Source organism: Amblyomma maculatum, chromosome 1 (assembly GCF_055883805.1).
Source record: "Amblyomma maculatum isolate TAMU_Amacu chromosome 1, ASM5588380v1, whole genome shotgun sequence".
NCBI classification, from domain to species: domain Eukaryota; kingdom Metazoa; phylum Arthropoda; class Arachnida; order Ixodida; family Ixodidae; genus Amblyomma; species Amblyomma maculatum.
This window is the reverse complement of record NC_139344.1, coordinates 46448025-46520113: the sequence shown is the minus strand read 5'-3', so window position 1 is coordinate 46520113 and position 72089 is coordinate 46448025. Positions and strand designations below refer to the sequence as shown.

The following is a 72089-nucleotide window of genomic DNA, read 5'->3' as shown; positions in this document are numbered from 1 at the left end:
CTCGTCTACCAAGCAGGACGGCGACTGTGACGGCGACCAGCGGTCATGTAGCACCCAGACAGAGAAGGACGCTGAAATCAACCTCGGCACTAAGTGTGTTCGCAGCTTTCGGACCGATGAGCCGCTGTTCGAATACGAGTATGTTGTTCATTCCTCCTTTTCCTCTGCAAACCTTTGTACTTTCAGACAAAGTTCTATAAATTGGAACATAGCGGGTACGAAGATCCAGCACTTCGTATGTGCACTGCCCCTTGAAAAATCTCTACACTGAGATAATTAGGCATCACAACGTTAAAAAGTCTGTCCGCGCTTCACAAGCGCAGATTTGCAGCTACCCTACCATGAATTAGAATCTATCGGGCATGAAAATTAATTTGGTACACGCATCATTTACGGGGGAAATAAAGATGACTCAGTTTTGTTTTATAAAAAAAGACTGTGTGGACACCCACACCACACATTTTATTGGATGCAGACTAAAGCGTACTCGTATGACGATTTCATGCAAGTGTGTGGAGAGACTTAGCGCGCTGCTGAGCACGATGTACAGATACTGGCGAAGACAGTATGATGCCCTGCAGCGAAAAGACATGGGTGAGAAGATGCGAGATCCATTCAAAGCGTGCAACTCGCAGCATCTATGGGCAGTCCCAGCCCGTTCTACGTCGGTTCTGCACCGCAGTTCGGATTCAGAAATGTACATAACAGTGATAGCGTCTTCTTTTTATTTCTTCCCAAGGTGTTGCCAAGTATACCGGTTGTCATTTGGTGGCACCTTCTGCGTATAAAATTGTAAAAGGAAGAAATAAGGAAGAAAGAAGTTGACATTTTAGCTATGCAGCAAAGTCACGACGCAGGAATTCACGACGTTGCTTCCGACACCCCTAATAGCTCTGTAACGATAGTGCAATTCATTAATAGAATTCCAAGCCCAAACTTTTCCCCGCTTTAAAAGAGCGAGGACAAACACGGCTCATGGGTGATCTGTCCGACTACACTAATGCAGTGAAATTCTTTAAATGAAGACACGTATTTTTCTAAAATCTTCTTTTCCGGCGCACTTTAAGTTACGAGCAGTCTCTGTCAAAAGTGTAGAGCCCAGGAGGGCGGCTTCTGAGCCACTTCGGGCTGCTTTTATTGCATTTTCTGTGTTCCGAACCTCTTGGTGGTGAGAATACTTTTTGTCCTACCCTCTCCAATGGGAAGGACATCCAGTAATGCTAAATCAGCGCCACTACACGGCTCAGAAGCAGACGGCCGGCCTCCACATTTTTGGCAAAGGCTCTACATTGGCTCAATGCACATGGCCTTCTTCGCTGAAATTAACTTGAAAGCATGGTATTGGACGATAATGCCATGTGAAAATTAGATAAAATGCAGTTTTAAGATTGATTGAAAGCAAGCGTAACACAGACCGAGAACTATGCTCATAATGTGCTCTATGCATACGACTAATTCGAAGATTCTATAACGCATCCTATCACCTCCTTTCAACTTGAAAGTATTAACGGACCATAAAGGTGTTCTTTATCCATTATGCTCCTTGGTTTTCACTACCCGAAGTATTTCACTACTCGAAGCGAGACCAATTCAAAGCGTACAACTTGCACCATCTATGGGCGATCCCAGGATGTGTTACGTCGGTTCTGTATCGCAGTTCGTGCTCAGACCTGTACATAACGGTGACAGCGTCTGCGTTTTATTTCTTCCCATGGTGTTGCCAATTAATCCGGCTGTCGTCTTCTGGTACCTTCTACTGCGCATAAAATTGGAAATGGAAGAAATCGGCCCACGTTGACATTTTCATTATGCAGCTAAGTCACGATGCAAGAATTCAGGACTTTTCTTTCGACGCTCGCTCTGTTACGAAAGGGCACTTCAATAATGCAATTACAAGCGCAAATTTTTCCCCCGCTTGAAATGAGTCCAGACGAAAACTGTGCATGGGCGATCTGACCGACTACACTAATCTAGTGAAACGCCTAAAGGTTACACGGACGTAACGTGTTTTTTCAAAATTGTTTTTTCCGGCATAAGTTACGTGTACTCTTTGTTAAAAGTCAAAAGTTACAGCAGAGCCCAGAGGGTCTGCTTCTGAGCCACTTCGGGCTGCTCGTAATGCATTTCCAATGTTCCAAATCTGTTGATGGTAACAATATCTTTTGTCCTATACCCCTGCAATAGGAAGAACCTCCAGTAATGCTAAATCAGCGCCACTCCAAGGCTTAGAAACAAACGCCCGGGCTCTAGACTTTTGGCAAAGGCTCTACACGGGCTAAACCCACATGGCCTAGCTACTTCACTGAAATAATTTAAAAGCATGGCATTGGACAATAACGCCATCTGAAAATTAAATACAATGCAGACAGACATAAGAATAATATCTACCAATTGACTTAGCTATGCTTGGTTGAAACAAAGGGTAACAAAACTATGCTTACAAATTGCTTTTTGCACACGGCTGATTCGAAGATCTCTATAACGCTGCCTATTGCCTCATTTTACCTCGAAAGTATTAACGGACCGTCAAGGTGTTATTTGTCCATCATGGGGCTTGGTTTTTCACTACCCAAAGTATTTCCCTGCTAAGTTGCATCGATGATACCAGCTAAGCAGGTTACTCACTATAACTGCACCTTACTTTCATACTGAGCAATAGTTGGGCTCGCACTTGTCCATCTGGCGGCTCCTAGACGTCCACTGAAGAGGTCCTTCCTGGCATCCCTAGGACTGCTTTCTACCATTGTGCTCTCCGTGGCCGTAGTAGCAACTCCCTGGGCAACATGTAAGCAGTCTCATGGTGACTGCTTCTGAGAAGAAAAAACTTGTTCTGTCCTTCGGGAAAATAGGTTTGAATTGATTGGCCTCATCGGCGAACCCGCATTTCCTCGGAGGTTTGACCCAAATTTCCAAATTCCCAAGTTTGGGGGTGACAGGCTCACCACTTCTACACTGCATTGCTACTGCATCACGAGCTGACACCGCAAATAATGCTATCGCAAAACATTGGGTATTCATGACACTAACAAGCTGAGTAGCCCTATTGATGTTGTGTCAGAATGTGTACGTACTCCTCTTTTTACGTGTTGAGTATGGGCATTCTTATTAGGTTAAGTTACCACGAAACAGGACTTTGGTCATGAAACCTGTTTATGCTGTTTTCAGATAAACCAGCCAGGCTGATGTGCTCCTGTTGTGGATATAGCCGACAAACTTGAAATGAGGACCTCTTAGCGCATATCGAACGAGGAGGCTTTCGCGAAAATTATTGCATATGACCTGCTTTATTAATAATACTCTAAAATCGTATGTACCAGCTTTTCCAAAAGCAATGGATCAGCCCCGCCGGCTGGGGGAGGAGGCGTGGGGCCGTGCTGTGGCGCGGTGGTCGCCTTCGGTGGCTGCTGCGCACTGGCGACGAGTGTAAGTACCTGACGTAATTCCGCTCCCACGATATCTTTCTTGGGACGATAAAATGTAAGCGAGTAACATGTGACCCCTGATTTCGCACCTTCAGACAGCAGTGCTACTAAGAAAAGGCGCTGCTAGCAGCAAAACGCCCTCAACGATCTTTTTGAACTGGTGCCGTGAACCATGCGCTCTTTGTTAGAACACCTTGCGCATTTAATATCAGTACGCAGCTCCTGTAGCTGCAGAACACCTGCTGTTCTCCTTTTAGGAGTGCTGGCAGAGTAAGACAGAGTACGGTTCTCAAAAACATCGATGTGGTTCTTCTCACGATTCTATTATCTTCGGCTGTCACGCTCCATTGATCTTGAGGAGAGAGAATATCTAGGCATTTTTTTTTCCTTAGTTCCAAGTCCCGCAATTGCTACATAACTAACGAATCGAATCCGCCATTGACGCATTTGCAGCCGCTTGCAAACGCACAGGAGTACTGTCTTGACGATTGTAATGTCAAACCGAATGCAGGAAGGTTGAGTAGAGAGTATGCCTGCCTCAAACATATTAGGCATGTAGCCAATCCGTGATGTAAACGTAAATGTACCCAAACATAAGATCCCTAAGAATGCATGAAAAAAATTGTTCTTCTAGTTGGCTTGAAGCTCCCGCTGAACTCGAGCATGCTACGGCAGAAGACTTCAGCAAGGATGGGAATTCAGGTATCGAAAATGATTTGGTGCGGCACTTTAAGGTTGCATCCAGCGTTATTTTAGATGAGTTACACATGTTACCATTCTGCTAGCGAGCACTGCGCCATCAGTCAAGTGTCTCAGTAATAAGGAGTAATACTAAACTAGTTCGCAGTCCTTGTCCGGTTTCCTGTGATCTCCGGAACATATTTCTAACAGGCTCGTAAAGAAATGGCCGCACGTGTTGTGAAATTCAGTGATGTAAGATTGAGGCGCGAGAATGACATTGTTTTTCGCATTATGAAAATGAGTGGTGAAAATGAAAGCAAGATTGCTAACCCAAAGTACATTGCGCTCTTTTCTGCGTATGAACAGGGGAACGAAAAATGACTGGATATCATGCCTCAATTCTTGTCACCTCCAGCGTAACGTGTGTTAAGAAAAGGAACGTCGACGAAATGTTGTTCTTAATAATACGAAGACGTTTCGGCGTTCATACGGAAGCCTTAATCACACAGCGGAAAGCCCAATGCACGAAGTTTAAGTGCGTCGTAGTAATCTACTCCCAATAACCTAGTAGATGAATCTACCACTCGACCAAACGCATTTTCGCCAAACATTAGATTTCTCTTCTCCAGCATAACGAAGCGACACAACAAAGCCGGTCATGTGCAAAGAAGTATTGGAACCGCCGGAAACGGTGCCGCGAATTTTGGAGATCCCTTATTCGCAGTTACTTTCCCGATATTCCAATTCTAATTAAGAGCGCAGCTTCACAGCGCCAGCGTAAAAGGAGCGTTGAGCGAGTTATACGCTATGCGGACGCCCTTCCTCAGAAGCGCAACGCTTCGTAGGCGCCAAATCAGACGCTGCATACGATTACGCGCTTACTTTTAATCACCCAACGAATGAGAGCGAGGGGGCAACCTTACGTCAGCTAGCTTACGCTCGCTGCCAAAATTCTGCGTCCAGCGACAGAGACTGTGACGCCGCGACTCTGTCCCGCTCCCGTGCCAAACCCCAACGGCCGTCGGGGCTGCTCGGTTACGCTTGTACCGCGTCTTCAGCGAGTGTGGCAAAGCTAAACAAATTGGGGTCATCGGCAGCGCCCTACATGTCTGAGAGAGAATCAAACTCAGTGGAGAGCATTAATTGTTGTCGCCATAGAGCCCATATCACAAGTACTCAGTACAAGCGGTGTACCGTGCGTTCAGCGAGTATGGCCACGTAAAACAATTCGGGGTCATTTGCAGCACCTGCTTAGTGCTATAGGGGTCTGTCCCATGCTGACGATTAAATGAATCTTGAAGTAGTCCACGCTTAGACATCGAGAGCTTATATTGGGACATAACATATGCATCAAACTCGAGCTGTTTGAGGGCGTGAATGGGCTGAGGTCTTCTTCGAGCAGTACTGTGCATGTCTGACGACAGCGTGGCTTAATGTTTTTTATTCAACCGTACGTAGAAATGACAAGAGACGGCATCGAATTGAGAGCTCACTCACATGGCCGGTATCGCATAAAAATAGCCATGTAATTTACCACTGTCTACGACTGGTCCGGTCCCGAATAATGAAAGAGAATGAGATGATAGCTATAGAGTGCCGTCAGTAATGAATTCAGTTTAGCTGTGCTTAAAGATTTTTCTTTGTTGTCTCGGGCTTGAGCGTGCTTTCTAAGTATTCGCGTGATTCTGTCATTGCTGCTAATACAGCGCCTAAAAATCAAGGGGGTCTGCAAAAGCCGATATGAAGAAAGGTGATTAACCGCGTAAACGCAGTTCAATGTAAAAAAGAAACCAGCGCCACATAAGTTGACCGTAATCGCTACGCAGGTCACAAGACGGTGACTGATCTTCGATCGCGGGGTGCCGCGCACGGACGCATCTACCGTAGAGCAGATCGTGAGGCCCGAAGGAAGACTAGAGATCCGCGCCGGTCCCCAAAGAAGATGAACTATCACAGTGCGCTCCCTTCACCGGAAGCCAGCTCACACGCGAAGAATGGGAGCCAGTCGCCGGCACTTTCCACCGTCCGGCGGCGAAGTATGTACTATAGTGTATTAAATTGAAACGTGTGCCGACTGCCAGCGGCGAGCTGGTCGTTCCAGCGTAGGGTGCCTCGGGAGCGCAATGAGTGCCGAGCAGACAGCTGGGTGAACTGTCTCCGCCACCGCTAGTTCTGCGGATCCCGAAGACGCACAACATATATTTGTATAGCTTTAGCTCCTACACGCTTGACTAAATGCGTTAAATCGATTCTGTGCATGAATAAAAGACCTAGTTCCGTATAAACGAGGCCGTCGTCGGGGAAAATGTGTATTTGCGGCAGTTAAGACACATGCATCCAATGCAAGATATATGCAGATTGCCAATTTCCAGAGCGTATTGGGTAATATAATTCTCGAACCTTAACGACGGGTCCAATGACTAATGTCTAACATATCTTTATGACCACAAATATTATTGGACGCGCTAGTTTGTGCAGGCTACACTGAAGTCCATCATCGACGCGCGATTGGGATCTTGGTCTGGGCTAGTTGGTCAAAGCTTTCAAAAAAATGAACACAGCACAAAGAAACCAGACACCTGAAGAAGACAAAACACAAGACGTGACGGGCGCATGACTATAAACTTTATTTCACGTACAGCCGAAGCAGATTTTATAGCTACTACAATGAACCACGTGGGCACAATCACCTACTGCATAGTCAGAGTGAACACTTTCAGAACACGTTTTGTTTCTCAACTTAGACCTTAACATGATGACGGGTACACTCAAATCATAAATATACAATCAAAACATAAATCTGAAAAAACGTTTGCAAGAGAAGCTGCAATCAGACGTACTCCCCGAAGTGCATAAGATGACATCGGAAAGGCGTGTGTTTAACAGTGCGCATTCGAAGCTGGTTAAGCGGGCAGTTGTAACCGACATGCTTCAGGCTGCCCTGACGAATTGTTGTGAGCACTTGGCTGATTCTAGCCTTAATCACCAGATTGAAAGTCTTTATTCGGCTGCCTATTCGCCTTCTCCTATACCAGGCTTGTGTGAAGTGCTTTAACAGAAGGTGAAGCAAAGTGCAGTAAGTCATCAACCTAAGGAAAAGAAACCTGTGGCAGTTGTTCCATACATACATGAACTGTCACATAATATCAAGAGAGTAGTGGGAAGGTACGATGTGTATGTTGTGTTTTTCGCCCTTTATAAGTTAGAAAGAATAGTCCCGGTGGTAAACCGGCAGAGAAGGGCGAGTTGCGACGTGAAGCATCTGACGCCGTACACCGAATGCCGGCTAGGAGTGGTGTACCAGATCCGACTAAGGACATTGGCCAGACCGGGCGATGTTTTAACCCAAGAGCTGGAGAGCACTGAACGTAATAAGACTGTGAGCCACATGGCACAGCACTGTAATCAATCCGACCATAAATGTCAGCCTTTATTATCCGACGCAAAATTTTTCGCAACAGCAAAAAGCAAAATAGAAAGAGAAGTAATTGAAGGTTTTAACATTGAAGATACTGCAGACGCGTGCATCAGCACCCTTCAATTTCTCTTCAAGAGAACGAAGTGGCCTTTTTGGAGAGCGCTAGGATCTTGCATTTTAACTTCAGCTAGGCATTTTGGTGTACGCGTATGGCCATTTTTTTTTTTTTTTTTTTGCGTGCGCTTGTCGCTTAATTGTTCCCGTTTGTGTAGTTTTTTTTTTTTGTGGTGTTTTGGAAGCATGGTTTGGTCAAGCGTGTTTTCTGTCACCCGTCTGTCTTTTTTTCATCTGCTAATGATTTTCACTGTTTAGCCGTGTTAAATGTTTGGCGTTGGTTACTGTCTTGTTTGTTTTTAGCGGTTTCATTCACTCGGTACGTTGTCGCCTTTCGCATTTATTTTATGCGCCTCGGGGAGTACGTATGCAACTTCTCTTTCAAACGTTTTTTTTTTGTTTTTCAGATTTATGTTTTGATTCTATCTTGCATGATTTGAGCGTATCCGTTATGTTAATGTCTAGGTTGATTAACAAAGCGTGTTCCGAAAGTGTTCACTCTAACTATGCAAGTAGGTGATTGTGTCCACGTCGTCCATTGTAGTAGCCATAATACGTGCTTCGGCTGTATGTCAAATAAAGTTGGTAGTCAGCGCCCGTGCCGTCTTGTGTATTGTCTCCTTCCTGTGTCCGGTTACTTGGGGCTGTGTTATGTTTTGAAATCCACGCTCGCTCGCACTGAAAACACAACGGAGCGTGTTTCAGGCTAGGCTAGCACGAATATTTTTGCCAACTTATTTTTTTTTCGGTAAACGAAAGAAATCAACTGCCCGCAAGTGTAGTCAATGTCCCATCCATCATTTTTTCATCAGCCCTGATTGAGTTATCTCTGAGTTTCGTAACTATTTTCACTTTTTTTTGTGTGTGAATTTCATTCTATATTGGAAGCATTATTTTTTATTATGGATATTGTGGTGATTGGTGTTTTTTTTTCCTTCGTTGACTTCATACTTATGAGCCACAATGTTTGTAATCCCCCAAAAATAATGCCCCACGCGAGCGATGTAGGTATATGCGTAAATAAATAAATAAATAAATAAATAGATAAATAAATAAATAAATAAATAAATAAATAAATAAATAAATAAATAAATAAATAAATAAATAAATAAATAAATAAATAAATAAATAAATAAATAAATAAATAAATAAAACCACGAACGAAATCGTAATAACGCTCCTGGATGGCTGGCTGCAAATGTTCAGTGTTTGCGTACGGGGCTACCGGTGCAGGCACGACGTTCTTTATGGTCGACATGGAACACTGCCCTGGTGTGGTGTCCCTCATCGTGAGCCACTTGTACGACCACGTAGATCAGCTGCGCTTTGAGGGCCAGTCGTGCGACGTTGCCGTGGCCTACCTCGAGGTGTACAATGAGGTGGTGCGTGACCTGCTCTCTGCCGGTGGAGCACCGCTCGTTGTGCGCGAGGACCCCGCCAAGGGCATCGCCATCTCCAACCTCTCCATCCACAAGGTGAAAGAGGCTGATGCTCTTCTAGATTTGCTGCTGAAAAGAAACAAGAATCGAACTCAGCACGCCACTGACGTCAACGCTTAATCGTCACGGTCACATGCCATCTTCCAGGTGTATGTGCTGCAGACCGAGACTGTGACAAGCACCAGCAAGGGTATCCGCGCTTCAAAGATGAGCTTCATCGATCTCGTCAGCTCAGAGCGCGCTGCAGCGCGGTCAACAGGAACATCGGGGCTAGGCTACGCGAGGGCACCAAGACAAAGCCTGTCCCTCCTGGCATTCCGCAAATGCGTAGATGCCCTTTCCAAGAATGGGACGCAGCGGGCTTTGTACCGAGGCTTGAAGCTGACGCACATACTGAAGGACTCTCTGGGTGGGACGTACCGTACGCTGATGATCGCCGCTGTGACGCCGTCCAAGCTCAGCTACACAGACACGTACAACACGCTCAAGCATGCTAAGCGCGCAATGAATATTGAAATGCTGACCAAGAACAACATCCTGAATGTGTCGTGCACATGTCGAAATACAGCGCACTCATTGAAGAGTACAAGCAGAAGCTCGACTACCTCCAGAATAAGGTCGACAGCGCAGAGCCGGAAAAGGCAGTGCTGGCGGCCAAGGTGCAGGATCTCGAAAGGAGCCTGGAGTTGGCGCTTGGCAAGAGTGACGCCTTGCCGCCACCTGCCTCTCCCGCAATCCGCAGCACTGAGAAAGCGAGGCCGGTCACAACCGTCATGTGGTGAGATGATTTAATTATCCGCGGCTGGCCTTGCGCGAGCGCTCGTCCGTAACAATATGAACACGCAGTTGTATGCAAAACGAAATAGATCAGTGAGAGCTCATTCGACGACGCTACATAGCGTCGTCGACGCTACATAGTGGACAATTCGTCGACGCTACATAGCGGACAATTTCAAAAACCAGCAGGATTAAAAAATTGTGCTTTATATGAATATAAATAAATAGTTCTAGCATATGGTTTGGTTTTAGAGGGTTAACGTCCCTAAGCGTATCAGGCTATGAGAGACGCCGTAGTGAAGGGCTCCGGAAATGTTGACTACCTGTGGTTCTTTAAATTGCACTGACAACGCACAGTACATGGGCTCGTGGTTAGCAGGGACAACGCCGACGTCGACGCGAAACACAGGAACCGGCGCCATGGCGCTGCGCTCTAAAAAAATTTGAAAGACCCCTCCAGCGTATCTATGAGCTAATTAGCTCCGAAGACGGATAAAGAAAGCCCCCGCGGTAGAAGTCTGAAATGAATAAATTTTCTTCGTTTTGTGCCGCGCAGATTTACTCGAAATGAGATACGCAGAGCACTAAATTCTAATTTGCACATGAACTTTCCAGCCACATACAATGCAATATAAGCTCTGCGAATGTTAGAAGTGTGCTCAGTGACGTAGTTATGATCATCTGGAGGACGGGCATTCAAAGTAGCTTCGACGCCTCTAGCCTTCCCTCATCAAGCAGGCAGTCAAGCTTATCATTCGGACTTGAAAGAAGCAGGTTAAATTCCTCGCTTGAACGGCTAACGTCATTGCCCGAGTGTATTTCGAGAATAGAAGAGCTCGAATGGGGAAGACCGGGAAAAGAGCGCGCAATGAGCAAAAAAAAAAGCGTTGAGGAAAAGGGGGGGGGGGGGGCTACAAAGCCCAGACTACGCTTTGTGGAGACATGGGTTTCCCTCTTTGATCAATAATCAACAACACACCATACCCGATGCATTGGAATTGACGCAGGACACGAACAGCAGAAGCAGGCGCCCCGAACAGCGACACTACGCTTTTCATTGCTCCGGCGACCACCTCGCTCTCATTGCCGCGCGCTGAAGGCGGCACACTTCTCAATTCTAGAACACTATATATGTACCACTTGCACCCATCACTAGGACCTTACTCTCATGACGGTGTTGCTACCGCTGCCTTGATTTAACCGGCCACAGAACGGTGAAAAAAAAAAAAAAAAAAAACACCATCCCTGAGCTCCTGAACAATACGCATAGGATTGCAAGCACAGTGATGAATTCATGTTTCAATAATGACTGCGTTTGGGTGAGTTCGTTAGCCGTGTTGATTGTGAAAACGCATATAAAACACGCCAACAGAAAAAAGCGCTCGTGTGTCTGTCTTTTGCTGTTGTCCGTGTTTTGTATGCGCTTTCAGGATCAACATTAAAAGCATCACAGCAGCGAAGGCATCCAGCTATGAATTAAAGGATCAGCCTTCTCCTTTTCTCGGCAACTTGCACAACGTACCACTCAATGCTTGGCTGTACCTACAGGCGGCAAAGAAATTGACGTTTTTCGAGTATAGCATTGGCCTACCAGATTCCAATCCATGGGACGCTCGCATGCCTATATTTACGTTGCCTGTGCATAAAAGTTAAAAATCTACATCTACGCCTTATAATGTCTTACACTGGCAGAGGAAAGGAATGAAATGTGGAGAGCAAAGGGGAAGGCGCGCAATCGCGGTTAAGTTCGGAACGGCGTCGTCATTTGTGTCATTCAAACATCCGTGCTGGGGACGCAGCAGGTAAATCGGGCGCGCCTTTGCGTAATTTGCACTGGCGACATCCTCGAAAACTCATTGCAAAGTGCCTTTCGAATACTTGAAGCTCAACCATTCGGGCGACCACTAAGCGAAGCACCTGAGGACTTCTCTTTGTGAAGTGAAAGTTATAACGGAGCACCTAGATGATCTTTAGTACTGTGCGTTCACCTGGTCGTGATTTAAAGTGTTGCCAGCCGTAAGCAGTGGCTGCTCATTTTTCAGATACTTAAGAATACTGAAAATCACTGTAAACAGAGGCTCTTTTTACGCCTTGTGTTCATTAGCATATAAGGACTGGTGAGGGAGTCTTGCTCTCTACGAATGTCAAGAGGTCCATACAATCAGCAGGACCTGAGCAAGCACACTGCCTTGTGCATGAGAGGGAGACAAGGGAAACGAAAATATGTACATTCCAGCATCCTCAAGAAAGGGTTTTGTTTATAGAGTAAAGCGTACCAACAGACTTAGGCTATAAAGGACGCCGTATTGAAGGAAGGGCAGAGTAAACGGGTGCCTTGCGCCTCGTCTTCACTGCAACTCGCCACCGCAACTGGGACCGAACCCAGATGTATAGAGCTTAGTTATCGAGTGCCCTAACCCGTGAGTCACAACGGTTAGGTGGCCAAATAGTCGTTTATAGCGATTAAGGATCCTGAGTCACGTGGAGCTCAGCAGCAAGAAGGCGTGTGACACACCTTCACTGACACGCACTGAGACCGCCATTGATATTATCACCGCAACGGCTACGTCACGAGACATTTTGAAAACTGGTCAGTACCCACGTCACGTTCGAATTACGGGAAACAGAGTCTTAAGTACATAATACCATCACTTTTAAATTACTATAATTCAATTCGTTTTGATCTTTTCACGGCATCCTGCAAAGACCTCCGGGAGATGTTTTCGATTTCTATGTAATATTGTCTAACCCTGCTGATGTTTTTGTTTGCTTTTGTAATAATGCGTTTCTATGTTGTTTTCATTTAAACATTAACTAATGATTACTATGTTTACATAATATTAAATATGTACCTGTATACTTGTTTTAATGAAGAGTATGTGTGCATATGTGATGCTGCCATGCTGCCGAAAGAAAAGAAGGATTGTGGACCCGTCAAGCTGTCCATGGACAGCTTTTTTTCTACAATCCCCCCATCTGTATTTGATGGCAAATAAAGATTTCATTCATTCATTCAAAAAAATATTTCGTAGCAGTCATACATTAAACCATCTCACTTCCGTTCAAGGCCTGTGCTTGTAAGGTTTGTAAGTTAAGGACTCCCTTTGCCTGATGGTACCCGATGCGTTGAACAGCCCTGTAGGGAAGTGAATTAGAGTCAAGTGTAACAGAGAACTCTTTGAATTCGTTCCAGCTGCGGACGCTTTGACAGTATACGGTATCGGACCACTCGGACTTGAACGGCACCAGGTGATCCGGAAGAAGCCCGGCCCTGTCATCATCAGGTAAGACTGGACTTTGATTGCACTTCTCTTGCCTTGACGAGTAAGCATCATAGGTGCATATATATCAGGAGTAAGTGTGCATATATCAGGAGTAAGGGAGAAAGCGATGGAGGTGGTGAGGGGTTGCAATGATCCCGCACCCTCCCCTCTGCAAGGAATTTCTCATAGGTAGAGCGTGTTCAACCACGCTTTGTGTGCGAGGAACGTCCTTGAAATACAGGGTTCATATGCGACCACCCTTGTCACTGGTCTCTTCTAAGCGCCTCCCATAAATACGCCTCTAGGAAAAAGTGCACATATTCTCTAAGGCATGTGCGCCATGCGGTTTGCGGTAAGCGACTTTCAGGGGTTATTCTGATCGTCGTCTTTCTTGTCGTGCTTTTATATTTACGAACTGAGAACTATGGCGTTGGGTAACGATCAAGTGCCTAATTCTCACTATCATATTGTCACGTAGTGGTGACAAGGCCGTACACGCCAAAAGAAAACACAGGCGTGATGGTACTGAAATAACTCTTTATTGGGGCTGACTTGCGCCCGAAAAAGAACTAAGCAGCTCGGCGGCGGCGATGGCAACAATCGTGCTCGTCGGTCGTCGAACAAAGAATGCCCGTCACACTCGGCAACGCTCAATTTAAAGGCTGCACAGAACAATCTAGATAACGTCGCAAACAGATACCAGCACGGGCTGGAACATTGTGGAAAGACACCCGAGTGGCCGGAACCTTTGAGACAGATCTCGGTGCATCTTGCGCTGCAACAAAACTGATAAAGGTGTGACTCGCGACATTGAGCATTAACAAACAAAGATTATGGAACTGATACGCGGTCCAGAATCAGAGTGATAAGCCTGTATGCCGGCGGCTGTTAAAAAACAACAAATACTGTTTTGAAGGTTTCGCGGCAAAAACATCGCCTCGATGTTCCAAAACAAAGAAACTTACACATAAACACTGCGAAGTTTAAACACCACAGATTCTTTAACGCGCGTAATATGGGTTCAGTCGTACAACATGTACAATTTCTGGGCGTGCGCGTCGCCGTTGTGATGCTGACGTTCCGTCGGGAATGACTTCATAGTCCAGTGGTCCGACGCGGCGAAGGATTTTGTATGACCCAAAGTATCGACGCAACAACTTTTCACTTAATCCGCGAAGGCGAATTGGTGTCCAAACCCGCACTTGGTCTCCTGGATTGTGCTCTGCGTGGCGTCGTCGTAAATTCTATCGTCGGCTGTCGGTGCGCTGTTGGTCTTTAATACGCAGCCGTGCGAGTCGTCGGGCTTCCTCTGCACGCTGCAGGTAGGCGGCGACGTCAAGGTTGTCTTCGCTGGTTACGTGCGGCAGCATTGCGTCGAGCGTCCTCGTGGGCTCCCTGCCGTACACAAGCTTAAACGGGGTCGCTCTGGTCGTCTCCTGGACTGCCGTGTTATACGCGAAGAACACGTACGGCAAGATGGCGTCCCAGGTCTTGTGTTCAGCGTCGACGTACATAGCGATCATGTCCGCGATCGTTTTGTTCAGGCGCTCCGTAAGGCCATTGGTCTGGGAATGGTACGCAGTTGTTCGTCGATGGCTTGTGTGACTGTATTCCAGGATGGCTTGCGTCAACTCTGCCGTAAACGCCGTTCCCCTGTCCATGGTGAGCACTTCTGGGGCGCCGTGTCGCAAGAGAATTTGTTCGACAAAAAATTTGGCGACTTTTGCCGCGGTACCATTTGGTAGAGCTCTTGCTTCGGCGTAACGGGTAAGGTAGTCAGTGGCCACGATGGTCCACTTGTTACCCATAGACGAAGATGGAAAGGGGCCGAGGAGATCCATCCCAATTTGTTTAAAGGGCAGGATTGGGGGCGGAATCGGGTTTAGTAGTCCTGCTGGTCTAATCGGCGGCGTCTTGCGTCGTTGGCACTCACGACATGTCTTCACGTAGTGGGCAACTTCGGCAGGTAGTCGCGGCCAGTAATACTTCTGCTGGATTCGACGCAACGTGCGCGCAAATCCGAGGTGGCCTGCTGTGGGCTCATTGTGCAACGCCTGCAGAATTTCTTGCCGATGGGTTTTAGGCACTACGCGAAGCTGCGCGGTCCTGTTCGGTGCAAAGTTCTTCTTCACGAGGAGGCCATTGCTTAACGTGTAGGATGATAAATGTCGCCTGAACACACCAGGAAGGGAAGCGGTCTTTCCTTCCAAGTAATCAGCTAGCGCTTTCAGTTCAGGGTCTGATCGCTGTTGTTCTGCGGAACTGCTGGCGCTTACCGGTCCCAAAAAGGCGTCGTCGTCATCGTCCTTTGGGGGAACATCGACGGGAGCGCGGGATAAGCAGTCTGCGTCGGAATGCTTCCGGCACGACTTATAGACTACAGTCATGTCAAATTCTTGAAGTCGTAGGCTCCACCTGGCAAGACAGCCGGAAGGATCTTTCAAATTAGCCAGCCAGCAGAGCGCGTGATGGTCACTTACCATCTTAAATGGTCGGCCGTATAGCTATGGACGAAACTTAGAAGTGGCCCAGATGATTGCAAGGCACTCCTTCTCGGTCGTCGAGTAATTGACTTCGGCTTTTGTGAGGGACCTGCTAGCGTAGGCGATTACTTTCTCCTGTCCGGCACTCTTCTGGACGAGAACGGCTCCTAGGCCCACACTGCTCGCGTCGGTGTGAATTTCGGTCTCGGCGTTTTCATCAAAGTGGCCAAGTACAGGAGGGCATTGCAGGCGGCGCTTAAGTTCGTCGAAGGCTTCTCCTTGCGGCGCTTCCCATTTAAAAGGTACGTCAGCCTTTGTAAGCTGCGTCAACGGTTCGGCGACCCGCAAAAAGTTTCAGAAAAATCGTCGATAATAAGCGCACTGCCCAAGGAAACGGCGCACAGCTTTCTTGTCGGCAGGCGGTGGGAATTGTGCGATTGCAGCTGTTTTCTCCGGGTCTGGGCAAATAGCGTCCTTCCTAACGATGTGACCTGGGAACCGGAGTTCTTCGAAGGCGAAGTGACACTTCTCTGCTTTTAGCGTTAGTCCCGATGACTTGATGGCTTCCAGCACTGTCTGCAGTCGTTTTAGGTGGTCTTCAAAGTTTGACGAGAAGACAACAACGTCGTCCAAATATACCAAACAAATTTGCCACTTCAAGCCTGCCAGGACTGTGTCCATTACTCGTTGAAACGTGGCTGGTGCAGAGCAGAGGCCAAATGGAATCATCCTTGAACTCGTAAAGGCCATCCGGTGTGATGAATGCGGTCTTCTCGCAATCTCTTTCGTCGACCTCAATTTGCCAATATCCGATCTTCAGGTCCATCGATGAGAAGTACCTTGCATTGCAGAGCCGGTCGAGAGTGTCGTCGATGCGGGGAAGCGGGTATACATCCTTCTTCGTTATGCTATTCAAGCGGCGGTAATCAACGCAGAAGCGAAGTGTGCTGTCTTTCTTCTTGACCAAAATGACTGGTGCCGCCCAGGGGCTGTTCGATGGCAGGATTACGTCATCACGCAGCATTTCCTCAACTTGATCGCGAATGGCCTGCCGTTCTCGCGGCGATACCCGATAAGGGCTTTGGCGCAGAGGTCGGTCGTGTTCGTCCGTTATAATGCGGTGCTTGGCCAATGGTGTTTGTCTTGCCTTCGATGATGACGAGAAGCACTCCCTGTAGTCTCGAAGAAGACTGCGAATCTGGTTTTGCCTGCTGTGGGTCAATACTGGGTTGATGTCAAATGTGGGCTGACGGAATTGGTCCGGTGCGTCTTCCAGTGGTTGGTCGTGGAGGGCGAAAACGTCTTTGAGGTCCGCTAATTCGTCGAGAAAAGCGATGGTCGTGCCCTTGTTGAGATGCCGGTATTCTTCAGTGAAGTTTGTTACCAGCACCTGAGCTTGTCCTCTCCGGAATTTCGCGATGCCTCTTGCGATGCCGATACCTCGTTCCATGGGCAATTGGATATTTCCTTCGATGATGCCTTCTGCGGTTTCGACGTCTGTGCTACCTATGCTGACGGCGACGCTTGATCTGAGCGGCAGGTCAATTCTCCGTCGAGGACATTTAGAGCGACGTGTTGCGTCGAAGTCGTCGTAGCAGGTATAGCTTTGTCTGCAGAGAGCTTGATGAGCTTGGGTCGGAGGTAGATGATAGCCCTATTTTCATTTAGGAAGTCCATGCCTAGAATCACGTCGCGGGAGCACTGCTGCAAGACCACAAAGCTGGTGATGTAAGTACACCCATTTACTGTTATTCTTGCAGTGTATCGTCCCGATAGAGTAATTAGGTTGCCACCTGCGGTGCGAATCAGCGGGCAATCCCAAGCGGTGGTAACATCTCTGAGCTGAGAGGCTAACGGTCCACTAATGACTGAATAGTCAGCTCCGGTGTCTACTAGGGCAGTGACTCTGCGACTGTCGATATCAACTTCAAGGTCACTTGTTCGCGTCCTCGCATTGCACGTGGGGCCTAGTGTCCAATCTCGGCTCCGTCGTTTCTACAGGTCATGGCCGGGGCATACTGTTGTTACTTCGCTGGGCGGCCGTGTTTTCTTGCATTCTGGTCGTGTTGTCGTCGATGACGTCGTGTGGAGCGGCAATGAAATAGCTGCGTCGTCGTTAGTGGTCGTCGGCGGCGGAGGATGTTCGCTGTTGCGCCGTTGAGCAACCTCACCTCCAAAGGTGGCTTTGTTTAGTTTCCACTGCGCGAGCTTGAGGACCTTCCGCGCACACTATCATCATAGTTACGTCCTGGCGACGCAAAGCGGGCCCTGTACGGCGATGGAGACCTGAATCGACGGCTTGGTGGCGCAATCTCTCCGCTAAGCAGATAGTTGTCAATTTCTTGCGGTCGTTCACCTGGGCGTGGTCGTGGTGTGTCGACTGCAAATCCGCGAGACCGATTCGTCGGTACGGGCAGTGCCGCAGAATGTGGCCGGCACCGCAGTGGAAGCATACTGGCCAGTTTTTCGCTGTCCTCCATGCGTCGCACTTCCTGGGGCTTGTTGGTCGTTGGTAGGCTTGGCGGGAGGGGGCCAAGCGGCGGTTTTCTGAAACAGGACGGTATAGCGGCGAGGGTTTGGAAAGTCATCACGTTGGGGCGAAGGGCGACGTAATGCAGCAGCGTAGTTCATCGCTGTTGCCTCTTGTGCTGGAAGTGTCGCAGCCATCGCTTTAGGAACGCCCAGCGCCGGCTGAACTTCTTCACGGACGACGTCCGCGAGCGTCGCCACCTGGGGTTGTTGCGATGATGGCATCAATCGGCGGAGCTCCTCTCGCACGATCTCCCGGATGAGGTCCTGAAGGTTCTCACCGCTTGCAGATGCGCTGGGGTAGTGGCTTAAGTAGTCTGGCTGAAGTGGTCGCTCGTTGTGGCGCATCCGGGTGTTCAACGTCTTCTTGATGGCAGACGCTTCCGTATCAAATTCCGCCACGGTTTTTGGCGGATTTCGGACAAGATTTGCAAAAAGCGATTCTTTAACGCCTCGCAATAAAAATTTGACTCTCTCACCTTCAGTCATGTTAGGGTCGGCGCGGCGAAAGAGGCGCTTCATCTCCTGAACGTACGCCAGGACAGGCTCGTTAGGAAGTTGAAGTCTTGACTGAAGGAGGGCCTGGGCTCTTTCTTTTCGGACGATGCTTGAAAAGGCAGTCAAAACGCTTCCTTGAAAATCTCCCAATCCTTCATAGCTGCCTCATGATTTTCGAACTAAACTCGGGCATGTCCTTGAAGAACAAAATAGACCTGCCTGAGTTTCGCAGCGTCGTTCCAGCCGTTGAATTCTGCCACACGATCGAAAAGGTCCATCCAGTCTCCCGCATCCTCATCCGGTCGTGCATGGAAGCAGGGGGGCTCACGGGGTTGGACGAAAACAACCGGTGCTGTAGGCTGGGCCATTGTCAGCGTCGATGCCTTCCGAGATCGAATGGGGTCAGGCAGCAGACCGTGTTCGGGGTGTAGGCCTTGGAGTCGGCGGCTGGCTCGGCGACCTGTAGGCTGGTCTTCCAGGGCAACAGGAATAAGGCTGAGATCTTCGCTTGAAGGATCAAAGGCAGCACCTCCACCAGATGTCACGTAGTGGTGACAAGGCCGTACACGCCAAAAGAAAACACAGGCGTGATGGTACTGAAATAACTCTTTATTGGGGCTGTCTTGCGCCCGAAAAAGAACTAAGCAACTCGGCGGCGGCGATAGCAAAGAGGAGTTTATTTGGTACCTTGAAAGTACATTTGAAACCACAGACGATCGTGGGTGCTATGTTTATAGAGTAGTCAATAATACACGCTATTCACTGTGCTCAAACAAAGGGTAATAATAACCACAGCCAAAGCTGTCCGTACGGCCTCTCTTCCCTTAAGGGAAATAAAACTCAGACGCACATCAAGGTGTGGAAACTATCCCCCAAAAGAAAAAGCAGTTTGACAGGGCGACCGATTATATCACATAAAGGCGCAATATAAGCTTGAATACTGCGCTTACTCAAGACCTCGGGTACAAGCTTAAGAAAGGGGGGAAGGGGATACGAGGCTCGCAGGCTAGTACAGCAAGGCCGGGATCTTGAGCCTGTTGTCACCTACAACAAAGAAGCACGTATGCCAACGCCGCAGAAATCGCGCCTCACCATCTCTTTCTAGCTGATCAGACAAGTACTTCCAGATGACGAGGCGCAGATTCCGCAGCGCTGGGTACATTGCGCGAGCAGGAGTCCGACGTGCCTCAGAGAGGCAGCGACGCCGCCACAGTACATACATGGTGGCGGCGACAACTAAATGTGGAAAAAGGCCACGCTGGCGTCTTGTGCCAGGGCCTACGCGAACTCTAAACATTCGCTGCACGAGGCGCCACATCGTGCGTGCAACAACGCATTCAAAGAAAACATGCTGCAACGTTTCTACGCCACCACAATTGGCGCATCTATCGTTGGGTACCACGCCCCACTTGGCTAGGCGCTGGCGCGTGGGAAGAACCCCCTAGCGCCTGTTCCACCAAAATCTACAACTTCATTGGGCATTCGGCCTGTCGCCAATGCCCGCCATTTGAAGATGGTTGTCATTCGGACTTCATCCGGTGTAAGGCGTGCACACGCGATTTGTTCGCTAATCTGAATGGGTGGCGTGTCTGTAAGTCTCGCATCAGGTAAGTCAGCGTCTAACGCCTCTTTCATTCCCGCGACAGCACGATAGAAAGAGGACGGCCTCTCCGCTTGGGGGCCTACATGCCTTCCAGGGCTGAAAGCCCGACGTGCCGTGCTTACCCAGTAGAAGAGTATTGAGCGTCCTGGGTAAACACCCGAGTGGCCGGAACCTTCGAGACAGATCTCGGTGCATCTTGCGCTGCAACAAAACTGATAAAGGTGTGACTCGCGACATCGAGCATTAACAAACAAAGATTACGGAACTGATACGCGGTCCAGAATCAGAGTGATAAGCCTGTATGCCGGCGGCTGTTAAAAAACAACAAATACTGTTTTGAAGGTTTCGCGGCAATATCGCCCCGCTTACTTCTAAGAGTTTGGGACGTGATAATTGATGCGATGAAACTTTGCTCTTTGACATTGCAGATATGCTAGAGCCAAATTGTAGAACCAGCCACAGCAGTGCAGTCACTTGCTCCCTGTTACTAAGCTGTACGTTGTTTGTGGAATGGTTTATTCATGTTGATTTCATGCTGTTTGCTTTGTGTTTCCACCTGTTAAGGTTAACAAGTTAAGAATTTGATTCGCTTCTGACGCCACTCTCCCTGTCGTCATTGTTGTCGTTAACCGTGTTCAACGACATGGTGATGGATGATGGGAAGGTCATGGTGATAGAGTGGTGGAAGAGGGCGTGTTTTGTCTTGAGGAACCGCTATACGCGCGACGCATTGTTGTCCAAAGGATGTCTGACGATGTCAGTCGACTGCACTCGTGACAGTGTGACGCAAATATTGTGTGCCTCCAGAAATGCAAAATTCCCCATGTGGAAATATATTTACGTTACCTAATAGCTTATAGGGCGAGCTGTATATTTCAAGGATTATATTCTCCAAACTCAGCGGTCAACCAGTGTAAATCTCACAGCCCATGTGACGCTAATAATGCTATTGCGAGGGTATTGCGCAATGTCCGCCTGCTAGGCTTCGAAACTGTGCTAAGGTTTAAAACCCCTTCTCGTTCTTTCTTTATTTTTGAAATAAGCCCTCCAAAAGTGCTCAGGTAAGGCCCATGTGCAGCAGCTTACCATGAAAGGTGCGCTGATAATGATGAATTGGACAGGCGATTCTTATGGGCAGTTATTAAATGCATGGTGCCTTAACCGATGATCAGTTCAGTCGCTCAGTCGTGTCCGACTCTTCGTGACCCTATGGACCATGTCACGCCACGCTTTCCGGTCTCTCACTATCTTCCTAACATCACATAACTTCATCTGCTGCGCCTCGAGGATGCCATCTAACCATCGCGTTCGCTGCCTACCCCTTCTCCGGCGACCCTCAACCTTTCCCAACATCAAATTTTTCTCCAGCGACTCATTTCTTCTCATCAGATGACAAACGTAGCAGAGCTTTAACTTTAGAGTTTGACCCTCCGATGACTACTCACGGTTTATGGTCGACAATATCGACTGATTTCATCTTCTGGCAGTCCAAGAAACTCTCAAGAGTCTCCGCCAGCACCACAATTCAAACGCGTCAATTCTTCGGCGGTCAGCCTTCTTCACAGTCCAACTCTCGCATCAATACATCACAACTGGAAAGACCATAGCATGAGTTATACGGACCTTGGTTGGCAGACTAATGTCTCTGCTCTTTACTAGGCGGTCAAGGCTAACCATAACCCTCTTTCCCAGAAGCAGGCGTCTCCTAATTTCATGGCTGCAGTCTCCTTCCGGGGTAATCTTGGAGCCCAAGAAGAGAAAATCTGTCACAGCTTCCACTTATTGTCCCTTGATGCTCCAGGACTTGATAGGGCAAGACGCCATGATCTTTGTCTTTTTAATGTTCAGTTGAAGCCCAAACTTCTCACTCTCTTCTTGTACGCGCATCAGAAGTCTCTTGAGTTCCACTTCACTTTCTGCCATTAAAGTGGTATCATCCGTATATCTAAGGTTGTTAATACGTTTTCCAGCAATCTTCGCTCCAGCTGAAGACTCGACCAGACCGGCCTTCCTCATGATGCACTCTGCATATAGGCTAAATAGGCAGGGTGACAGTATGCAGCCTTGACTCACTCCTTTCTCAATCGGAAACCAATCAGTAAGACCATGCCCAGTTCTGACTGTGGCCTCTTGTCCTTCATACAGGTTCCTGAGGAGACAGATGAGGTGAATTGAAACTCCCATATCCTGGAGAGCTTGCCACAATCTGCTGTGATCTACGCAGTCAAACGCTTTCGCATAATCAATAAAGCAGAAGTAGATGGGTTTCTAGAACTCTCTTGCTTTTTCCATGATCCAGCGAAGGTTGGCAATTTGGTCTCTACTTCCTCTGATCTTGCGAAACCCAGATTGCACGTCCGGAAGCTCCCGATCCACATACTGCTGAAGCCTACCTTGGAGGATTTTCAACATCACCTTGCTAGTATGTGAAATAAGCGCGACCGTGCGGTAGTTGGAACAATCTTTGGCACTGCCTTTCTTTGGAATGGGGATGTAAACTGACCTCCTCCAATCCTGTGGCCACTGCAGGGCTGCCCAAATCTTCTAACATAATGTATGCAGAATGTTAACAGCGTCATGGTTGAGGTTTTGAAGCAACCCAGCTGGAATGCCATCAATTCTGCTGGCTTTGTTCTTAGCAAGGCTGGCTAAGGCCCATTCAACTTCACTCTTCAGGATGCCCGGCTCGAGATCAGTAATCACAACCATCTTATGTTGGGTTTGCACATCCGGGTTCTTCTTGCACAGTTCTTCTGTGTATTCCTGCCACCTCTTCTTTATTTTTGAAGCTTCAGTCAGGTCCTTGCCTCGCTTGTCCTTTATCACGCCCAGCTTAGCACAGAAGCTTCCTTTGATATATTTTATTGTCTTATGCAGTGCTCTTGTGTTCCTTAATTGGCTGTTGAACTCAACTGATTGGCACTGTATGTTCAGGAAGGCATTCTTCTTTCCTTGCTATTTTCTGAAAATCCGCATTGAGCACCTTGTATCTTTCTCTTTCCCCTCTAACTTTTGTCATCCTCCTTTCCTCAACTATTTGCAAAGCCTCTTCAGATAACCAGTTTGCTTTCTTGCATTTCTTTTGCTTTGGAACTACCTTAGTAGCAACTTCTTGTATTTTATCAGGAACATCAGTCTACATCTTTTCAGGCTCTCTGTCTTCTAGACCTAATTCTTGAAATCGATTCCTCACTTCCACAGCATATTCTGAGGGAATTTGATCCAGATCATACCTGAAAGGCCTTCTAGTTTTCTGCGTTTCCCTGTATCGAAGCCTAATTTTGGCAACAAGAAGCTGATGATCGGTGCCCTAATCGGCCCCAGGTCTTGTTTTTACTGCTTGTATAGCGCTTCTCCATCTCTGCCGGCAAAGAATATAATCGATCTGATTCCTGTACATACCGTCCGGTGAAGTCCATGTGTACAGGCGCCTCTTGTGCTGTTGAAAATGGTATTCGCTATGGTCAGGTTGTTTTCTTGACAAAACTCTACTAGCCTCTGCCCAGCTTCATTTGGCTCGCCAAGACCGAACTTGCCTATAATTCCGGATATTTCTTCACTCCCGACCTTAGCATTCCAGTCTCCTATGAGAAAAACGACGTGTGACGATGGGGTGTGGTCTAAAAGGCATTGTAGGTCCGCATAAAATCTCTCAACGTCAGCTTCTTCAGCAGTAGTGGTTGGTGCATAGACTTGGATAACTGTTATGTTGAAAGGGTGATCTTGGATCCGAAGTGAAATCATTCGGTCGTTTTTAGGGTTGTACCTTAGCACTTCTTTGCCCATTCTTCTGTTTAATATGAGAGTGACCCCATTCCTTCTCTTGGATTCGTGCCCACAATAAAAGACATAATGGTCGCCAGAGTTAAATTCTCCCATTCCGATCTACTTGAGCTTGCTGATACCCAAGATATCAATGTTCAATCTGTCCATTTCTCGCTTGACTACATCCAGTTTACCTTGCGTCATAGATCTCACATTCCACGTTGCTATGTGATATATCTCCTTGCAGCATCGGACTTTCCGGTCGCTTCCCGACACATTCACAACTGAGCGCCCTTTTGGTTTTAGCCCAGCCGCTTCATTCGTCCTGGAGCTTCTAGGAATCGCCCTTTGTTCATCCCCAGTAACATGTGCGACGCCTTCTAACATGAGGGGCTGATCTTCCGGCGCCATATTATTAATCCTATTGTGACTGGCCATAGGGTTTTCTTGGCAGGAAATACTGGAGTTGGTTGCCATTACCTTCTCCAGTGAATCACATTTTGTCAGAACTCTCTGTCGTGACCTGTCTATCTTGGGGGCCCTACACAGCAGAGCTCACGACTTCATCGAGTTTCGCAAGCCCCTCCGCCACGACAAGGCAAACCTATGATGCAACAAACGCAAAAACGCGGAGCAATTTTTCATCGCATCAAGATACCCCCGAACTGAAGGAAGCGATTGCATTTAAGAGCAGATTTATTTTTACGTGTTAAGCATATGACATGACCACAGAGAGCTGCAAATATTCTCTTGTCGACCTTCAGGCAGTCGTACATTTGACTGGTGTCAAATTAAGCGTCCGTAAATCATGCAGTGCAGTATTATCTACGATATCAGGGCTGCGTGCGCTGGGGCGCTAATTCTGTCTAACTGAGGTCTTCTGATTTTCTGTTTCTTTCCTGCCAGTGCCGATAACGTTACGGCCCCAGCGATGGCTCATAACGTCCTGGCTGGCGGAAGACGCAAGACCTGAAACATCACCCACACACCTGTCTGCAACAACGCAAACGATATCAGGAAGGACGCGCATTTTGTATATGTGCGCACGCACTGCGTCCCATTGTAGGCAGACTTTCGTGTTGAGAGCGCAGGATTAAATAAATGTTTTGGATGCTTCTTTGTATGTATGCTTTGAGAGGAACGTGATCTGTTGCGAACCTCTCACACGTTTTTGATGTGCCTCCATCTTCGCCGCGCGGGTAGGTTTGATAGTGCCATATAATAGCGATGAGCTCCTGGCCCGTGTTCGCACTGGCACATTACACCCCCTATGTTATCACTGCCTCAGTTAGCGACCAAAAGCACAGCTGTCGCTTCGCTGTCGGCCAGAGCATGAAAAAGAAGAGATAGAGTGATGTCATACGAATCGACGGTGAAAAACAGCGAACTAAATGCGCTCTTTCATGGCGGTAGGAATCGTTCTTAATGGGACATAATATGCTTACATTCGCTATAATTGCGTTTCTATATACGCTTTGCAATCTGTTTAAAACTTGTTTCCCTCCCCATCATTGCGCGTCGGGAGAGCGCCGGATGAGCGATGGGGTAAATGGCTTTCGTATACGGGAAAATGGAAGTAGCGATAGGAATTCCTCCTCGGAGCTTACTAGGTATGGTGTGGAGGGACGAGAAGGTCCTTTGGATCCGGCCAGCGACGTGAGCGACCGTGACCACACGCATTCCGATTTCCTCCGCAGGCGTACGGGAAAGCTGTTTGGACACTGCCAACAGTGTTCTGGTTCAGGGCAGCAAAGTGCCTTGAAGGATGTGCGATGGTGTTGCCTGAAGAATGCTGCGCTTATTGGAAAGCTTGTGACACACTGCCGCTACTCCCAGTGCTGGGAGCTGTTAGCAAAGTCGCACTTATACCCCAGCCGGTAAGCCGGAGACCCTTGTATGTATGTATGTATGTATGTATGTATGTATGTATGTATGTATGTATGTATGTATGTATGTATGTATGTATGTATGTATGTATGTATGTATGTATGTATGTATGTATGTATGTATGTATGTATGTATGTATGTATGTATGTATGTATGTATGTATGTATGTATGTATGTATGTATGTATGTATGTATGTATGTATGTATGTATGTATGTATGTATGTATGTATGTATGTATGTATGTATGTATGTATGTATGTATGTATGTATGTATGTATGTATGTATGTATGTATGTATGTATGTATGTATGTATGTATGTATGTATGTATGTAGAACAGCCGCATATGGATACAGTGCCTCATTTTTATCATTTCTCCAGGTGAACAAAGCGTCACAGCAAAGCCAGTAGTGGTCACCCAAGAAAACTAGCAACTGCAGGAAAGGAGAGTCGAGTTTTTGAAATCCGTTCCTCGTCTTGCTTTGCTGACATTGCAAACGAAAGCAAATGTTTGTCGTATTGTTGAAGATACGGGAACTGCGTGCTGGTATAAACGTGCAACGTATTGTAATAAAGCGCGCCACCGAAAAAAAGAACGAGCGCTGTGCGAGTAATACTATATGCAGGGCGGCCTTACTATGTCACGAAGAATACCGAAGGCGCGAAATCGGACGCCGCACGTGATGCTCGCTTACGTATTACATCCCACGAAAGAGAGCGAGGGAGCGTACTTTTGGCAGCCAGCTTCCACTCGCAGCCGGAGAGCAGCGACTAGCCATGGTGATCTTAAAGCCACCGCTCTTCATCGTGCCTGCTCCGTCGATTGGAGGCTGCTCGCTTATTTTTAACAAAGATGGCACCTATCTACCTACCTACTCACCGGCCTATCTACCACCCGCCTGACTACCTAGCTAACTTTCCTACCTTACCTACATACCTATACCTGCCTACTTTACCGCACCTTATCTAACCTAACCTTGAATATACGAAAGAACACTGAACTAGATAGAGTAGAGGGAGGGAAGCCTCAGTTCGCAGGTCGAGCCAACTTTCCACAAGTGGACTTGTCTTCGTCTGGGCAGAGCGATCATCACTGGCAGAGGTTTAAATAGGCTTTTGCTGCCGAAGAAGATAAAACTGGGAAGGGGGAGGGAGGAGGGAGGGTGAGAAGAAGGTTGGTCATAGAATAAAAAACACTTTTCTTCAGTATACATTTCTGAGCCTGGAACCAGTGATCATGTGGCCTGAAAAAGAAATAAAAAGGGCAGCAGCAGGAAACGCTACATGCGGGGTGGATGATTAGTCAGCACCTAAAACAGGTTTGGTGCAGACACACCTTTCTCGAAAAGGGACAGGATTTCGGCCTTACCTTACCTACTTAGCCTTACCTACCTACTTACCTTCCTCTGGAGGGCAATTTTCGTGGATAGTGAACTCTCAAGTGGCTTGGTCGGTGAACCTGAAAATGAGTGGTTGAATTGATTTGCACATCTTGTTTGCATTTTCTCCTTACAATGCACGATAAAGATCTTATGCAACGTAAAAACTCTAAATTGGGTGAAAATGTTCACCTAAAATGTCTGCCTGTTTCTCTATACTTGCTTACATGCAAGGGGCTGTTGAAAATTGAATTAAGAAAGGGAAGAAGATGCCTTCGAATACAAGAATTCTCTCCCACATTTCCTTCATGCGAAATGTAGTAACACAGAAATTTGAGCTAGTTGGTTCATCTTCGTTATTTTACCAGCGCTGCGACAGGGGACGATGAACAGGAAGAGACGACAAGACAAGCGCTCGAACTAACAACTGAAGGTTTAAGGAAGCATACAAGAAAGTATATTCTCACATGACAACCAGAAGCGCATCCATACGCGATCCCTTCCCACCAAAAAAACAAAACATACAGCTATGGATCCAAATATGACAGTTCACAATCATTGATAATTACTGATGGTGTGCTAACGCACGTGTCACTATTTTTATGGATGTGATAAGCTTCACTGAGTTCCCTGGTCAATTTGTTTTGATTCCTGAAAATAATCTTAGCTTTATCAAAGCTCAAACAAGTTGGCAGTAGATATGGGGTTAAGTGTTGTTTTCGGCTCCCAATAGGCTGGGAAAATTTTTTGCTATGGTATACATAGGAGACGCAAAGAACAAAAAAAAAAAAATAAACTAGCAAAGGATGTCAAGTAAAACATGAGCAGCGTTTTGTGCCATGCGCAGAAGGAGTAGTCTATGATATTCCTAGTGAACATGGCGCCTAGTGAAGATGTTGGGGCAAGTATAATTTACTATTGTTTGTTTCGTTTTAGTTTGGTTTGTGGGGTTAAAGTCCCAAAGCCACTCAGGCTATAAGAGACACGGCGCCGTGTTTTTTGCCTACATCAAAAAGTGGCTGCCACGGCCGGGATTTGATCCCGCATCCTTGGGCACAGCGGTCGAGCGCCGTAACCACTACACCGCCATGGCGACGCTAACGTGCGTTCGGGTTGCGTACTGAGGTCACATGAATAACAATCGTAAAATGCAACCAGCGAGCGTCGTGGCTCCATCTACGCAGTTACTGATGATGGCAGACCTCGGCTGAAGCATTGCATGAAATATAGATCAAATCTCGAATGCACTTACACTACACCTACTACGTTGTTCAAAAACAAACTCTCGTCCCTTCGAAGCCCCAACGTGGTGATGCAGTGGCAAGACGACCGACTGCTGAGTCGGAATACCTGGGTTCGATCCCGACCGTGGCGGCTGCATTTTGATGGAGGCGAAATGAACCGACGCGTCCGTGTGCTATGCGATGTCAGCGCACGTTAAAGATCCCCAAGTGGTCGAAATTACTCCGTAGCCTTCCTCTACGGCTCCTCTTTCTTTCTATCCACTTTCGCTACAACCCTCCTCCCTTTCCTTACGGCTCGGTTCAGGTGTCCACAGAAACAAGACAGACAGATGCTGCGCCTTTCCCTTCCCGGGAACCAATTAATTATCCCTTTGAAGTGACAGCGTCCGAATATTGCCTGTCTGATTTGCAACAAACACATCGTAAGGAAAACTGATGATTTTAGAAACATTTGCAGCGTAATTTCGGGCCCACAAAAATGAATGTTTTCATGTTCTCGCACGTAAGCAGCCAATTATGTCTAACGAATATTTTTTTTATGCGACTGAACTGTTTATAGATGACACTTAATTTTCCAAGGAAGCCTGTTTGATATTGTCACAGACGCGGTGATTAATCTTCTGCCTGTGGGAAGTTTATGTTATTGTTGCGGTTGTCCTTGTGTATGTGCGAAACATTCCTACAGCTTTAATTTTGTTTTTGTTTTTCTTTGCATTCCCCCGAATACAAAGCATTATTATATTTTGGCACAACTCCTGAGGCCTCCAGACTAGCTCTATAGGTGTCCTGAAGCAATCATCAAGGCCGTAAACTGTTCGTTTAGCACATCTACGCTGAAATGTTATCCGAGAATCTTTTTTTTCTTTTTTTTTTTTTTCAAATCTATCTTAGGAATTAAATAAGGGCCAATAAGGTCAGGGAAGTTCCCCCCTCCTGGGTTTACTTAGGGTAATGAATGGTGAAGATGGTAAATAATTACAACCGCAAAATGATCCCTTCTACATGGACTATAGCGGACAGCCAAATCAATGTCAGTAAAAACTGATCTCGAACTAAAACACAAATCCAGACACTTCATTTTTGCAGTGCCTGTAGAGTAGTACGTGTGCTTTCCGGCATTGAGGAAGGAGATGTCGTAGCACAGAGTCAAATCTTCTATAATGTGACCTCGTTAATCGGTTTGTTCATTTAAAAAAACACTGAAGCGCGCAATAAACTCCCCAAATACCAGATGAGGATCGGACTGCTGTTTTATATGTGCTTCTATGTAATTACTTTTAAAGCTAAATGTGGTACTAGGTCTATGTAACATATTGCTACTCTTTTAAAAGCAAGAATGCCGACATCAAAAGCTTTATATAATTGGTTTAAGGTCGGCTTCACGAGTTGCAGCACCACTTTTAACTACGACAGCAATACCTCCAGAAAGCCTACCAGATTGCTCTTTATCGCATTGAATTGTTTTGCATATATTTTAGAACGTCTCCATGGTTAAGTCCTGCGTAAAGTTTCTGTCCACATGAACTTAACGGATAAAGTGAATTTAACAAAGTTCGAGGACACTTTGGCGACTAATGTGATGAAAGGCGAAAGTGCTGCATTCTGCTACGCGACTGTTGTGCATGTAGCGATGAATGCAGCTACGAGTAAAGCGAGCGACTACTCTTTAACATTCGGCAAGTGCATTTATTCAGTGAATTCTGCTTGGCAGCGACGAGATCACGCTCCTTGTATCTTAGCAGTTGTTCTACGTTTACTGCTGTGTGGTTGATTTGACAGGGTGCGCGGTATTAACCAGTAACTAATTATTTCGCAACGGTAACTAATTAGTAGTTGTTATTTAACTAGCCAATTATGAGTAATACTGAATTATTTATGATAAAGTACTTAGTAAATATTATAATTTTATTTTATAAATAATTACTAATTAATTAGCCACTGATCATTGATTGACATATGGCCATATAAGGCACGCATTCGCGCATACTGGGGTGGCACTCTGTGATTGCTCGAGACCTCCATGACGTCATCGCGTCTCCACCAATTAGAGCCGCCGCAAAAGCTTGACACCTTTGCTGACGACAACGATGAGGCAATAAAGGCTTTCGCTTTAAAATATCAGTTACATCGGTATAGTTTCCAATAAGTTCACGGCAGTTCCAATACATTGGAAATGCCATGCTTAGCCACGTGTGAGGACGTCACTAAAACTCATATTGGTGGTTTTTCCGTTGCCGTTATTAAATTTTGCGCTTTTTTTTTCGTTCAGAAGAGTTATGCCGCCGCTCCAGAGGTGGAGGTGGAAGGATTGCATCCATCCCATGCTCAAAGGCTATGGAAGTTCACAGACGAGCTGCGGCTGCTGAGGTATTGGGAATGTTCGATGGACCCTGTTTCACAAATTCGATGGCAAATTTTGTTTTCCCAGCCTGGAGAGGACGTGCTCCTGCCTAAGTCTTTGCCTGGGCAGAGGCCAGGTTCCAGTGTGGTGTGCCGTCTCCCACGCACCCCATTGGCGTAGTTTGTTTTAGCTGTGAATGTGAAGATGCTCTTATTCCAGTGTAGTCGTTTTCATATCCTTCCTTAAGACTGTTCTCTTTTGTTTGGGTTTTTTTTTTTTCAGGATTGGCACGACCTGGAGTAAACGGAATGATCGCCCTCACATTCGAACAATGCGGCACAGCAGCACGGTTGTCGGATATGTGATCATTTTTGGCCCTGAACCTGGACCTGATCATTCCAATGAAGACGCCTCAGAACTACTGAAGCAGTTAGTCACAGCACATACTAAGATAACGGCCGAGATTGTAGCCCTCAGAACACAGAAAAGGAATTTGGGAAATACAATATCTGACTTGAGTACGCGCTTTGCTGATTTCGAAAAACAAACTGAGCGAATTGATCACATGGAACGCGCTATTCAAGAATTAAAATCAAAACTGGTTCATATGGAAGATTACAGTAGGTGTTCCAACTTGGTCGTTTTCGGAGTATGTGAGGAGCCAAATGAGACAGACTCTGACCTAAAACAGAAGGTCCTGGCTGAAATCTCTGAAACGCTTGATGTCCATTGCTGTTGTGTGGGAAGAATTCATCGTTTAGGAAAAAGCACTGACAACAGGCCTGTAGTAATATTTTTTTCAAAACTATAACGAAAACCAGGCAGTACTTAAAAACGCATACAAGCTGAAAGGAAAGAATGTGCCTATTCAAAACGACTATTCCAAAGAAATCCTCAAGAAACGAAAACTTTTATGGGAGAGTGTCAATTAGCAGAAAGGGACAAGAAAATGAAAGTTAAATTAGTGAGTGATAAGTTGGTCGTATGATGGAAGTAGGCGGTAGGATAGTTAAAGAGGATACTCGTAAGCTGTCTAAGAAGACGAAAGATTTGATTAAGAAACGCAGTGTATGAAAGCTTCCAATCGAACAGACTAGATAGAATTGGCCGAGATATCAAGGCTAACCAATAAGCGCAAGATGGCCGATATAAGGAAGTATAACATGGAGAAAATTGAGCATGCTGTAAAAAACGGGGGAAGCTTTAAAGCGGTAAAGAAGAAATTGGGTATAGGCAAAAACCAGATATATTCGCTAAGGGACAAGGCGGGCAACGTCATCACGAATATGAATAAGATAGTCAAAGTAGCCGAGGCGTCCTATACAGATCTCTACAGTAGCCAAAGTAGTCAGGACCGTAATGAGTGGCGGTAGGGAAAAAGTCACACGTTCCACCAGTGACGAAGGACGAGGTCAAGAATGCATTAGAAACTATGAAAAGGCGGAAAGCAGCTGGAGAGGATCGATAACTATAGATTTGTTGAAGGACGGGGCGGATATTGTGCTAGAAAAACTCGCCACCCTACGATAACTATAGATTTGTTGAAGGACGGGGCGGATATAGTGCTAGAAAAACTGGCCACCCCACGCAGTGCCGGGTGTCATCGACGGTACCGGTACAATGGAAGAATGCAAACATTATCCTCATTCATAAGAAAGGGGACGCTAATGATCTTACAGATTATAGACCATTCAGCTTACTTTCAGTTAAGTATAAGATATTTACTACCTAAGGTAATCGGTAATAGAATCAGGACAACCTTAGACTGCAATCAAGCAAAGGATCCAGCAGGTTTTCGGAAACGGTACTCTACTATTGATCACATCCATACCATCAACTAGGTAAAAGAAAAATGCTCGAAATACAACCATCCCTTATACATAGCACTCATTGATTACGAAAATGACTCAGTAGAAACCTCGGCGGTGATGGAGGCATTGCGAAATCAGGGGCAGACGTGAAAGTGCTGGAAGATATATATAGTGACTGCACAGCAACCATAGTTTTGCAAAAAGAAAGTAACAAAAATCCCACAAAGAAAGGTGTTAGGCAAGGAGACACGATATCCCCAGTACTATTCACAGCTTGTTTAGATGAAGTGTTCAGAGACTTGGAATGGGAGCAGTTAGTGATAAGGGTAGGTGGAGAATACCTCAGTAATCTGCGATTTGCTGATGACATTGCCTTGCTAAGTAACTCGGGGGATGAACTGCAAATATTTATTGATGACCCATACAAGAAAAGTAGAAAGGTAGGCTTGAAAATCAATATGCAGAGGACTGAGATACTTTTCAACAGCCTAAGGAAGGAACAGCAGTTTACGTTAGGTAGCGAAGCACTGGAAGTAGTAGGCGAATATGTCTACTTAGGAGAGGTAGTAACCGCAAATCCGGACCATGAAAAGGAAATAAGTAGAATAAGATTGGGATGGAGCGCATTTGGCAAGCACTCGCAGATTATGACTAGCACCTTACCAGTATCGCTCAAGAGCAAAGTATAGAACAGTTGCATCTTACCTGTGCTCACCTATGGGGTTGAAACGTGGAGGCTAACCAAGAGGGTTCTACTTAAGATGAAGACAACGCAGAGGGCTATGGAAAGAAAAATGGTATAGGGTTAACCTTAAGAGATAGGAAGCGTGCAGATTGGGACAGAGAAATAACTCAAGTTACTGACATTCTAGTGGAAATAAAGAAGAAGAAATGGGCATGGACGGGACATGTAGTGCGAAGAGAGGATAACCAATGGTCGCTTAGGGTAACAAGTTGGATTCCAAGGGAAGGAAAGCGTAGCATGGGGCGGTAGAAAGTTAGATGGGCGGATGAGGTTAAGTTCGCTGGGGTCTAGTGAATGCGGCTAGCATAGAACCGGGTTAATTGGAGAAATATGGGAGAGCTAGGCCTTCGCCCTGCAGTGGGTATTTCAGGCTGATGATGATGATGAAGTTGGTCGTGGCGGGCCAAATGTTTTCATGGGATGACATTACAAACGGAATCACATTTTTCTTGGCAGAATCACATCTTTTCGTTGATATTTACTAAAAATAATTAAGAAATCGTCAACGTATCTGAACACTTTTAAAACAGGAAGGTGAGAGAGGTTGGCTTGAATGCGCTTGTCAACAGCGGATAAAAATATGTTGCATACCACAGGTGCAACCGATACAAATGCCTTTTTAATATAAAAATGGCCTTAAGAAATGATAGCTATGGATGCAAGGTAGAATTCCAACAGGGTAAGGAACGAATCGCTGTTGGTTCCCACGCCGTTTTGGTAGGCTGTTTCCCCGCTTTCAGAAATTGTATCACGGAGCACCATGAAGAATTCCCGGAATAACTAGTGGTCCATGTCAGCGATATCCACTCTATTCAGCTGCACTTCCAGCTCGTGTTCGAACATGGCCGCAAATACAGGAGAGCGAGCGGCAAGGATAGCTTTGTGGGCGTAGAGCTCTCGCCCATTGACACTCAGGACGACATGGCTGAACTTCTGGCTTTCAAACAAGTGACTAAAGTCATCAGACAGGCTGCACTGAGGGACCATGAACTCTTTTGTGTTCTTCTGCCCCGAAATGTTCACTAAGTCCGAAACAACGCTCACTTCGCAGTATAGTGTGAGCTTGTCGTCAAGGAGGAGTTCGTATTTTCTAGAAGACATCTCTCCGAATGAACTTCTTGAAGCCCCAGTCCTTGCCGTAGAAAAAGTGGTATGCCATTTTACTCGCCATAACTTTTGTCTCTTCCCGCTGGGCGTTGAAGAGGAAAAATCTGAACATGGCGTGTACCTTACTTTTATTGCTGGACCACAGCAGCAGGTACAGGGATAGGTAATCCTTACTCTTCTCGTCTAGGCCCTTGGGGTTCATCCTTAGGCACGATTTCAGGCTGTCGTTGGCCGCTGCAGAAAATGATGACCTTTTGATAATTTCTCCCACTTTCTCTCGGCGGAAACTGAAGTTGTTGATCGTCCACATGAAGGATATATTGATGACGTTCACATGTGTGTAGCACCAGTCCTCTGCTCCGGGCCTGTTGACCACACTCAGCGGCAGGCAGGGAATGGCCATGCTTCTATACGACTCCGGCAGGATCTCATCGCGCGCAACGGCGGTGGCACCAGCTGCGGCAGCCAGAAGCCCCGACCTAGCCGCACTGCCACAACGCTGAGCAGGCCGCCTTGAAAGGGCTCTTCCTCCCAGTGGGTGCCCTGACGTAGTGCACACATATACCCTTTCCGAAGGATTTAACTCCTTAGCGAAGACGGACGTAGTGACGGTGTAAGCTGGTCCCAAGGCGGCCCCATGAGTCGCGAACGGAGTGATATCGGTTATAGCAGCCGCCGAACGGTGTTCTTGCCTGGACACAGCCGCATCGCCAAAACGTCTGCCTGGCCTCCTTGAGAGTACCCTGAAGCTCCCTTCTCCCAATGGCGGCCTTCGCGCAGTGCCAGCAGATACTCTTTCCTCAGAATGAAGCTCCTTGGCTAAAAATGGCGTAGTGACGGCGTACGCTGGTCCCACGGTGTCGCCATGAGCCGCGAGCGGAGTGACATTGGGTACTGCAGCAGCCTGACGTTGGTCGTGCTTTGAAAAAGCTGCATAGATACCAAGTAGAGCAGTCTTCCTGCCGGCCCTTACGACTTTAGGCCTGTATGACATGCGCCAGCATCCGTGTCGGCGCATTAGTACAGCCAATAACCGGGTGACGAGGAAAATGGGAATCCGAAGTCCGAAGGGAATGACTAATATTTGATAACCGCCTTCTTTTTCACCTAGCGGCACAAGTGAGTGCCACGAGACTGCAAAAGGACATTCGTTTTCTTTCTTCTCTTGTATTCGTGGCGAGAGAGCAATAACGGCAGTATGAGAAATTCTCTGTGATGATCATATTCAGCGTATGCTTTGGATCTGATATTTACCGTCGCGTAAAAAAACTAGATCTATCTTTAAAATATAAAAGTAACATTTCATCTGGACATTTGATATTGCCGCAACAAGTACTCCTTCGCCCAAACATACCTCATAAACATTGCCTAACATGTTCATCATCATCATCAGTCCGACTATACCAACTGCAGAGCGAAGGCATCTCCCATATTCCTCCAATTAGCCCGGTCCTGTGTTAACTGCATGCACTGGACGCCTGCGAACTTTTTAACCTCATCTGCCCACCTAACTTTCTGCCGTCCCCTGCTACGCTTTCCTTCACTTGGAATTCGGTTTGTTACCCTAAGTGGCCATCGGTTATCCTCTCTTTGTACAACATTCCCTGCCCATGCCCATTTCTTTTTCTTGTTTTTCGCTAGAATGTCAGTGACTTGAGTTATTTCTCTGACCCACTTTGCACGCTTCCTATCTCTTAATGTCACCCCTACCATTTGTCTTTCCATAGCCCTCTGAGTAGTACTCAACTTAAGTAGAACCCTCTTGGTTCCTCCACGTTTCCGCCCATTAGTTGAGTACAGGCGAGATGCAACTGTTGTATACTTTCCTCTTGAGCGATACCGGTAAGCTGCTAGTCATAATCTGCGAGTGCTAGCCAAATGCGCTCCATCCCAATCTTATTATCCTTGTTATTTCCCTTTTGATGGTCCGGATCTGCGGTTGCTACCTGTCCTAAGTAGACATATTCGCTTACTACATCCAGTTCTTCGCTACCGTACGTACACTGCTGTTCCTTCCTTAGGCTGTTGAACAGTATCTCAGTCTTCTGCATTCTGATTTTCAAGCCTACCTGTCTACTTTTCCTGTCTAGGTCGTCAATCATTCTTTGCAGCTCATCTCCTGAGTTACTTAGCAAGACAATGTTACCCGCAAATTGCAGATTACTGAGGTATTCGCCACCTACCCCTATTCCTAACTCCTCCCATTCGAAGTCTCTGAATACTTCCTCTAAGCACGTTATGAATAGTACTGAGAAGATCGTGTGTTCTTGCCTAACACCTTTCTTTATCGGAATTTTGTTACTTCCTTTATGCAGAACTATGGTTGCTGTGCAGTCACTATATATATATATATATATATATATATATATATATATATATATATATATATATATATATATATATATATATATATATATATATCCCTGCACTTTCACGTACCGCTCGTCTACGCCCTGGTTTCGCAATGCCTGCATTACCGCCGAGGTTTCAACTGAGTCAAATGCTTTTTCGTAATCAATGACTGTCATGTATAAGGGCAGGTTATATTCCGTGCTTATATCTATCAGCTGGTTGAATGTATGGATATGATTGACTGTAAAGTGCCTTTTCCGAAAGCCTACTTGTTCTTTTGCTTAGTTGCAGTCTAAAGTTGTCTTGATTCTATTAGCGATTACCTTGGTAAATACCTTATATGTAACAGACAGTAGGCTGATTGGTCTGTAATTTTTCAATTCTTGAGTGTCCCCTTTCTTATGAATTAAGATAATGTTTGCGTTCTTCCGTGGTTCCGGTGCCGTCGATGACACCAGGCACTGCGTGTACAAGGTGGCCAGTTTTTCTAGCATATCCCCCCTCCCCCCCTCCCCCTCGTCCTTCAACAAATCAATAGTTACCTGATCCTCTCCAGCAGCTTTCCCCCTTTTCATAGTTTCTAATGCTTTCATACATCCTTCGTCACTGGCGGAACGTCTGACTGCATTTCCCCTACCTCCTATTTCATTATTGTCCTAACTTCTTTGGCTACTCTAAAGATCAGTAATGAACTCCTCGGCTACTTCGACTATCTTGTCCATATTCGTGATGACATTGCCCGCCCTGTCCCTTAGCGCATATATCTGATTTTTGCCTATGCCCAATTTCTTCTTCCCCCGTTCTTTACAGAATGCTCAATTTTCTCCATGTTATACTTCCTTGTATCGGCCACTTTGCGCTTATTGATTACCTTTGATATCTCTGCCAATTCTATTTGGTCTGTTAGATTGGAAGCTTTCATACTTTGGCGTTTCATAATCAAATCTTTCGTCTCCCTAGCTTACAGGTATCCTCTCTAACTATTCTACCACCTACCTCTACAGCGCTCTCAGTAATGATATCTCTGAAATTATTGTTCATTGCTTCTAGGCTAATGTCCTCCCATGATTAGTACTACACAGCCTCGGCCTTCAATTAATCACCACCGGCGGCGGAGCAGCTGACCACGGTGGCGGTCAGACCTGTGACGCAGCGGGGTGTGCAAAGAATTTCTGGCTCTGCTGGACAGGCCGCCATTGGAAACTGAACCTGGCAACGTTAAACTCTAGAACCCCAGTATAGTGAAGCTGGTTTAGCAGTGCTATTGAATTAACTAGACGTTATATGAATTCGGATGTAATATGGCTCAGTGAGGTTGGGAGGCGAATGAGGCATATACTCTACTGAAGGACGGGCATGTACTGTGTTATCGAGATTTAAGTGACAGCTAGGAGTAGGTTTTCTGAACAAAAAGTATACAACTAGTAATATAGATGAATTCTATAGCATTATGGAGAGGGTGGCAGGCCTCGTAATTGAGCTTAACAAGCGGTATAAATTGAAGGTCGTACAGGACTACGCATCTACATGTAGTCTTGAGGACCAGGCAGTTGAAAACTTGTATGAAGACGTATAATTGGCAATTCGGAAAAGAAAGACGCAGTATACTGTATCAATGGGCGAGTCCAATGCCAATGTAGGGAAAACGCGGGAGACCAGGCAGTAGGTGACTACGGCATTGGTTCTAGGAATCGCAGGGGAGAGTTACTAGTTGAGTTTGCAGAGCGCAATAACTTAAGAATCATGAACACCTTTTTCAGCATATGGGAGAACCGGAACTGGACATGGAAAAGTGCTAACGGGGAGACAAAATTAAATTGACTACATAATGTGTTCTAATCCCTCCATTATGCAGGGTGTAGAGGTAATCAGGAAGGTGCGATGCAGTGACCACAGGATGGTGATGTCTCAAAGTCTAAATCTGAAGAGGTAACGAAAGATATTAGTAAGAAAGAAGTTAATCAACCAATTAACGGTGAGGGGGAGAGGGAGGGAAGAAGAGTTCAGGATCTCGCTACAGCATAGATAGTTAGCTCTAACTGAGGATGACGACATTAGCCTAATGCATTATTTCGAATCTAATTTGCTCTTGTTTGATGCAATGTTCTTTTTTACAATGTACCCAAATCCATCATGTCGATGAAATTTTCGTTAGAGACAAAAAAACTGTCCAAGTGGGAGAATGCAAAAAGAAATTCCAAATTTGTGTGGCCTGAATTTCCTTGGAACATTTCTGAATTGATTAACATTCATTGTTATATTGTGTTTGTGTGTTTGTTGCACAGGAAACCGGCGATATTCTCTCCTTCTCGCTAGAAAGCGACGGGAGTTTCTTAGTTTGCACAGTCCGGACGTAGTCAAAATCAATTCGAGGTTTCATCTACAGTTAGTTCGCGCTTTGCTTCAGTGCGTTCAGTTCGGTAAATATCAATTGCTGCGGCACAGAGATAGAGGAGGTAAGAAATGGCTTGCGCAACTCATTAGAGGGATTGGTTAGTTGATGGGGGGAGGGGGGGGAGAAAAAGGGAAGTACAGGAGACTCATCACACGTGAGATCCTGAAAAAGGCAAAATGAGACGTCACAGGCGATTCAACGGAATCTATATCATATCTAAAAACTTACGTTCTTTTTTACGGATCTTGCTCGAAGCCGTGCTAACGTGGGGACTCCCACTCTTGTAGTCCTCCAACAATTACTCTCGCGGACATTGCTGGTTTCTTGAAGCTTGCTTCTTCTTTTCTTCTTTCCCGCATTCCTTGTTGTGAAGCAGCCGACTTGAACCAGTTCTATCGCTCGAGTGCAATTGTGCTCTCCGAAACCTTCATTGATACAATGTCTCGTTTGTCCAACGTAAATTTTTCCGCACGCTAGTGGGTTGCTATAAACAACCCCAAAGCACATTCCCCAAATGGGTCCGCATATTTCGTTTGAAACACTTTTTTAGCTTTTCCAGAATTTATCATTCGGCACAATGATGCGAGCTTCCTGCGGGCAAAAAAACTCGACGGGAACGTTGTACTTGGCCGCCACATGCTTTAGAATATGCGCAACTTTCTGGGACTACGGAATTGCCACTGGCTGAGTTCTCTTTTACGGCGCTTTGCTTTCAACCTTGTTGTTTTTTTTCTTCACGTTTCTTAGTAACTGCTCAGTGACAGAGCTTAAAACCGTAGGAAATCAACCTGTTCTATCGCCTCCGAATCGGGCCCTCAAAGTTTTTCTGTACTTTGTGACTGCACGATACTCAAAGAGGATTCTTTATCTATGTCTATATTCCATGTCTATATCCTATAACTGCAAAGAGTGTTCCCTAGGCCGGCCTTTAGCGCTCTTGGCGTGGCCCAGGACTGATCGCCCGGGTCGGTACTGGCGAGAACAAGTTCCCATTTTTCAATCGAGGGTGATTTGACCATATCTACTGGAGGCGGATCCTCCGCGCAGTCCGAGAATGTATGGTATAATGTGGCAGGCTCGTCGCACAATTTGCAGAACGGGGTTGCTAGGTCAGGAAAGATATTCGAGTAAGTCCAGGGGTATGGCTGCAAACGCGTTCAGGGGCACCGCCACGTGGTAGCCTGTTCTCAGCTGAGCAAAACGTGAGGAGGAGACAGGGTTGCTCTAAGCTCCTTTTATTAGTTGGTAATGGCCTGGTACGTATACAGCGCTTCACCTGTACGGCACCCGCTTTCTAGACCCCCAACCGACTCTGCTGACAAAACTTCGAGCATAATGGTGAAAGTCCCGTTATCCAGGACGCCGCAATGGAATGGGACTCATAACAGATCCACGCCCGCGCTTCTGTCTTTAGTCGAGCTGTATACTGATGTAGAGGTTTTGTTCCCCCCTTTTTCCTGAGAACTTCTACTAGGGTGTAATCTCTCTTGGCTCCATATGCTTGATCGCTGTAATGTTCCTGCGAGCTAGCAATGCGGCGAGTAAATCGTGCTTCCTCACCACACGAAACTGATGGTATGCATTATAGTTGGCTAGTGAAACTAGCCCCCTATCATCCTTTAGTGCTATTATGTCAGGTTTCGACTCAGCATTTCGAATGTGCAGGTGTCCCTTATTTCTTCCGAACCCCGGTTCTACTGCTACATGCTGATTCCCAATTTCCAGCAAATTAGCTGCGTAAAGCTCATTGAACCTGCCGTTTATATGCATAATTCACTGATAAATTTTGGTCTGTGGGGTGCTGATCCTGGCCTCCGTAGGTTTGGCTTGATTTGGTTTATTCGGTGTAACGTCCCAAAGAACTCATGCTATCAGGGACGCCGTATGGGAGGGATTAGAATAATTTCGACCACCTGTGGTTCTTTAACGCGCGCTGAATTTGCACACTGCTTCGCCACCTTAGGCTTCGCTTCTATCGAAACGGCGCCGCCGCAACCGGGATGGAACTTGGTTCTCCAGGCTCAGTAATCGAGCCCTCTTAGATCTGAGCCATTGCGGTGTTGGTAACAAAGATACATTTGGAATTATTGCTGTAACTATTTGAGACTTTGGGCCTTACTGAGAGAAGGCGGATGTTTATTTTATATAGTGAGAATATTTTGCGTCCTCTCCTCTCGATGAAGTGTTTCAATGCATTAGCACTGGGGGTCTAAGTCAGACCGCAAGCCGTTGTTTGTGCGTCCGTCTTAAAACAGCTAGACTTGCCAAAAGGAATAAAAAAAAATGGCCACAGACACTTAAGGCAACTTACGCACGCAAAACATTACATTCTCGCGGGTTAAAATATTTTTAAGTGAAGTTTGCGACATACATTAAAGTTCATTTTTGCTGGTATTGTATTCGCTGTACGAGTTTGCGGTTTCGGCGTAGACTACAGTGCACCAAGTGGTGTTTGGAAACCGTAATGGCCGATACACTGGCTTCAAAGCGTACAATCGGTGGGACAGTCTTTCCGAAAACCATACAACCCAGGTAGTTGGCTCCGAATCCATGTATGTAACAGGGCTCGTGGCGGCACTCCTAGAATACCTATGGTGAAGAAGCAGGAGGAAGAGTTTACTCGTCAGCTGCAAATTTGGGAACGCTGGAGGTGCCCACAAGCCATTTTAATAAGCTTAGAAGCAGGCCCCTTGTGCTGTATTTTTGTGTTTGTGCTTTTGACAAATACTGTACGTGTACCGTCAGTTCCAATCCCTCTCCCCACCTAGAAAATCATACGACACTCCCCGCGGAGCACTTATACTACAAGCTGTTCAGTCACAGTTTTGATAATAAGATCGCAAAATTGCAGCCACATGAAGTTAACTAGTAGCAAGTATATACCGGGTGTTTGAGCGAACACTTTCGAGAATTCATACAAAAAAGACGTTCAATAAGAACCAAATATATGCAGGAACGAGCTCTCAGCCTCGCCGTACACTATTTTCTGCAAAACTATTTTATTTATGCAACAAAATATACAAATATCTAACTCTTTATTAACATACTTCGATTGTTAGCGCCATTAAGACTTTGTTTGAAACCGTGCCCAAGACGATGCCACGTTATTTTTTGAAACGATAAATAAAAGAATGGAGAAAACATTTTTCTAAAGCACAGCAGCGCTATGAAATGCAGCGCCTTTTTTTCCGCACGAAAGCGAAACAGCGCATAGGGCGCGCACGATATATCTGCAGATCAGACGTCCGCTGTTGACGTGTTGCAAGCCAATAGCGCCAAATTTGAACTGCTCCATCTGCCGTGCCGTGTCATGTACTTCATTTCGTACCGTCACTCTCAAAAATAACGACCACGAATTTACGGTGGATTTCATTGGAGCATGGTGCGAAGCTTAATGCTCTACTTGAGGTGGCACGAGGCCACTTGGAGCTCGAATTGAGCGCTGTAGACCCTGCGTCGCGACGCCTATGGACGTCGCATTTCAGGGCTTCAGAAAGTCATTTTTTTATAGAAAGTTTGGAAGAAATATGCGCCCTGTTTCGGGAACATGCAAATGGCCCGCAAATACCGTTTCCAAAGCTCGCACGCGAGACGTGTATTCTGTGCAATGCACATGTACCCTTGCCGAAAGCATCGTCAATTTCTCTTTCCAGAAGGCATATGCGCTTCCATCGAGAGTGGAGTGAGACGCGGGCAAATCTGAATAAAGAGAACATGAACATCGGAGGACAGTCACTCCTAAGTGGCTAGAATACCAAAACTTGAGAACGTGGAACGTGACGTTTCAAATCTCTCTTCGCGCCACATGAGAGCTCGCTTTTTAAGTTCGTTTAATCGCTATCTCACCACTAAATTCATTATGGCAAGTCGGAGGAAACTGGCTCTAAACAAAACACACAAATTAGAGACAATCCACTTAACTCGCAATAACAGCTAGTAGTTTATTTGCAGGAACGCCGACTATCTGCAGCGAGGTGATAAACATGAAAGGTTCACATCATACACGTATCGTAAAAATACACGCGTCGTTTGTGCAGTGATCACCAGGAACAATACCTCCTTTGTTGATAACGCGACTGACGGGCTACTTATGCAAGATTCGTCTCACTTTCTGCTTTCAACTGCTTCAAGTATTTTTAGTGCAATTTTATTTTGAGCCCTTTCAATGCACAATATTAGGACTCGTTCCGTCTGTCATTTACACATTTTCCCGTCTGCCGCCCATGTGTGTTGTGTCCAATTTGTCCTTTATCGGCGACAGTTTCCTCAGTCAGGTTGAACCAACTTGTCGATAACACATTCTCTGTGCGATGTCAGTGCACGTTAAAGAACTCCAGGCGGTCGAAATTTCCGACGTCCTCCACTACTGCGTCTCTCATAGCCTGAATACGTTCTGGTTTTTTAATTAGGTGGTGCGTGTGTGGGTCCCGGACTGGCCATGCATATTCTACACCAGAGCGTATATTAGTGATATAGAATGCTTATTTGAGGTTAAGAAGTGCAGTTTTGAAGAATTTCGCTTAAATAAATTCAATAGAGTACTAGCTTTGTTAGCCAAGTAGTCTACATGTTTGTTCCATGAACAGTCGGACGAGAAGTATACGCCTAAATGCTTGAAATTACCAACACGGTAAAGGGAGCTGCTATTGTTGTTGTATTTTGACGGGAAGGACTCTTGTTTTCGCGTGAACTAAACATAACATTTTTTTGATATTGAGGCGCGTTTCCCACACATCAAAGCGTGATGCCACATAGTTCAAATCACTTTCCAGAATGCCTCCATTTCCTTCCTCCTATACCAAAACCTCTCCCTCTAATTTTCTACCTTAATTGTTCTCAATTGAGCACGCCGCAGGCATCGAAGACATGCGTCTGAAACATGCGTTTCTATTCCTTGTGCAGACGGGAGACGATCGTCTAGTTCAGTGTTATAAAAGTAGCGATATTCATCTTGCTTGCTCCGTGCCCACGGCGTGTTTTCCTTGTTTTCCTCCCCATACCACTTTTTAATCGATCTGATGGCTTCATGTGGTGATGTTGAGTCTCGTCCCCGCCCAAACACAGCAAAGATGATTAAGACAATTATGGAAGACATGAAGGAACTCAAGGAAACAGTAAACCATCATCGAAATGAAACGGTGGAAAAGCTTAATTGTATTGATAGCAAACTTGATCTCTCATCTACCGTTCTCAACTACACTACGACGTTTGACAAGCTGCAAGAAGACGTAGACCACATTCTCTTAAAAAAAGGTGATCTAGAGAATCGCATCAGACGGCACACTCTAATTGTTTACGGCCTCAAGAAGTACACTGGCGACACCCGACTCACTACAAAAGATAGTTTCTTACGACATTTTGAAGCACAAGTTGAAAGTTTCCAACGTTCCCATAGAGCGTAACTATCGCCTCGGAAAAGCCGCAAGAAACAAATGCCGCCCTGTTATATTTTAATTGCAAGATGGAAGAGACAAGGAGAAAATAATAATTGTGACAAACTGAACCACGCATATTACAGCATATGGGAGGTCTTTCCATCTCGAGTTCAGGCCATAAGAAAAACACTGTGACGCACACGAAAAAAAAACAGACAAGGGTCATAAGGTTTTCTCTACGTTTATTATCGTTAAAATAAATGACATATATTCCGAATGGAATGATGCTCGGAACGTGCTGGTACCTCTGCATCGGGAATAACCAACTATACCTGCAGGTTACGCTGAAGTTCACAAAAGGACGTTGCGGAGAGGGCAGTGGCAGCTGACCCTGGCATGAACAATTCTCTGTAATGGTCATTAATGCTAGCAGTTTGCGAACAAAACAGATGATCGTCGATGGTTATTTATTGCATATGATCCAGATGTCACCATTCTTTCCGAAACATGGCTGCATGACGGTATTCCTGATGAAGTAGTACCCAAATCACACGAAATAATTCGCCGCAATCGTAATTCAAGAGGCGGTGGTATCGCAATTGTACGAAGGAAAAACATCAGATACGCATTGATACCACATATATCACCAATGTTGAAATGCTGTGGATACTTGTTCATTTATGTACTCGCAGTATTTGAATTGGCGCCGTGTACAGGCCGCCAAATGCTATTGTTTCTGTATTGAAATCGTTGCATAATTTCATGCTTCCGCACTGCAAGCGTGGCTCCCATATTTTGTGTGGTGATTTCAATATACCCAAAATTAACTGGAGCGCGTTTAAAGCGCCTTCGTCTTGTCGTCATTCTCAACTGACGCTAGATGTCGCATTTTCTCTCAGTTTAGTACACGCTGTCGAAACATCCTCATGCACGACTTCCAACACGAGCTCAATCCTTCTTGATCTCGTTTTCATTTCCGACAAAATGTCTGAATTGGGCTACTCAATAACTACTATAGTTGGAATATCGGATAATAAAACTGTTCTTTTCGGCAGCCAATGATCGCCAGGGTGCCGCCCCGGGCCGCTTATTTTCGCGGCAAGAGGTTTATTCGGACGTCAAGAAGCTGTTTGCTAACTTTTTTTATCGATGTAGCATGTGAATAAATTAACTAAAGCTTTAGGTTTTCAAGAAACCGCATTTCAAGTTCACAATCATCAAAAAAAATTAAGAAGCAGCTAAAGTTTTAAATTAAACGCGCTCCAGGGTAACTTCTGTTGCCGTGATCGAGGGCGCGCTGGTAGAGGTAAACAAACCTTACAAATGGTGCCCTTCGGTAAAACAGCCGATTCCACGTCTAGTGCCGGCTTTTGCGCATCGTCTGAAGTAAAAGTACTGTACGATGTCCCTAAATGCATGGAGATCAAAGCAGTGTAATCGGGCCTTTGTTTATTTTTCTTTAAGAAACAGAAACGAAAGGAATATCGACCGCGGAGCACGCTCCGGTGGGCAAAATAAACTTTTATGTCCGCACGAAAGTCTCACACACAAGTGCTTCATTTAGAACGAGCACGGGGAAAAGCAACGTGGTTGAGCGTACACTAACAGCCTCGCTCGTTTTCATTCGTCTTGTACTGTATGTCGCCTCCGCCTTTTGGTTTGGGTGCACCGCCGAGCCCAACCATTCCTCAGCGCCAACTTTGCAGCAGTTGAGTTCAGCCATTTGACGCACGTAGGAACCTGACCGTTAGTGCCTAAAATATCTATTCTTTGAAAGGTGCTCGTTTTATCTGGTTCTTGCAGGCCACCAGACTCAGCACCGGATTTCTTGAAAAACTTGCAGGCTCACATGACAGGTTCTTGCAGGCACAAAATAATTTTTATGTATTTTAGTCTTCCCAATATTGATCAGGAAAATTTTTAATCGGGTTCTGAGTCGTTCAGAGACGGGAATATCACCTTTGATTTAATGCTTGATCACGATCTTGTGCAAATTGTCCGAAATATGACGTTTGTTTCCAACCTATTTTCTGATAGCCTTGATCTGGCTTTCTTTCCCCAATCCCATGCTGAGGGGAAAGATTCTATCGACGATGGATTATGTGACCTCCAGACTGGTTGCTGTTCCTTTCCGTTATCTGCTAGACATTACGAGAGATCACCTGCCTTGAAAATGGTCAAAGATTATGCACACGCTGATGATATCGGCATTCTATATTTCCTCGATGCTCAGTTGGAAGAATTCAACAGTGATAATGTAGGCTTATTGTGAGGTATCTTCGAAAATATATTCTTTTTTTTTTTTGTCTCTAGAACTTTATTTCGAATCGTGTTAGGAAAACCAGTAAATCAACACCGTGGATGACCAGAGATATTATACACCTAAAGCGAAAGGCAAAGCGGTTGAATAAGAAGGGTTCTGCGACCAATGCATTTGCCGCAGCTTGTCTTGCTTTATCTCTAGCCATGGCTCGAGCCAAGCACATTATGTTTTAACACCACTCTCCCAAACTTCATAAAAGACAACCCGCAATTTGTTTTTTGAATTTCTATGGAGAATAAAATAAACCAGTTGGCCAAATAGTTCACTATGGCGTGCTTCCAAATATTCCATAGCAAATACCGCACCAGGTTTTAATATCATTTTCACAGTTTTTCCCTCTTTCCACTCATTCGCCTGATGTAAACACCTTGTTAACATGCTTCTCAGGTTAAATGTTAAATCTTCACCCGGCCCAGACAAAATACCCAAAGCATCTTTCGACGATATTTAGAGGTGCTTGCTCAGTTCCTCGTGGTTATTTTCCAGGTGTCACTGCGATCTGCGACGTTGCCAGAGGATAGGAAGTCTGCACGGATTTTACATATCCTAAAGATAGGCGACCCTCATTCCGTCTATGACTACCGCCCAATTTCTATATTATTCTTATCTTGCAAAACGTTAGAACACCCAGTTTCGAACTACATCCCTGACTACTAAATAGAACCTACATATTATCATCCTGCCAGCATGGCTTTCGAAAGGGACTTTTCACTGTCACTGAGCTGTCAAATCTTGATCAGTTCCACAGCTCTGCGCTTGACATATCCGGTCAGGTGTCTTTAGATTTTAGTGAAGCCTTCGACCGTGTGCCTCACGATAACTGATTACGAAACTACAAGCAATTTGCCTTCCTGATTTTATAATTACCTCTTATCTTTCCCATCGTACTCAGCATATAACCATTGACAATTGCAGCTCGCCTAGTCTTCCATTTATATCAACTGCACCACGGAGAAGTGTCAGGGCCTCTTCTGTTCCTAATATTTCGCAACGATATGGTAGACGTTATAAACTAGTACTTAAAAACTCGGTTGTTTGCAGATGATTGTGCCCTTTTTAGCAAAATCAACTCAGAAAACGACCAGCTTGCAATAAACTCGGCCCTGAAATCTTTAAGCGACTGGAAGACTAACTGGGGCATCGAATATACCTTCACTATATCGGTATTTCTTCGCGTCTTAAGGAAGAAACGTCCACATCAATTTGCGTATGCCATCCGGGACAATCATCTTGCTGCAGCATCGAATTTAACAAAAATAAATGAACTGAACTGGAAAAAAAAGATTTACAATATTCCTCATTATCCTTCTGCAAACTCTGCTTATTACGGCACAATCTTAAAGGCGTGAGGCTACAGGTAAAACACCTAGCACATGCACCTCTCATCCGTCCGAAACTAGAATATGCTTGTGTCATTTGGGACACATTTTCTAAAAACAACGTCGGCGCAATAGAAAGAATTCAGCGCCGAGCTGTCCCGTTTACTCAGTCTGTGCACGGTCGTACAGATTTCATATCTCCTCTGATGGCGTCCAACAACATTCACGAGCTCTATTCAAGGCCGACGTTCTTGCGCATAAATGTTCTTGCAGTTGCTATTGAATGGCAAATAGGCCTAAGACCCAAACGCACATTTAACTCAGCTCAGTACCCGGCAGACCCATCATAATCATTCGCTACCCTTAACACCTTATTTTGCGAGAGCCACTTCATTCCAGAACTCATTTCCCCCGCATACTATATCGGATTGGATCAAGCTACTCAATAACTGCATTCAATATTTGAGTATAATTGAAGCATACATCCTGAACAGCTCATAGTTGTCATGTAATCGCTTTTTTTTTTTTAGCCTGCTTGTAATTTGCAGTTTCTTTCATAGCGTTTTCCAGCTCGTCATGTGTACTTCCCCGTGTCATAACTACTATTTAAGTTCTGCGTGCTCCATATTTCATTCGAGAGCAAAGGTTTTATATACGTGTTTGTTTCGAACATTGGCCTATCTTAAGCCAATAAAATTCACAATGAAGGTTACTAGACCATTTGAAAGGCAGAATTCGCAGTGTATGTCGCAAAAAATATCCAAGCAATTGTCTATATTTCCAGGCGACACTCAAGGATACTGCGAATGTCTGCGCAAGCCGGTTGTTTACATCGCCTATCTGTGCCTTCACTACCGAATGAGGCGGTTATAGTGACCATCTCAAGGAAGCTCACACCACCGTTAAGAGCCTGTCGCTCGAGGAACACGAAAAAGGGTGGCGCTGAAGCGGCGCTCAGACACAAGTCTCTTGCATCGGGGGACTTCATCTGTGCAAAACGCATACTTCCTGATGCCAGGGCTGCTATCCCATCTCGGCATCACATCTGCTATCACATCTCACAATCCTTACGCTGTTGCTACATTCTCTGGACTTCCCAAGCGCACCCCTCTGCGTTTTGCTTGTGAAGCATCTTTACGGACTCATAGCGAGAGTTCGCGTTCGTGGAGCCATTCGCTGCTTATATATAGAAGCGGTGTACATGTACCTAAATGCAGCATGTTGCGAACACTTCAGTGTTGGCACAATATGACAAAATTGCCTCGAAAATCGCAGGACATTACATATGCAGGTCTAATATGCTGCAAGGCTGTACATATAACAGTGTATAAAATTGCCGGAAATAATTACACAAAGGTACATGTACTCACCTATGGGGCTGAAACTTGGAGGCTAACCAAGAGAGTTCTACTTAAGTTGAGGACAACCCAGAGGGCTATGGAACGAAAAATGGTAGGGTTAACATTAAGAGATAGAAAGCGTGCAGAGTGGGTCAGAGAAATAACTCAAGTTACCGACATTCTAGTAGAAATTAAGAAGAAGAAATGGACATGGGCAGGACATGTAGTGCGAAGAGAGGATAACCGATGGTCGCTGAGGGTAACAAACTGGATTCCAAGGGAAGGAAAGCGTAGCAGGGGGCGGCAGAAAGTTAGGTGGGCGGATGAGATTAAGAAGTTCGCAGAGGTCAAGTGGATGCAGCTAGCACAGAACCGGGCTAAATGGAGAAATATGGGAGAGGCCTTCGCCCTGCAGTGGGTATAATCAGGCTGATGATGATGATGATGATGAATTACACAAAGAAGGCGACTGGGAACGGCCCTATACCCATTTTAAGTTCTGAGGAATGTTTTATACTAAACAAAAAATAAAGAGAGAGAGAGAGAGAGGGGGGGGCGGCAGCTTTTTGAAATGCTATATTATCATATTTTGTCCGTAGTAAAAGTTCATTGTAAACGCCCTAGCTGTGTTGACATATCTATGGCAGCAAACGATGTGAAAAATTGAATTTAAAATTTTCCAGCTTCTATATTCCAATTCGCGTCATCAACACCTACAGGGACGCCATGGGACTCTTTCGGAAGATAACAGTGCTTATGGATAGGCTAAGAAAGTCGCACCGAAAACGTTCTGGGTGCCCTGTAGTTAGCTTGCGAGAACGGCCAGTGATGGTGAAAATTTCGTAGAATTTTTGGACTATTCCTACAGCTTATTCTAAGCATCATCAGCACCGCCACGAGCCAATTATGTCCACTGCGGAACAAAGGCCTCTTCCACGTCTCTCCAGGGAAGCCTGCCCAGTGCCAACTGCAGCCACCTGATCTACGCGAACATCCCGATATTATTCGCCAAACTAAGCTTCTGTCGTCCCTGTGCCTCTTGTCTTTTTCTGGAATCCTGTTCGTCCCCCTTAACGAAGATCGGTTCTCTTGCCTACGCAGTAAAGGCACTACACTTGCCCACTTCTTTTCCTGGTTATCATGTCATTAAATGAACTTTGTCCCCTGGTTCACTTTGCCTCTCTTGCCGCCTGGTAATTTAACACCTATCATATTCAGTCGTTGTTGTGCCCTCAGATAATGGCACATACCCACAAGGGGGATTGGTCACACGTGAAACTAATAGTAAGGGAGGTATGTAGTTAGATATGAGAATAAAAAAAAAACTTATATATAGTAATATGCAATACGACAGTGCAATACAGTACCATAGCCCGCTGCGTTGTCCTTAATTTGACACGACTTCATTCACCTCCACGTTTCTGTCCCATTCATGAGTACCGGCAAGATACTGTTCCAATCAGCGTGCCACTTTCTCAGTGAACGCAGCATCCTAGTTACTTGCAAGCAATGCTCTATTTGTAAAAAGTAATTTCCATTTATCGTCAGTTTCTCCTAAAATGGGAGGGGACGAGGGAATAAAGCAATAAACAGAAACTGTCCAAATTAACACTTTCGGCCTAGAATTTCGTATTTCGAACATAAATGTTTTTCCTGGATGTTAATTTTATCTATATCGTCCGATAAATACGCAAAAAAAAATATATTGCTCGCAGTGCAAGTACTTATGGATATAGAGACATGGTGTCACAGTCGGACATCAGCGCTCAGTGGGTGTAAATGCGAAAGCAATCGCTTTGGTTTCCGCGAGCCACAAAGAAAAGAATGAAAAAATGTTTAATTCCTAAATCTTGAGGACACGTAAAGCAGTTTATTTACTTGTGTAATCTGTAGTTCACTATATTTAACAAATTCCAAGTTCTACACATGCTACAAAAAATTCAGTCTCAAATGTAGCCTCGCACTCTCTTGGCCAAAAAGAAGAAACGACGCATTTCCGCGCACATTTGTTTTTTTTTTTTTCTTGCGATGTTTATTGCCTCGGGGCATACAAGGAATGATATGAAGGATGAAGGGTCTGGTCAAACAAATGAAAAACAGTTGGCTGATGTAATGAAGTCTAGTAGTGAACGATGATGCGGTCCCTGCGTCCAAGCGGCATACGACGGCTGATTATGGGGGGAGAGGCGCGCTGCCACTAGGTGCCGGATCGGAGTCGGCTTCAGCGCACATTGTATTAATCAGATGCTTATTTTGAGCTAGTTGGAAATTATTTTCGAAAACATAGTGCAAAAAAGACACGGACGACTCAGAAGTAACGGGACAGGCGGAGGGGCTTGCGAAACTCGATGAAGTCGTGAGCTCTGCTGTGTAGGGCCACCCAAGATAGACAGGTCACGGCAGAGAGTTCTGACAAAATGTGATTCACTGCAGAAGGTAATGGCAACCCACTCCAGTATTTCCTGCCAAGAAAACCCTATGATCAGTCACAATAGCATTAATGATATGGCGTCGGAAGATGAGCCCCCCATGCGGAACGCATGTTACTGGGGATGAACAAAGAGCGATTCCTAGTAGCTCCAGGACGAATGAAGCGGCTGGGCTAAAGCTAAAAGGACGCTCAGTTGTGGACGTGTCGGGAAGCGACCGGCAAGTCCGATGTTGCAAGGAGATATATCACCTAGCAACATGGAATGTAAGATCTATGACGCAAGGTAAACTGGATGTCGTCAAGCGAGAAATGGACAGATTGAACATTGATATCATGGGTATCAGCGAGCTCTAGTGGACCGGAATGGAAGAATTTAATTCCGGCCACCATTATGTATTTTATTGTGGGCACGAATCCAGGAGAAGGAATGGGGTCGCTCTCATAGCAAACAGAAGAATGGGCGAAGCAGTGCTAGGGTACAACCCCAAAAACGACCGAATGATTTCACTTCAGATGCAAGGTCAGCCTTTCAACATAACAGTTATCCAAGTCTATGCACCAACCACTACTGCTGAAGAAGCTGACGTTAAAAGATTTTATGCTGACCTACAATGCCTTTTAGACCGCACTCCCTCATCAGACGTCCTTTTTCTCATTGCAGACTGGAATGCTAAGGTGGGGAGTGAAGAAATATCCGGAATTACAGGCAAGTTCGGTCTCGGTGAGGCAAATGAAGCTGGGCAGAGGCTAGTAGAGTTTTGTCAAGAAAATAACCTGACCATAGCGAATACTCATTTTCAACAGCACAAGAGGCGCCTGTAAACATGGACTTCACCGGACGGTCTGTACAGGAATCAGATTGATTATGTTCTTTGCAGGCAGAGATGGAGAAGGGCTATACAAGCAGTAAAAACAAGGCCTGGGGCCGATTGTGGCACCCATCATCAGCTTCTTGTTGTCAAATTTAAGGTTCGATTGAGGAAAACGCAGAAAACTAGAAGGCCTTTCTGGTATGATCTAGATCAAATTCCATCAGAATATGCTGTTGAAGTGAGTAATCGATTTCAAGAATTAGATCTAGAAGACAGAGTGCCTGAAGAGATGTGGACTGATGTGCGTGATGTAATACACTAAGTTGCTACTAAGGTAGTTCGAAAGCAAACGAAATGCAAGAAAGCAAACTGGTTATCTGAAGAGGCTTTGCAAATAGCTGAGGAAAGGAGGATGGCAGAAGTTATGGGGGAAAAAGAAAGATACAAGGCTCTCCATGCGGATTTTCAGAAAATCGCAAGAAGAGATAAGAATGCCTTCCTGAACATACAGTGCCAAGCAGTTGAGGACAACAGCCAATTGAGGAACACAAGAGCTCTGTATAAGACAATCAAAGATATCAAAGGAAGCTTCTGTGCTAAGCTGGGCGTGATAAAGGACAAACGAGGCAGGGACCTCACGGAAGCATCAGAGATAAAGAACAGGTGACAGGAATACACAGAAGAACTGTACAAGAAGGACCCGGATGTGCAAACCCAACATAAGACGGCTGTGATTACTGATCTCGAGCCGGGCATCCTGAAGAGAGAAGTTGAATGGGCCTTAGCCAGCCTTGCTAAGAAGAAAGCTAGCGTAACTGATGGCATTCCAGCTGAGTTGCTTCAAAACCTCAACCATGACGACGCTGTTAACGTTCTGCATACATTATGTCAGCAAATCTGGACAACCCTGCAGTGGCCACAGGATTAGAGGAGGTCAGTTTAGATCCCTATTCCAAAGGATAGCAGTGCCAAAGATTGTTCCAACTACCGCACAATCGCGCTTATTTCGCATGCTAGCTAGGTGAGGTGACGTTGAAAATCCTCCTAGGTAGGCTGCAGCAGTATGTGGATGGGGAGCTTCCAGACGTGCAAGCTGGGTTTCGCAAGGGCAGAGGAACTAGAGACCAGACTGCCAACCTTCGCTGGATCATGAAATAGCAAAAGAGTTCTAAACACCCATCTACTTCTGCTTTATTGATTATGCGAAAGCGTTTGACTGCGTAGATCACAGCAGATTGAGGCAAGCTCTCCAAGAGATGGGAGTTCCAAATCACCTCATCTATCTCCTCAGGAACCTGTATGAAGGGCAAGAGGCCACAGCCAGAACTGGGCATGGTCTTACTGATTGTTTTCCGATTGAGAAAGGAGTGAGACAAGGCTGCATACTGTCGCCCTGCCTATTTAACCTACATGCTGAGTGCATCATGAGGAAGGCCGGTCTGGACGAGTCTTCAGCTGGAGTGAAGATTGCTGCGAAACGTATCAACAACCTTAGATATGCGGATGATACCTCTTTAATGGCAGAAAGTGAAGTGAAACTCAAGAGACTTCTGATGCTCGTACAAGAGGAGAGTGAGAAGTTCGGGCTTAAACTGAACATTACAATTCAAAGATCATGGCGTCTTGCCCCATCAAGTCCTGGAGCATCAAGGTACAAGAAGTGGAAGCTGTGACAGATTTTCTCTTCTTGGGCTCCAAGATAACCCCGGAAGGAGACTGCAGCCATGAAATTAGGAGACGCCTACTTCTGGGAAAGAGAGCCATGGCTAGCCTTGACCGCCTAGTAAAGAGCAGAGACATTAGTCTGCCAACCAAGATCCGTATAACTTGTATTATGGTATTTCCAGTCGTGACGTATGGATGCGAGAGTTGGACTGTGAAGAAGGCTGACCGCCGAAGAATTGACGCGTTTGAATTGTGGTGCTGGCGGAGAATCTTGAGAGTTCCTTGGACGGCCACAAGATCAAATCAGTGGATATTGTCGACCATAAACCCTGACTGCTCATTGGAGGGTCATATTCTAAAGTTAAAGCTCAGCTACTTTGGTCATCTGATGAGAAGAGAGGCGTCGCTGGAGAAAGATTTGATGCTGGGAAAGGTTGAGGGTCACCGGATAAGGGGTAGGCAGCGAACGCGATGGTTAGATGGCATACTTGAGGCGCTGCAGATGAAGTTATGTTATGTTAGGAAGATAGTGAGAGACCCGAAAGCGTGGCGTGATATGGTCCATAGGGTCACGAAGAGTCGGACACGACTGAACGACTGAACTGAGCTGTTCATCAGCCAGCGAGCATGCGCAAAGAATAGCACTATCAGGATGACAGCGCGTGGAAAAGAAAAGAAAGAAAGAAAATAAGAATCACGGCGCCGAAGGGACAAAACCGCCTAGGGTGGAATGAGATTTGCGTTTAACAAGATTAAGAAGAAAAGGGAAATGTAACGGCTATAAAACATGAATTGTAACGCAATAAAAGCATTGAATACGAGCAAGAAAAGTGAAGACAATCCTAGCTCAAATACAACCGGAAAATGTCTTGAGGGAAACACCACTGATGAAATGGTTAACACCGACAGATGTCCGTCCAGGAATGCAACCTTACTGTCAAGTAAATTAATAGAAGGCGTGCTGACGCAAATCTGCCCGGCTTTTCTTATGAAATACCTCTCCATGACTTCGCGCTCTGTTTTCCCTTTAGCGGCTCTTATAAATTATGTATTATCTATATCTGGATAGCATTCATTATCTCCCTCTGTTTAAAATGCTTTACAGTGGTCGGCAAGGTTGCTGTCTGATTTATTACGTACGCACAATCTATGATCTCTCGCCCTTTAGTTAAAGCATCTTCCTCTCTGCCCTATGTAAAGAAGCCCACAGCCGATAGAAATCCTGTACACAACGTAAGCCTTGCATACCGTGAATTTCGTTTGATGTTTCCTCGTGGAAGCATCTCGTTCTTTCCCTTCCTTAGTGTTGACCTGAGAAAATTTGCATGGAGCAGAGAAAACGACGTTTACGGTATAACGCGCTGCCAGCTTTTTGAATTTATGGGAAAACCTATGAAAATATGGCGTTACTTGAACAGGAGTCTTGTTTTTGTTAACGTCTGTTCCCTGCTCGATAACTTGACCCTTTGGGGCTTTCAGTTTTTGAAAAACACTCTCAGAAACTGCTAGTACGAAATCCACGGGGAAGCCTATCTCTTGAAGAAGTCTGAACTGCTCTTGATTGCTATCGGCCATGCGATGCGTGCATGATTTAGTCACGGCTCCGTGAAGACAGGAAGACACGATCCCCCGCTTAACAATGTTTACGTGCGCGTTGTCAAAGCGCAACAGACGCTTCTGGTTCGTGGATGGTACATACAGCAAATATTACTGTCGGTGAAATTCAATTCAATATCTAAGAACTGCATGCGGCCCTCTGTAGGTGCTTTCCAAGTGGAATTTAACCCGGCACCGTGCTCAGAAAAAATGCTCAGCACTTCCCGACAGAATCACATTTCTTCGCATGTCATTTACTAAAAATAATTAAGATATTGTCAACGTATCTGGACACTTTTACAACAGGAAGGTGAGAAAGGTTGGCTTGAATGCGCTTGTCAACAGCGGATAAATATAGGTTGAATAACACAGGTGGAACCGAAGAACCTTTACAAATGACTTGTTTTAATATTGAAATGGCCTTCTGAAATGATAGCTGTTGACGAAAGGTAGAATTCCAACACGGTTCCCGCGCTGTTTTGGTAGGCGATTTCCCCGCTTTCAGAACTCGTCTGACGGAGCACCACGAAGAATTCCTGGAATACCTGGTGGTCCGTGTGGGCGAACTCCAATTTTTCCGCTGCACTTCCAGCTCGTGTTCGAACGTAGCCGCAAATGCAGGATAGCGAGCGACAAGGATAGCTTTGTGGGCGTAGAGCTCCTGCCCATTGACACTCAGGACGACATCGCTGAACGTCTGGCATTCAAACAAGTGACAAAATCCTCGACAGCCGGCACTGAGGGACCTTGAACTTCTTTATGTTCTTCAGCCACGAAATGTTCACCAAGTCCGAAACAACGCTCACTTCACAATATAGTGTGAGCTGGTCGTCAACAAGGAGTTCGTTTGCCTTGTACAGCAATACATCTCTCCCAATGAACTTCTTGAAGCCCCAGTCATTGCCTTGGAAAAAAAAACGATATGCCATTTTACTCGCCATAACCATAACCAGGCCATAATCCTGCTTGGCATTGAGGATAGAAAATGTGAACTTGGCATGTACCTTACTTTTATTGCTGGGCACCAGTAGCAGGTACACGGATAGGTAATCCTTGCTCTTCTCGTCCAGGCCCTTGGGGTTCTTCTTTAGGCACAACCTCGGTGTATCGTTGGCCGCGGCAGAAGATGTTGAGCTTTTGATCATTTCCCCCACTTCTCGGTGGAAACTGAATTTGTTGATCTTCCACATGAAGGAAACACTGATGACATTCACATGTGTGAAGCCCCAGTTCTCGGCCCCGGGCGTGTTGACCTCGCTCAGCGGAGCCGAAGTGGGCAGGCAGGGAATGGCCTTGCTTCTATACGACTCCAACAGGATCTCACCGCGAGCAACGACGGTGGCACCGGCTGCGGCAGCCACGACGCTGAGCAGGTAGCCTCGAAAGAGCTCTTCCTCCCAGTGGGTGCCCTCACGTAGTGCACAGAGATACCCTTTCCTAAAGATGAAACTCCTTAGCGAAGACGGACGTAGTGACAGTGTAAGCTGGTCCCAAGGCAGCCCCATGAGCCGCGAACGGATTGGCCTCGGGTATAGCAGCCGCCAAGCAGTGTTCTTGTCTGGACACAGCCTCATCGCCAAAACGTCTTCCTGGCCTCCTTGAGAGCACCTCGAGGCTCCCTCCTCCCGATGGCGGCCTTCGCGCAGTGCCAGCAGATACTCTTTCCTCAGTATGAAGCTCCTTGGCGAAGAATGGCGTTGTGACTGCTTAAGCTGGTCCCACGGTAGCGCCATGAGCCGCGAGCTGAGTGACATCGGGTATAGCAGGAGCCTTACGGTGGTCATGCTACGCTGCATGGCTGCCAAGTCGAGCAGTCTTCCTGCCGGCCCCTGCAACTTTAGGCCTGCATGATGATGAGCGCCAGCATTCGTGTCGGCGTATTAGTATCGCCAAGATCCGGGTGGCGAGGAAAGTGGGAATCCGAACTCCGAAGGGAATCACTAATATTTTAAAACCGCCTTCTTTTTCACCCAGCGGCACAAGGGCGTGCCACGAGATTGCAAAAGGACATTCGTTTTCTTTCTTCTCTTGTATAACGGCTATGTGAGAAATTCTCGACTGTGATCATCATATTCAGCGTATGCTTTGGATAAAAAAAAGTCACATAGGCAAGCTAGATATATCTATAAAATCTCAGAGTAATATTTAATCTGGACATTCGATATCCCCACACCAAGTACTCCTTCACCCAAACACACCTCAAGAACGTTGCCTAATAAGCTCATCATCATCATCATCATCATTAGCCGGTATATAACAACTGCAGGGCGAAGGTATCTCCCATATCCCTCCAGTTGACCCGATCCTGTGCTAATTGCATTCACTTGACCCCTACGAACTTCTTCATCTCATATGCCCACGTAACTGTCTGCCGCCCCCTACTAAGCTTTCCTTCTCTTGGAATCCGGTTTGTAACCATAAGTGACCATCGGTTTCTGTTTTGCACAACATGTCCTGGCCATGTCTATTTCGTTTTCTTGATTTCCACTAGAATGTCAGTGACTTGAGTTATTTCTCTGACCCACTCTGCATCTTTCCTATCTCTAATGTTACCACTACCATTTTTCTTTTCATGATCCTCTGCGTTTTTCTCAACCTAATTAGGTTCCTATTTGCTAGCCTCCAGGATTCAGCCCCATACAGGTAAGTACAGGTAAGATGCAACTGTTGTATACTGTCCTCTTGAGTGACACCGGTACGCTACAAGTCAATCTGCGAATGCTTGCCCAATGCGCTCCATCCAAATCTTATTATGCTTGTTATTTCCCTTTTATAGTCTAGATCTGCTGTTACTCCTGTACAAAGTGGACATATTCGCCTACTACTTCCAGTGCTTGGCTATCTAACGTAAACTACTGTTCTTTCCTTAGGCGGTCGAATAGTACCTTAGTCTTCCGTCCAGCGCTTTAGCCGAGAAGACTCACGGTCATCGAAGCGGTAACACCGCCTTGAAAGAATCTCACTGTAAAATCTGCCTCACAGTGAGGCAACCTCAGAGGTGCTCTCTAAGTAGGACCTCTTCAAGCCACTTATGATTACGCGCCTCTCACTGCGACTGAACGCCTTGTCCCCGTGTGCGCGGAGCTAGACACTGCTTCGCAATCTCCACATTATCTGCCCGCCAAGCACTTTCGTTCCTCAGTCTCCTCAGAGATCCCAGAGCAACAACGCTTTTTGTAACGAAAATTACACTAGGCTAGTAGAAGCGCATTTCGGGGAGCCGAGCGTAGGCCATTAGCGCGCATGCTTCGCTACCACGGCAACCAGCTGGGCCGTTCCACTGGTGTTCAACCACTGCACTAGTTACAGAGAGGAGGAGAAGGATGGTATCGGCATCCCAGAAGATGCGCGTGCTGGCGCTGAAAGGAGGAGAAGGGTATTTTCATACTACACGTGCACGCACCGCTGCGGACAGCTGACCGAGTGGATCAGGAAAGCGTATGCCGGCATCGCATGCACAGGGCATGAAGAGTGATTCGGCTTAGAACGGCGGTTTGTTCCGCCGTGGTGGCGCAGTGGATAAGATGACCGACTACAGCTCGGGAGTACCCGAGTTCGAACCCGGCGTTTCGATGGAGGCGAAATGGGGAAGCATCCGTGTGCTGTGCGATATCAGTGCACGTTATAGAACACCAGTCCGTCAAAATTACTCTGCAGCCCTGCACTACGGCACGTCTTTCTCTCTTTCCGGTTTCACTCCCATCTTCTTCCATTGCCTTAAGGCGCTGTCAGGTGTCCAAAGAACAAGGGCGATAGATAATGTCTCTTCCCTTTCCCTTGAATAAATTATTGCAATAGAACGCCGGTGAACTTTGATGCGTTCAACGGAACGCTGGTTGTGTTCGATGCTATGCTCGATCTCCCACAGCCGAAACTTTAGCCCGTTGTGGTGGTGCCGTCGTTACGGCGCTCGACTGATGTGCCCGAGGATGCGGGATCGAATCTCGGCCGCGGTGGCCCCTTTCCATGGAGGCGAAAAGCAAAGCGCCTGTGTGTTGTGCAATGTCAGTGCACGTTAAAGAACCCCAGGTGGTCCGGATTTTCGGAATCCTCCAATACGGAGTCTTCCATAGTGTCACTTAGTGGTGACAAGGCCGTAGGCAACATATGAGGAGGCTTGAAACATTCTGGAATAGACTCTTTATTGGGATGACTTGCGCCCACAAAAGATCTAAGCAATCTGCGACGGCGACAGCACGAAGCGTGCTAGGCGGTCATCGATCAACGAACGCCCGTCGGATTCGTCAACGCTAAATTTAAAGGCTGCGAAGAAACATCCAGATAAAGCCGCAGACAGTGGCTATCACAACCTGGAACATTGCAGAAACACGCGCAAGTGGCCGAAATTTGCTAGATGCAACTCGACGCATCCTGTGCGACAAGAAAACGATAAAACAGCATCTCGCGGCAACGAGCATGAAAAAACAAATACAGAATTGATCCATGCGCTAGAATCCCAGTGATAAGGCCTCATACCGGCGGCTGTCGAAAAGCAACAAAGATCTAAACCGATTGTAGAATATACTACCTTTTTGGAAAGGCATCGCCTCGATGTTTACAAAATAAACACAAAAAGACAAATAAATTGCTAACAATTAAAATACGGGCGTTTAGCGCGCGAAACAAGGCTTCAGGTGCAGCACGTGAACTTTTCGCATTCCGTTGCCGCTAGGATGTGGTCATGCCATCGCGTATGAGTTCATATAGTCATGTTGTCCTATGCGCCGAAGGACTTTGTATGGCCCAAAGTATCGGTGCTGTAAATTTTCACTTAGTCCACGACGGCGAATTGGCGTCAATGCCTACACTTGGTCTCCTGCCGTGTACTCTGCGTGGCGTCGTCGCAAGTTGTATATGCAGCCGTCGGGCTTCCTTTTCACGCAGCAGGTTGGCGGCGACGTCTAGGTTGTCTTCTTTTGTCCCATGCGACAGTATCGCGTCAAGCGTCGTCGTAGGCCCTACATAAGCTTGAACGAGGTCGCTCTGGTTGTCTCCTGGATGCCCGTGTTATACGCGAAGATCACGTACTGCACGATGGTGTCCCAGGTCTTCTGTTTGGCGTCGACGCACATGGCGAGCGTCTCCGCTATAGTTTTATTGAGACTTTCCTTGAGTCAGTTTATCTGCGGGTGGTATGCGGTCGTCCTGTGGCTTGTCTGGCTGTACTTCAAGATGGCTTGAGTAATTTCCGCTGTAAATGCATTTCCTCGGTCCGTGATGATCACTTCAGGAGCGCCGCGGCCACAGGAGAATTCGTTCGACAAAAAACTTGGCAACTTATGGTACGGTGCTGTTAGACAGAGCTTTCGCTTCGGCGTACTGAGACATGTAATTGGTTGCCCCGATGGACCCATTTTTTTGTGATTGGCCATCCATATATTCCGCGCTGATGAAGTTGGGAAGGAGCCGAGGAACTCTATCCCAATTTATTGAAAGGGCTTAATCGGGGGCGATATGGGGCTCAGTAGACCATCTGGTCTGATTGGGGGCGTCTAGCGTCGCCGACACCCACGGCATGTATTCAGGTAATGCGCAACGTCTGCAGGCAAGCGTGTTCAGTAATATTTCTCTTATATCTGGCGCAACGTGCGCGCGAATCCGAGATGCCCTGCTGTCGGCTCATCGTATAGCGCCTGCAGAAACTCCGGTATGAGGCTTTTGGGCACAAGAAGCTGTGCTGTTCTGTTGGCTGTAAAGTTCTTCTTCGTGAGGACGCCATTCTTTAAAGCGAATGACTATAAATAACGCTTGAACACCACAGGAAGAGAAGCGATCTTTCCTTCGAGGCAACCAGCTAGGTCATTCAACTCGAGGTCAAAGCGCTACTGCTGGGCAAAACTGCTGGCGTTTACTGGTCCCAAGAAAGCGTCTTCGTCGTCTTCTTTCGGCGGCGCGTCAACGGGGGCTTGTAACAATCACACTGGACCGGAACACTTTCAACTAGCCTCATAGACGACTATGATGTCAAATTCCTGAAGACGCAGGCACCATCGCCTAATGCGGCCGGATGGATCCTTTAAGTTGGCAAGCCAGAACAATGCATGGTGATCGTTCACAACCCTCAATGGTCGTCCGTACAAATAGGGGCGGAAATTGGATGGGGCCCAAATGATGGCAAGACATCTTTTATTTGTCGCAGTATAGTTGAATTCAACTTCCAACAAGGAACGGCGGGCGTACGCGATACCTTTTTCCTGTCCGGCAATTTTCTGAACCAGAACAGCATCCAGGCCAATGCTGCTTGCGTCGGTATAAATTTGTCTCCTCATTTTCTTCGAAATGCCTGAGTACAAGAGGCGAGTGTAAGCGGCCGTTAAGTTCCTTAAAGCATCATAATGCGGCGCTTCCCATTTAAAAGGCAAGTCAGCCTTTGTAGGCTGCGTCAACGGTTTGGCGATGCGCGACTAGTTGATGGCAAATCACCGATAGTAAGCGCATAGCCGAAGGAATCTGCGTGAAGCTTCCTTGTCGGCAGGCGGTGTAAACTGTGCGATCGAAGCTGTTTTCTCCGGGTCTGGGCGAACAACACCCTTGCTAATGATGCGATCTGGGAACCACAGTTCCTCGCAGGCAAACTGGAATTTCTCTGGTTTCAACGCTAGCCCTGATGATGTAATTATTTCAGCACTTTCCGAAGCCTTTTCAGTCGGTCTTCAAAGCTTGAACAGATCGGGTTTAGGCCAACATTTTGGTTCATGGCCCCTTTTCCCAAGCATTTCACCCCAGAAGAGCCGAACATCAGGCCGGGGAAATTGTGTACCCAATGGGAACCGGTGGGTACCTGGCGGCACTAGGGATCGAACCCTGTACCTCCCGAATGCGAGGCGGATGCTCTACAACAAGGCCACCGCTTCGGCATCACAACGACATCATTCAAGTATTTCAGACAAATCTGCCAATTCAAGCTCCCCAAAACGGTATCCATTACCCGCTGGAACGTCGCTGGTGCAGAGTAGAGACCGAATAGTACTATCGTGAATTCTAAGAGGCCGTCTGGTGTGATAAACGCGCTCTTCTCGCGGTCTCTTTCGTCGATCTCAATTTGCCAGTACCCGCTCTTTCGGTCCATCGACGAGAAGTGCTTGGCGTTGCAGAGCCGATTCAGTGTGTCGTTGATGCGGGAGAGAGGGTACGCAATATCGTTTTCATTATGCTATTCAAGCGGCGGTAATCGACGCAAAAACGAAGTGTTCCGTATTTTTTCTTCACCAGAATGACGGGAGCCGCCCATGGGCTGTTGGTTGCCTGGATGACGTCTCCACAAAGCATTTTATCTACGTAAACTTATTTCTGTAATACTCGCAGCGTCGATACTTGGTTTGTCCCTTATTTTAGAACTAATTATACACTTAAACACTAAAACACAACCTTCCTCACATACTCAACAAATATAAATACAATGAAAATTTCCAATTCAAAGAATTGCGGAAATATTTTGTGGAGCTGTGAGACTTTTGTATTTTTGTTACTTCTGATCTTGTAGGTGCGCACTGATGTACAGAGCAAGTTTTAACATTTTGATTGTGTCGTACTATTTGATGTGTCTATTTTGCTTGTTATGAATGTACATCTGTTTTAACTGTACACTAGAGAACAGTCAGCATGTCTGGGTGAATTTTACATGTCCTTACGCGTACTTCAAAGTTTTCTAGTAGCTGACCCTGAAACCTGCATAGTTTACATGGAATAGTTGCATTTATCGAGTGTATTATATATTGTTTCTATTTATGTGTGTATTTTTCTCTCTATTTTACATGCATCATTCCCTTGTAGTAATTCTCCTACACTTCGGTGTCACTGCTTTGCAACACTTTGTATATTTTTTCCGGGCCCCGTTAAGCTGCAAAAGCGGCCTTTTGCCAGGAGATCCCTCCAGTTGTACTGATGGAATAAATAAGTAAAAAGTAGCTGACGTAATTCTGCTCCCTCGCTATTTTTCTTGGAACGATAAAATGTAGGTGGGTAACATGTGACCACTGATTTCGTACCGAAGCAAAACTCGCTCAACAATCGTTTTTGCTCGTGCCATCAACTATGAGCTCTTTGATAGAACACGTTGCGCGTTTAATATCAGTACGCAGCTCTTCTAGTTACAAAACACCTGCTGTTCTCCTCTCCTGTTAGGAGTGCTTGAAAAGTAAGATGAGGTGCGGTTCTCAAAAAATCTATGTGGTTTTTCTCAGGATTCGGCAGACTTCGGCTGTGACGCTCCATTGAGATTGAGGAGAGAGAAAATCTAGTGGATATTTCCCTCAGTTTCAGTCCTCCTATTGCAGCATGAATAACGAATCGAATCCGCCATTGAAGCATTTGGAGCCGATTCCTAACGCACACGAGTACTGCCTTGACGATTGCAACGACAAAACGAATGCGGGAAGATTGAGTAAGGAGTATACCTGCCTCAAACATATTAAGCAATGTAGCGATTGCATGATGTATACGTAAATGTGCCCAAACATATGATCCCTAAGAATGCATGAAAAAATTCTTCTTGTTGGATTAAACCTCCCGCTAAACTCGACCACGCCGTGGCAAAGGGCTTCAGCAAGGTAGGGAATTCAGGTTCCGAAAATGATTTTGTGCGGCCCATCAAGGTTGCATCCAGCGTTATTTTAAACGAGTTACTGATGTTACGATTATCGCAAGAGTCTAAGCTTGTCGTATTCTTTAAACTTTTTAAAGTACAATTATACACCTCATTTTCATCGGTCGGTTCGAAAATAGAGATTGAGAAACTCTATCGCCCACAAATTTAAATAAATCACGGATGAGATATCGACTCCTGATTGTAGTAACAAAATCGTTAAAAGCATTGTCCAAAGAATTCCCATTTAGGTCAAAATCATCCTCTGTTAAGCTTTTCATGTTATTTGGGTGAGTAATTCTATTTAAAAGTTTATTAAGGCGCCTCCATTTTCTTTAGGATTATTAAATAGTTTCTTGTCAAAGAGGTTATTGTGGGAAGTAGTCCTAGCTGTCCTGATTTCTTTGTTCAAAAAAATCCGAAATGCTTTAAAGCGGACCAGTAGTGCGGTATCCTTAGTGCTGAACAATTATGCGACCATTTTTTGCTTCTTTACAAGTCGCAGAAGTCATGGGGACATGCACGGCTTGCGAGCGTTTTTTGGAACCTTTGCTTCAATGGTAGAAAAACATTCATGATAGTCTGGTAAAAAAATCCCCAAGAAAGTTCTAGGCAAGCCCGAGTAGGTGCTTCAAAAAAAGAAAAAAAAAAACGTTTCCAGTTTACTTGCTCTGTACGACACCTAAACGTTTCAGGGTTTTTGTGTGAACTAAGCTGCCGATGGGGATTAAAGGTTTGTGCTAAGCGGGATTTGGAATAAATGCTTAGGAAAACAGGTAGACGACCTCCGTCTTGAGGCATTTTGATAGACTAACAAGCAACGCCACGATGACAATGCATGTATAAAATTTTTATATTTTTTTTAGAGTCTCGCTTTAAATCTCCTCTATCGTGCGCGAGCCTATCACGTGGTGGTCGCACATAAAGCGGCAGAGTGGGCTCCGAGCAGAAAGTCTTCAGTGCTTCTGTGCGAGTCAGCATCGGCAAGGGACACGTGATGTAGACAAGCCACCTGCGAAAGCAGGTGGCATTCAGACGACGGCGCGACCAGCGAACTGTGGAAAGCGCGAAGATGCTAAGAAATAAAGCACAATGCACAGGGGTGTAGAGCGCAGGTTTGTTGTTTAATGCGACAACACAAGGCAAAGCAAAAAGAAAACAACTAATGACTTCTATTTTATAGTTACTCTGTCACCGAATTTTAGAAATAAGCAATTTATGTCTGCCTGATGTACGCTTTTTTTTTGCGCACACTGCTAGAAACACGTTTGCCCCCTCCTCCCAAGATATAGATATTGCAAGCAGATTTCTTTTTTGAGCCCAGAAAATGACATGCTTGCCGTTGGCAAGGACGTATATTGCCAAATAAATGTCAATGGCGCCGGCTTTCAATCTGGACACACCCATCAGGACGACACAGCGGCGTCAGGTGATGTCAGTGCGCAATAGACCTACTACGATGAACAGCTCGCAAGGTGAACTCGATATATTCTTCAGCGCTGTGTGAATTGTACCATGCCTCAAAAATACCGAAATTAAACTTATTTTCGAATCTGCGCAAAATATACGTTTCTGTTTTTTCTCTTTACTAGCAGCAAGTTCTCTGGCTCAAAGACGTGCTTCGAAAGCTGGAAGTTGTATACCGCAGGAAGGTTCTCTCATAGCTTGCTTCTGGCAGCGGACTTTGGCACTTAACGGTGGTCGATTCTAACCAGAGTTAGAATCGGCCACTTCTAACCAGTCAGGGAGCGAAAAAAAAAAATAAAGAAGAAACAAGGAACACAAACTTCCAGCCGTTACACGCTTACAAGCCTTTACACGCTTACAAAAGCTAGCCGCATGTAACGTTCATGTATTAGGGCTGGCCCGAGGCAAAAGGCACGAAAAGCCCTCTACGAGGGCTTTTCTTACAGAACTCACCATTTTAGAGTTATATATGAATGTATCTTTAGAACTAAGGAAATATTAGAAAAATGCGGTACATGATCGATAGTAAACGGGAGAAAGGTAGCTTGAGCCTTACTCGTGGTCGCCGCCTCAAAGCTGCAGCACGAAGAAGCGGGGACGTGGCGGCCTAGGCACCTCTACTTCCTGACGAGGAAAAGTGCCCGGTGCGCTCATCCACCGCGAAGAGGGCTTGACAAACGGGCTCAGGCCGAGCGTTATTTCCCAATCCAGTTCCCAGGCTTGATAAAGGGATGGCCAAGAGATCGAATTGTCCGAGTTGACTCTGAGAAAAGAATATATTGTTATTGAGACTCCAACGAGGCGTTTGGAGCGCAAGAAGTGTCACGCGATGTTTCCAACACATCTTTCGTTTTCACCATTTCCACAGGAGTGCGTGAATTCTACTCAAAGATGGATGCTGCTTCGATGACATTCAGGTGGAATAATAGGAGTTTAGTACTAATGACATAAGCGGAACGCTGTACGTAGATTATTTTCAGCGCGTGGCTTTTTATAGGCCCCAGGTTAACCGGCCCGATATTGGAACTGTGCTGGCAAAACACGGCCCAAGGGCGGCACATTGTTGCCAGTATGTTTCTCATAAGGGTCCTGCCATTCTATAAGCTGGTTACAACGGGCCAGGTATGCCATTGCTTGCTGACATTGGTACTATGTCTGGAACCCAGTGATAAACATTGTCCTGCAATACGTGTGGCTCACCAATATTTCGCATATGCTGGTGTGAGCTTTGCAGCATCGTCCATCAGATCGATCGGTCTTCCAACATTTCATATACGCTCGTGTGCGTTTGCAAAAATTGTTCGCTCATTTAGGTATGACTGCCAACATCTGATACACGTTTATGTATGCTGGCAAATATTTTTCGCTCATTAAGATCCCGCTGCCAACATGCGGTACTGCATCTTGTAAAATATTGATCAACATTACCTGGTTATTTAGCCAGACTGCTAGTGAGCATTGGTCAACATTTTCCCCTTAGACTGCCAACACCTCAAGTATTTTGGCATGCACTTCTTGACAACACTGTTCCGTTGGGTTCAGAACTGACTTTTAAGAATGAGACCTTCCTCTACGATCCTCGGTGTTCATAATTAGTCTTCATTACTTTTAGGTGCGCAATAAGCAGCACATTGAAATTGGTCATGTGTGTAGGTTATGAAACGAGGTGTACACAAATTGCAGAAATAATCCTTGTCTGCCTTATCTGATAGCGGTTCATGAACATTCAGGCAACATTGGCTGCCGGGCGTTGTTATATTATAAAACTAGAGGCAGTCGCATTCCTAAGCTACTCCATTCGATTGCATCCTCAGTGAGCGTGCGGTTTTCGAGACATACGCCCCGAACCTTACCATTATATTCATGCGAATACGGATGTATGACAGAGACAGTCCATGAAAAACATCCTTGACGTGGTTAGCTTTTGATCCGAACGTCTCTTCCAGTTCGGCATCCAAAAGCGAAAATTAGAGACCTGCCTAGTATGCCAATGGCACATGCAGCATCATGAAACATCCCGCCGCAGCTGAAGCCGTTTAGGCGGCCATCGTGACGTTTACGCATGAATACGAGAACTGAAATTGAATTTTTTTGTATAGAGCTGGATCTCTGGTAGCACACGTGTCTAGCAATGTTCTACAAATTGGAGCTGCCTAGAAATATGACCGTCTCCAAGTTGACAAACTAATAATATAAGAGGCTAAATATTAAATTACTGCATCGTATTTAAATAGGGGGCTGACAACAGTAATTAGTATTTTTTCTCTGTACGCCTGTCCGCATAGCGTACTTGCGAAACAGCTTTGATATACTTGTGATTATTTATTGCTAAAAATCTACAAACTGTGTAGATGAGCCACGCCAAACTGTTTTACTGACTGATTTGTATATTTTTCCATGCCGACAAACCATAGCAGCTTTCATTTGACGAGGCACTTTACAAGAGTAGCCCTGGAACACACACACAAAAAATAACACAATGGAATAGTTTATAACAGAAGGAAGGATGACAATGGGAAACCGGCATAAATAAAGACTGAGACCATCATTGCACACAATAGAAAATTTATGACAACAAATCAGGTAGAAAATATTCCTATCTACGTGCTTTATGGAGAAAGAGAACACGTTTGCGTGATTAGCGCGGTCAGTTCGTATCGAACAAGCTCACACGTGACGTTACTCTGATGAAATTTACCAGTGTGGCATTTCAGTTGCATTTCATAAAGAGAAGCGACGCCCCAGTTTTCTCTGCCCACATTGGGTTGTGCGCTCTCCCGCTTTTCTTTTTTCTTTAGCTTGCAAGAAATGCAGATTACAAATATTGCTAGCTATATCCATATACCTGGGCAGGACACCTTATCAAAATACAGTAAATGTGTTTCTATTCATAGGCGTCTTTTTTTTTAATATTGCACACTGCTTTAGCCAAGAGCGCAGATAAAAATGAGCCCTTTCACGAAAATTATGTGAGAGAATTTTATTCTCGTTACTCTTTAGCAGATAGATGCATGTGTAATGAAAAGGCAAAGCACACTGAGCTGTTCTCTAGCCCATTTCTTTATATTAAGCCTCACAAGTTCGCGGAAGTCATATCTGAGCGCAAATTTTTAATTTAACTGTATGTGCTTTACAGCCATAACACAACGATTTTTTTATTCGCAAGAACAGTTGAACCAAGAACCTTGCTCGGTTCCGGGCGCTCTGTGCTGGTCATCTCCAGTAGAAGCTATACCCCAGGACGCATGCACTTGAAAGCGACACGAAAATCTTGTCGTGAATTCTTAGAAAGGAGTGGTTGCACACAATGCACTCGCCTCCAACAAGCAATGCCCAGCTCCTTTTCTGCCGCCTCCTCCCCCCCCCCCTCCCCACCACCGCTCCTTATCTATACTTCGTCTCACAAGATACTTGCAGCACTGTGAAAGGCAGAGGAGCCCTTGCAATTGTGCTCTTAAGTACCTCTCGCCCATGGGCAGTATAATAGGGAATTGTGCTCCTACTGTCACCCTCATAAATTTGAGGGCGAGAGGTGCGTAGGAGCACAACTGCTTACTGTAGTGCGCGTGATCCTGATTAGACCGGGTGCCTCTGCTTTTTGCACTGCTTCAAACATCTTGTGAGACGAAGTATACCCTCAAGTTGTTGTATGTTGAAGCAATGAAGACACCTGACAGCAGTACTGGATGTCTTTCCAGGCACCATATATGGCTCCCCGAAACTCCCCCGCTTTGTCCATGTTACTGTTCATGGACCGCGCTTGCGGTGGTGGTGGTAGTGGTTGATTTATTTTTTTTTTATAATAATCAAAAAGAAGGAAACGGTAATGCCGGCCGCTGCAACTGCTATCTAAAAACTGAAGCACTTGATCTGCGGCCGGCGGCAAGGAAAAGGGGTTAGGGAGAGGATAGCGAGGGGAAGTAGAGAGGGGAGCGATAGGAAGAAAGGGCAAGGGGAGCTTTGTACTTTATTTACAAAGTGCAGACGGTCAACGAGTTCGCATCGCTCGCGCGCAAGTGCCCGAGCACTGTCCACAAATGCCTGCGCGCGAGCGGCCACTGCAATTGTTTACAAATTATATATATATATATATATATATATATATATATATATATATATATATAATACCAGTGATGTATATATATAGTCGCGCGCACGTAGCGTCCTGTCGCAGACAGATCGCGCACGCGACACAATGCACCAGCTGCCGGGGTGGGGCGTCCGGCAGCATACGTACAAGGTAGCACACACGGAGCGTTCAGGTCACGCACGCACTACCTGGCTAAGAGCAAGCGAGGCTTCAAGCCTGCCCGCTGGATGAACGCACAGAGGCTCACCATTGCCCTGTCACGGGTGCGCGCACTGCCTCGCGGCCACAGGAGCGTCTCGATGCTGTCCGGGATGATTCCGAGAGCCCTATAAGCCGAGATCATCTCGCGACGTGGCTCTGCGGATGCGGTACAGCGAAGCAGCATGTGCTCCAACGTCTACACTGCAACGCAATCACAACACACGTCGCTCGACGAAAGTCCGTGGCGCACCCGTCTTACCCCAGGCCACACGCAGCCGACGCGCACTCGGATGAGCATTGCACGCTGTAGGCGCGACAATGAGCGCGCGCCGACAGCAGGGATGCGCTCTCCTGGCACGATGCGTGGGTCCGGGTGTTGCTGACGGAGGTGGTCATAGATTACCGCGCGCACGTCCTCCAAAGCGAGAAGTTCGTCGCTGGGAGGGAGTTGATGTGCGGCGGTGGCGAGTTCATCGCCTTGCTCATTGCCGTGTATGCGGAGTGACAGCAGCCAAAGGGTATGAAAAAGAACTGAACAAGGGTAAATGGGGTGCGCCTCAGTTCGCAGATGAGCCCACGTTTCGACAAGTGGATGAAGACAAGTCCACTTGTCTAAACGTTGGCTCATCTGCGAACTGAGGCGTACCCCATTCACCCTTGTTCAGTTCTTTTTCATACCGTGCAAACCATTTTTTTCCTTTCGTTCTACCGGCAGCCAAGGAGAGAAGACGATTCTATAGTTGACCGACCAATGCCCAGTTTCTAATGAGAAAAACGTTCTGGTTATAGAAATGTTCTTGTCGGTAGCGACCGCAGGATTGGCGCGAACGATCGTGTTATGATAGTGCTTCTAGCCGCGGCTCCTGCGGCGAGCGGTTCCTATAGTAGAGCGGGTGTGGGCGAGCGCCTGACGCCCCACTCAAGCTCGGTGCTGCTCTGCATGGCACCGGCGCACTTAGACGTCTCGGCGTCTAACATGCCTGGGCTCGTCCGAGCAGATGCCAGACATTCTGGCGCCACGACGACTGCCGGCGCCACGCAGGCGCACCCTCCTTTCCCTCCTTCTCGTACCGCGGCGGGAACCCAGTGCGCTCGTTATTGAGCTCCTTGGTCCGCAGCCACTACAGTGCCCGGATTGCATAGTTTGAAGTCAAACTGCTTTCTGGCCCGCTTAAAAGAAGGTGCTCGGCCGGTGGTCGGGCGATACCCGTCGAGACCGTCGCGAGAGTCGTCGCATGCAGTGGTGCGCGCCTGGAGTGGACGTGGCGGGTCTCTGTGACCGTCGCTGTGCGAAGACAGTCGCGTGAAGCCAGTAACTTTCGGCTTCCGTGTCGGTATTGTTGTGCCCAGTACCATGACTGTATATATGTATAAATTCATCTTTCGTTCACCTCATCTGTGTGTTGCAGGAGCCTTAAAATACCCGGACACGGACCAAAATCGCGACACTCGTGCGAGTTCAAAATGAGCTTCATCATGCAGAGTAGCACAAAGCGAAGATAAAGTAACACTGAGTATTTCAGGGGCCGCATCCAATTAGAAGAAGCGATTGACTGAAATGAACAGCTAGTTACCATTCCTTAAAGTTTTAAGCGCCAACAGAATCATTTAGACAACTCAGAAAATGACCTGA

General features: G+C 46.1%; 3 pseudogenes; 1 reads left to right on the top strand and 2 right to left on the bottom strand.

Moving 5' to 3' along the window:
• Positions 1 to 8819: 8819 nt before the first annotated feature.
• On the top strand, positions 8820 to 9856 carry LOC146202278 (kinesin-like protein KIF18B pseudogene; annotated as a pseudogene).
• Positions 9857 to 34035: 24179 nt separating this feature from the next.
• LOC146202277 (protein roadkill pseudogene) lies at positions 34036 to 34966 on the bottom strand (annotated as a pseudogene).
• Positions 34967 to 39351: 4385 nt separating this feature from the next.
• On the bottom strand, positions 39352 to 57868 carry LOC146202276 (speckle-type POZ protein B pseudogene; annotated as a pseudogene).
• Positions 57869 to 72089: the final 14221 nt, after the last annotated feature.